This window comes from Oncorhynchus keta, chromosome 36 (assembly GCF_023373465.1).
Source record: "Oncorhynchus keta strain PuntledgeMale-10-30-2019 chromosome 36, Oket_V2, whole genome shotgun sequence".
In the NCBI taxonomy this organism is placed as follows: Eukaryota; Metazoa; Chordata; class Actinopteri; order Salmoniformes; family Salmonidae; genus Oncorhynchus; species Oncorhynchus keta.
Genome location: NC_068456.1, coordinates 24,942,595 through 25,013,928, shown reverse-complemented (window position 1 = coordinate 25,013,928; position 71,334 = coordinate 24,942,595). Strand labels below are relative to the sequence as shown.

Below are 71,334 nucleotides of genomic sequence, written 5' to 3'. Positions count from 1 at the left end.
GTGAGAGTAGGTGTTTGTCAGGTTGGTGTGAGAGTAGGTGTTTGTCAGGTTGGTGTGAGAGTAGGTGTTTGTCAGGTCGGTGTGAGAGTAGGTGTTTGTCAGGTCGGTGTGAGAGTAGGTGTTTGTCAGGTCGGTGTGAGAGTAGGTGTTTGTCAGGTCGGTGTGAGAGTAGGTGTTTGTCAGGTTGGTGTGAGAGTAGGTGTTTGTCAGGTCGGTGTGAGAGTAGGTGTTTGTCAGGTCGGTGTGAGAGTAGGTGTTTGTCAGGTTGGTGTGAGAGTAGGTGTTTGTCAGGTTGGTGTGAGAGTAGGTGTTTGTCAGGTTGGTGTGAGAGTAGGTGTTTGTCAGGTTGGTGTGAGAGTAGGTGTTTGTCAGGTTGGTGTGAAAGTAGGTGTTTGTCAGGTCGGTGTGAGAGTAGGTGTTTGTCAGGTCGGTGTGAGAGTAGGTGTTTGTCAGGTTGGTGTGAAAGTAGGTGTTTGTCAGGTCGGCGTGAGAGTAGGTATTTGTCAGATTTGTGTGAGTAGGTGTTTGTCAGGTTGGTGTGAGAGTAGGTGTTTGTCAGGTCGGTGTGAGAGTAGGTGTTTGTCAGGTTGGTGTGAGAGTAGGTGTTTGTCAGGTCGGTGTGAGAGTAGGTGTTTGTCAGGTCGGTGTGAGAGTAGGTGTTTGTCAGGTCGGTGTGAGAGTAGGTGTTTGTCAGGTCGGTGTGAGAGTAGGTGTTTGTCAGGTTGGTGTGAGAGTAGGTGTTTGTCAGGTTGGTGTGAGAGTAGGTGTTTGTCAGGTCGGCGTGAGAGTAGGTATTTGTCAGGTTGGTGTGAGAGTAGGTGTTTGTCAGGTTGGTGTGAGAGTAGGTGTTTGTCAGGTTGGTGTGAGAGTAGGTATTTGTCAGATTTGTGTGAGAGTAGGTATTTGTCAGGTCGGTGTGAGAGTAGGTGTTTGTCAGGTTGGTGTGAGAGGGGTGTTTGTCAGGTTGGTGTGAGAGTAGGTGTTTGTCAGGTCGGTGTGAGAGTAGGTATTTGTCAGATTTGTGTGAGAGTAGGTGTTTGTCAGGTTGGTGTGAGAGTAGGTATTTGTCAGATTTGTGTGAGAGTAGGTATTTGTCAGGTCGGTGTGAGAGTAGGTGTTTGTCAGGTTGGTGTGAGAGGGGTGTTTGTCAGGTTGGTGTGAGAGTAGGTGTTTGTCAGGTCGGTGTGAGAGTAGGTGTTTGTCAGGTTGGTGTGAGAGTAGGTGTTTGTCAGGTCGGTGTGAGAGTAGGTGTTTGTCAGGTCGGTGTGAGAGTAGGTGTTTGTCAGGTCGGCGTGAGAGTAGGTATTTGTCAGATTTGTGTGAGAGTAGGTATTTGTCAGGTCGGTGTGAGAGTAGGTGTTTGTCAGGTTGGTGTGAGAGGGGTGTTTGTCAGGTTGGTGTGAGAGTAGGTGTTTGTCAGGTTGGTGTGAGAGTAGGTGTTTGTCAGGTTGGTGTGAGAGTAGGTGTTTGTCAGGTCGGTGTGAAAGTAGGTGTTTGTCAGGTCGGTGTGAGAGTAGGTGTTTGTCAGGTTGGTGTGAGAGTAGGTGTTTGTCAGGTTGGTGTGAGAGTAGGTGTTTGTCAGGTTGGTGTGAGTAGGTATTTGTCAGGTCGGTGTGAGAGTAGGTGTTTGTCAGGTTGGTGTGAGAGTAGGTGTTTGTCAGGTCGGTGTGAAAGTAGGTGTTTGTCAGGTCGGTGTGAGAGTAGGTGTTTGTCAGGTTGGTGTGAGAGTAGGTGTTTGTCAGGTTGGTGTGAGAGTAGGTGTTTGTCAGGTCGGTGTGAGAGTAGGTGTTTGTCAGGTTGGTGTGAGAGTAGGTGTTTGTCAGGTTGGTGTGAGAGTAGGTGTTTGTCAGGTCGGTGTGAAAGTAGGTGTTTGTCAGGTCGGTGTGAGAGTAGGTGTTTGTCAGGTTGGTGTGAGAGTAGGTGTTTGTCAGGTTGGTGTGAGAGTAGGTGTTTGTCAGGTTGGTGTGAGAGTAGGTGTTTGTCAGGTCGGTGTGAGAGTAGGTGTTTGTCAGGTTGGTGTGAGAGTAGGTGTTTGTCAGGTTGGTGTGAGAGTAGGTGTTTGTCAGGTTGGTGTGAGAGTAGGTGTTTGTCAGGTCGGTGTGAGAGTAGGTGTTTGTCAGGTTGGTGTGAGAGTAGGTGTTTGTCAGGTTGGTGTGAGAGTAGGTATTTGTCAGGTTGGTGTGAGTAGGTGTTTGTCAGGTCGGTGTGAAAGTAGGTGTTTGTCAGGTCGGTGTGAGAGTAGGTGTTTGTCAGGTTGGTGTGAGAGTAGGTGTTTGTCAGGTTGGTGTGAGAGTAGGTGTTTGTCAGGTTGGTGTGAGAGTAGGTATTTGTCAGGTCGGTGTGAGAGTAGGTGTTTGTCAGGTCGGCGTGAGAGTAGGTATTTGTCAGATTTGTGTGAGAGTAGGTGTTTGTCAGGTTGGTGTGAGAGTAGGTGTTTGTCAGGTCGGTGTGAGAGTAGGTGTTTGTCAGGTCGGTGTGAGAGACGGTGTTTGTCAGGTCGGTGTGAGAGTAGGTGTTTGTCAGATTTGTGTGAGAGTAGGTGTTTGTCAGGTTGGTATGAGAGAGGGTGTTTGTCAGGTTGGTGTGAGAGTTGGTGTTTGTCAGGTTGGTATGAGAGAGGGTGTTTGTCAGGTTGGTGTGAGAGTAGGTGTTTGTCAGGTTGGTGAGAGAGGGTGTTTGTCAGGTCGGTGTGAGAGTAGGTGTTTGTCAGGTCGGTGTGAGAGTAGGTGTTTGTCAGGTTGGTATGAGAGAGGGTGTTTGTCAGGTCGGTGTGAGAGTAGGTGTTTGTCAGGTCGGTGTGAGAGTAGGTGTTTGTCAGGTCGGTGTGAGAGTAGGTGTTTGTCAGGTTGGTGTGAGAGTAGGTGTTTGTCAGGTCGGTGTGAGAGTAGGTGTTTGTCAGGTTGGTGTGAGAGTAGGTGTTTGTCAGGTTGGTGTGAGAGTAGGTGTTTGTCAGGTTGGTGTGAGAGTAGGTATTTGTCAGGTCGGTGTGAGAGTAGGTGTTTGTCAGGTCGGCGTGAGAGTAGGTATTTGTCAGATTTGTGTGAGAATGGGTGTTTGTCAGGTTGGTGTGAGAGTAGGTGTTTGTCAGGTCGGTGTGAGAGTAGGTGTTTGTCAGGTCGGTGTGAGAGTAGGTGTTTGTCAGGTCGGTGTGAGAGTAGGTGTTTGTCAGGTCGGTGTGAGAGTAAGTGTTTGTCAGGTCGGTGTGAGAGTAGGTGTTTGTCAGGTTGGTGTGAGAGTAGGTATTTGTCAGATTTGTGTGAGAATGGGTGTTTGTCAGGTTGGTGTGAGAGTAGGTGTTTGTCAGGTCGGTGTGAGAGTAGGTGTTTGTCAGGTCGGTGTGAGAGTAGGTATTTGTCAGATTTGTGTGAGAATAGGTGTTTGTCAGGTTGGTGTGAGAGTAGGTGTTTGTCAGGTCGGTGTGAGAGTAGGTGTTTGTCAGGTCGGTGTGAGAGTAGGTGTTTGTCAGGTCGGTGTGAGAGTAGGTGTTTGTCAGGTTGGTGTGAGTAGGTGTTTGTCAGGTTGGTGTGAGAGTAGGTGTTTGTCAGGTTGGTGTGAGAGTAGGTATTTGTCAGGTCGGTGTGAGAGTAGGTGTTTGTCAGGTTGGTGTGAGAGGGGTGTTTGTCAGGTTGGTGTGAGAGTAGGTGTTTGTCAGGTCGGTGTGAGAGTAGGTGTTTGTCAGGTCGGTGTGAGAGTAGGTGTTTGTCAGGTCGGTGTGAGAGTAGGTGTTTGTCAGGTTGGTGTGAGAGTAGGTGTTTGTCAGGTCGGTGTGAAAGTAGGTGTTTGTCAGGTCGGTGTGAGAGTAGGTGTTTGTCAGGTCGGGCGTGAGAGTAGGTATTTGTCAGGTTTGTGTGAGAGTAGGTGTTTGTCAGGTCGGTGTGAGAGTAGGTGTTTGTCAGGTTGGTGTGAGAGGGGTGTTTGTCAGGTTGGTGTGAGAGTAGGTGTTTGTCAGGTTGGTGTGAGAAGTAGGTGTTTGTCAGGTTGGTGTGAGAGTAGGTGTTTGTCAGGTTGGTGTGAGAGTAGGTGTTTGTCAGGTCGGTGTGAAAGTAGGTGTTTGTCAGGTCGGTGTGAGAGTAGGTGTTTGTCAGGTCGGTGTGAGAGTAGGTGTTTGTCAGGTTGGTGTGAGAGTAGGTGTTTGTCAGGTCGGTGTGAGAGTAGGTGTTTGTCAGGTTGGTGTGAGAGTAGGTGTTTGTCAGGTTGGTGTGAGAGTAGGTGTTTGTCAGGTTGGTGTGAGAGTAGGTGTTTGTCAGGTCGGTGTGAGAGTAGGTGTTTGTCAGGTCGGCGTGAGAGTAGGTATTTGTCAGATTTGTGTGAGAATGGGTGTTTGTCAGGTTGGTGTGAGAGTAGGTGTTTGTCAGGTCGGTGTGAGAGTAGGTGTTTGTCAGGTCGGTGTGAGAGTAGGTGTTTGTCAGGTCGGTGTGAGAGTAGGTGTTTGTCAGGTCGGTGTGAGAGTAAGTGTTTGTCAGGTCGGTGTGAGAGTAGGTGTTTGTCAGGTTGGTGTGAGAGTAGGTATTTGTCAGATTTGTGTGAGAATGGGTGTTTGTCAGGTTGGTGTGAGAGTAGGTGTTTGTCAGGTCGGTGTGAGAGTAGGTATTTGTCAGATTTGTGTGAGAATGGGTGTTTGTCAGGTTGGTGTGAGAGTAGGTGTTTGTCAGGTCGGTGTGAGAGTAGGTGTTTGTCAGGTCGGTGTGAGAGTAGGTGTTTGTCAGGTCGGTGTGAGAGTAGGTATTTGTCAGATTTGTGTGAGAACAGGTGTTTGTCAGGTTGGTGTGAGAGTAGGTGTTTGTCAGGTCGGTGTGAGAGTAGGTGTTTGTCAGGTCGGTGTGAGAGTAGGTGTTTGTCAGGTCGGTGTGAGAGTAGGTGTTTGTCAGGTCGGTGTGAGAGTAGGTGTTTGTCAGGTCGGTGTGAGAGTAGGTGTTTGTCAGGTTGGTGTGAGAGTAGGTGTTTGTCAGGTCGGTGTGAGAGTAGGTGTTTGTCAGGTCGGTGTGAGAGTAGGTGTTTGTCAGGTCGGTGTGAGAGTAGGTGTTTGTCAGGTCGGTGTGAGAGTAGGTGTTTGTCAGGTCGGTGTGAGAGTAGGTGTTTGTCAGGTTGGTGTGAGAGTAGGTGTTTGTCAGATTTGTGTGAGAATGGGTGTTTGTCAGGTTGGTGTGAGAGTAGGTATTTGTCAGATTTGTGTGAGAATGGGTGTTTGTCAGGTTGGTGTGAGAGTAGGTATTTGTCAGATTTGTGTGAGAATGGGTGTTTGTCAGGTTGGTGTGAGAGTAGGTGTTTGTCAGGTCGGTGTGAGTAGGTGTTTGTCAGGTTGGTGTGAGTAGGTGTTTGTCAGGTTTGTGTGAGAATGGGTGTTTGTCAGGTTGGTGTGAGTAGGTGTTTGTCAGGTCGGTGTGAGAGTAGGTGTTTGTCAGGTCGGTGTGAGAGTAGGTGTTTGTCAGGTTTGTGTGAGAATGGGTGTTTGTCAGGTTGGTGTGAGAGTAGGTGTTTGTCAGGTCGGTGTGAGAGTAGGTGTTTGTCAGGTCGGCGTGAGAGTAGGTATTTGTCAGATTTGTGTGAGAATGGGTGTTTGTCAGGTTGGTGTGAGAGTAGGTGTTTGTCAGGTCGGTGTGAGAGTAGGTGTTTGTCAGGTCGGTGTGAGAGTAGGTGTTTGTCAGGTCGGTGTGAGAGTAGGTGTTTGTCAGGTCGGTGTGAGAGTAGGTGTTTGTCAGGTTGTGTGAGAGTAGGTGTTTGTCAGGTTGGTATGAGAGAGGTGTTTGTCAGGTCGGTGTGAGAGTAGGTGTTTGTCAGGTTGGGATGAGAGAGGTGTTTGTCAGGTCGGTGTGAGAGTAGGTGTTTGTCAGGTCGGTGTGAAAGTAGGTGTTTGTCAGGTCGGTGTGAGAGTAGGTGTTTGTCAGGTCGGTGTGAAAGTAGGTGTTTGTCAGGTCGGTGTGAGAGTAGGTGTTTGTCAGGTCGGTGTGAGAGTAGGTGTTTGTCAGGTCGGTGTGAGAGTAGGTGTTTGTCAGGTCGGTGTGAGAGTAGGTGTTTGTCAGGTTGGTGTGAGAGTAGGTGTTTGTCAGGTTGGTGTGAGAGTAGGTGTTTGTCAGGTCGGTGTGAGAGTAGGTGTTTGTCAGGTTGGTGTGAGAGTAGGTATTTGTCAGATTTGTGTGAGAATGGGTGTTTGTCAGGTTGGTGTGAGAGTAGGTGTTTGTCAGGTCGGTGTGAGAGTAGGTGTTTGTCAGGTCGGTGTGAGAGTAGGTGTTTGTCAGGTCGGTGTGAGAGTAGGTGTTTGTCAGGTCGGTGTGAGAGTAAGTGTTTGTCAGGTCGGTGTGAGAGTAGGTGTTTGTCAGGTTGGTGTGAGAGTAGGTATTTGTCAGGTCGGTGTGAGAGTAGGTGTTTGTCAGGTTGGTGTGAGAGTAGGTGTTTGTCAGGTCGGTGTGAGAGTAGGTGTTTGTCAGGTCGGTGTGAGAGTAGGTGTTTGTCAGGTCGGTGTGAGAGTAGGTGTTTGTCAGGTCGGTGTGAGAATGTAAGTGTTTGTCAGGTCGGTGTGAGAGTAGGTGTTTGTCAGGTTGGTGTGAGAGTAGGTGTTTGTCAGGTCGGTGTGAGAGTAGGTGTTTGTCAGGTCGGTGTGAGAGTAGGTGTTTGTCAGGTCGGTGTGAGAGTAAGTGTTTGTCAGGTCGGTGTGAGAGTAGGTGTTTGTCAGGTTGGTGTGAGAGTAGGTATTTGTCAGATTTGTGTGAGAATGGGTGTTTGTCAGGTTGGTGTGAGAGTAGGTGTTTGTCAGGTCGGTGTGAGAGTAGGTATTTGTCAGATTTGTGTGAGAATGGGTGTTTGTCAGGTTGGTGTGAGAGTAGGTGTTTGTCAGGTCGGTGTGAGAGTAGGTGTTTGTCAGGTCGGCGTGAGAGTAGGTATTTGTCAGATTTGTGTGAGAATGGGTGTTTGTCAGGTTGGTGTGAGAGTAGGTGTTTGTCAGGTCGGTGTGAGAGTAGGTGTTTGTCAGGTCGGTGTGAGAGTAGGTGTTTGTCAGGTCGGTGTGAGAGCGGGTGTTTGTCAGGTCGGTGTGAGAGTAGGTGTTTGTCAGGTCGGTGTGAGAGTAGGTGTTTGTCAGGTCGGTGTGAGAGTAGGTGTTTGTCAGGTTGGTGTGAGAGTAGGTGTTTGTCAGGTGGTGTGAGCGGGTGTTTGTCAGGTCGGTGTGAGAGTAGGTGTTTGTCAGGTCGGTGTGAGAGTAGGTGTTTGTCAGGTCGGTGTGAGAGCGGGTGTTTGTCAGGTCGGTGTGAGAGTAGGTGTTTGTCAGGTTGGTGTGAGAGCGGGTGTTTGTCAGGTCGGTGTGAGAGCGGGTGTTTGTCAGGTCGGTGTGAGAGTAGGTGTTTGTCAGGTTGGTGTGAGAGTAGGTGTTTGTCAGGTCGGTGTGAGAGCGGGTGTTTGTCAGGTTGGTGTGAGAGTAGGTGTTTGTCAGGTCGGTGTGAGAGTTTTTGTCAGGTCGGTGTGAGAGTAGGTGTTTGTCAGGTCGGTGTGAGAGTAGGTGTTTGTCAGGTCGGCGTGAGAGTAGGTGTTTGTCAGATTTGTGTGAGAGTGTGTGTTTGTCAGGTCGGTGTGAGAGTCGGTGTTTGTCAGATTTGTGTGAGAGCAGGTGTTTGTCAGGTTGGTGTGAGAGAGGGTGTTTGTCAGGGCGGTGTGAGAGTAGGTGTTTGTCAGGTTGGTGTGAGAGAGGGTGTTTGTCAGGGCGGTGTGAGAGAGGGTGTTTGTCAGGGCGGTGTGAGAGAGGGTGTTTGTCAGGGCGGTGTGAGAGAGGTTGTTTGTCAGGGCGGTGTGAGAGGGTGTTTGTCAGGGCGGTGTGAGAGAGGGTGTTTGTCAGGGCGGTGTGAGAGAGGTTGTTTGTCAGGGCGGTGTGAGAGTAGGTGTTTGTCAGGGCGGTGTGAGAGAGGGTGTTTGTCAGGCCGGTGTGAGAGAGGTTGTTTGTCAGGGCGGTGTGAGAGTAGGTGTTTGTCAGGGCGGTGTGAGAGAGCGTGTTTGTCAGGGCGGTGTGAGAGAGGTTGTTTGTCAGAGCGGTGTGAGAGAGGTTGTTTGTCAGGTTGGTGTAGGTTTGGCTGTTGGGTTTGGCTCAGGGTATTGACTTGAGTTGACTTGATGTGTGTGCGTCAGGTGGTGGATGTTTGAGTGTGTGTCATGGTGCTGGTCTGGGTTAGTGTGTTGCTGTGTTTGTGTTAGACTGTTGGCTTGGATGGCCTGCAGTGTCCTGGTGCATTTCTTTGTAATTGGAGACTTTCTAGTCACCAGGTGAAGTTGTTGTAGCTGAGAGAGAGAGGTGACTAAGGACATCTGAATGAGCGTTGTTAAGACAAGAGGGAAGTCTATGTGAGTAAGAGGAGAAAATACATTCGTTTTAGGATATGAATGTTGAAGGGGTATCTGGGTATCTGATCACTGCCACTCTGCTTCTCCACTTTCTTGAATGGAGGGACCATGGACACGCCCACAAACCCTCTCTGAATCGGGTACTTCTCATAAGGAAGAATGATCCAGGAAGCAGAAACGCACTCAGAATTTTGGAAAACTATCGAGATGACTTCACTGCAGGTCACAGACGATCTCACCGCAGTTCACAGACGACCTCACCGCAGTTCACAGACGACCTCACCGCAGTTCACAGACGAACTCACCGCAGTTCACAGTCAACCTCACCGCAGTTCAGACGACCTCACCGCAGTTCACAGACGAAGCATACTACTTTTACTTTATTGTTATGTTATCCCACCATAATACCAGTTACTACCGGAAAAGGTTCCACTATACCTGTGAATCTCCATAGACAAACATTTGCAGTAGAAGGGGCCATACTGAAGAGCTCAGTGACTTTCAACATGGCACCGTCATAGGATGCCACCTTTCCAACAAGTCATTTCTTCAAATTTCTGCCCTGTTAGAGCTGCTATATATAAGTGCTATTATTGTGAAGTGGAAACGTCTAGGAGCAACATCGGCTCAACCTTGAAGTGGTAGGCCACACAAGCTCACAGAACGGGGCGGCCGTGTGCTGAAGTGCATAGCACGTAAAAATCGTCTTTCCTTGGTTGCAACACTCACTACCGAGTTCCAAACCTCTGGAAGCAACATCCACACAATAACTGTTCGTTGGGAGCTTCATGAAGGGTTTCCATGACCGAGCAGCCGCACACAAGCCTAAGATCATCATGTGCAATGCCAAGCGTCGGCTGGAGTGGTGTAAAGCTCGCCACCATTGGACTCTGGAAACGCGTTTTCTGGAGTGATGAATCACTCTTCACCATCTGGCAGTCCGACGGACTAATCTGGGTTTGGCAGATGCCAGGAGAACGCTACCTGCCCGAATGCACAGTGCCAACTGTAAAGTTTGGTGGAGGAGGAATAATGGTCTGGGGCTGTTTTTCATGGTTCGGGCTAGGCCCCTTAGTTCCAGTGAAGGGAAATCTCTTGTTCCTGGTTCGAGCCCAGTCAGGGGCAAGGAGAGGGACGGAAGCTATACTGTTACACTGGCAATACTAAAGTGCCTGTAAGAACATCCAATAGTCAAAGGTATATGAAATACAAATGGTATAGAGAGAAATAGTCCTATAATTCATATAATAACCTCAACCTAAAACTTCTTACCTGGGAATATTGACGACTCATGTTAAAAGGAACCACCAGCTTTCATATGTTCTCATGTTCTGAGTAAGGAACTTAAACGTTAGCTTTTTTACATGGCACATATTGCACTTTTACTTTCTTCTCCAGCAGCATACCACCCTGCTGGCTTGCTTCTGAATCTAAGCAGGCTTGGTCCTGGTCAGTCCCTGGATGGGATACCAGATGCTGCTGGAAGTGTTGGAGGGCCAGTAGGAGGCACTCTTTCCTCTGGTCTAAAAATATCCCAATGCCCCAGGGCAGTGTTTGGGGACACTGCCCTGTGTAGGGTTCTGTCTTTCGGATGGGATGTTAAAATGGGTGTCCTGACTCTCTGAGGTCATTAAAGATCCCATGACACTTATTGTAAGAGTAGGGGTGTTAATAACCTCGGTGTCCTGGCCAAATTCCCAAACTGGCCCTCAAACCATCATGGTCACCAAATAATCCCCAGTTTACAATTGGCTCATTCATCCCCCTCCTCTCCCCTGTAACTATTCCCCAGGTTGCTGTAAATGAGAATGTGTTCTCAGTCAACTTTCCTGGTAAAATATTGGATGATAAAAAACTTTGTTTTTGCATTATTTAAACCAAATTGAACATGTTTCATTATTTATTTGAGGCTAAATTTATTTGATTGTTGTATTATATTAAGTTAAAATAAAAGTGTTCATTCAGTATTGTTGTAATTGTCTTATTACAAATAAATACATTTTTAAAAACTTGGGCCGATTAATCGGTATCGGCTTTTTTTTTGGGGTCCTCCAATAATCGGTATCGGCGTTGAAAAATCATAGTCGGTCTACCTCTAGTTCCAACATCTAGTGGAAAGCATTCCAAGAAGAGCAGAGGCTGTTATAGAAGCAAAGGAGGGACCAACTCCATATTAATGCCCATGATTTTGAAATGAGATGCTCGACAAGCAGGCATCCACATACTTTTGGTCATGTAGTGTATTATTACTTAGATTTTCACATCCTACCTTTTGAAATACTCCATAAAACTGAACAGTCTGGAACAGCTGAGAAGGATAAGCTTTAACAAGAAATTAAGTTACTGTATAGAAAACAAGATGTGTTATATTCTATTATATTATTATATTATATTCTATTCTATATATTCTTCAACCGATCGCTACCTGCACCTACCCGCATGTCCAACATCACTACTCTGGACGGCTCTGACTTAGAATACGTGGACAACTACAAATACTTAGGTGTCTGGTTAGACTGTAAACTCTCCTTCCAGACCCATATCAAACATCTCCAATCCAAAGTTAAATCTAGAATTGGCTTCCTATTTCGCAACAAAGCATCCTTCACTCATGCTGCCAAACATACCCTTGTAAAACTGACCATCCTACCAATCCTCGACTTTGGAGATGTCATTTACAAAATAGCCTCCAATACCCTACTCAACAAATTGGATGCAGTCTATCACAGTGCAATCCGTTTTGTCACCAAAGCCCCATATACTACCCACCATTGCGACCTGTACGCTCTCGTTGGCTGGCCCTCGCTTCATACTCGTCACCAAACCCACTGGCTCCATGTCATCTACAAGACCCTGCTAGGTAAAGTCCCCCCTTATCTCAGCTCGCTGGTCACCATAGCATCTCCCACCTGTAGCACACGCTCCAGCAGGTATATCTCTCCAGTCACCCCCAAAACCAATTCTTTCTTTGGCCGCCTCTCCTTCCAGTTCTCTGCTGCCAATGACTGAAACGAGCTACAAAAATCTCTGAAACTGGAAACACTTATCTCCCTCACTAGCTTTAAGCACCAACTGTCAGAGCAGCTCACAGATTACTGCACCTGTAGATAGCCCACCTATAATTTAGCCCAAACAACTACCTCTTTCCCTACTGTATTTATTTTATTTATTTATTTTGCTCCTTTGCACCCCATTATTTTTATTTCTACTTTGCACATTCTTCCATTGCATATCTACCATTCCAGTGTTTTATGTGCTATATTGTATTTACTTTGCCACCATGGCCTTTTTTTGCCTTTACCTCCCTTATCTCACCTCATTTGCTCACATCGTATATAGACTTGTTTATACTGTATTATTGACTGTATGTTTGTTTTACTCCATGTGTAACTCTGTGTCGTTGTATCTGTCGAACTGCTTTGCTTTATCTTGGCCTGGTCGCAATTGTAAATGAGAACTTGTTCTCAACTTGTCTACCTGGTTAAATAAAGGTGTTCTCAACTTGCCTACCTGGTTAAATAAAGGTGAAATAAAAATAAAAATGAATAAATATTCGAAAGCAGTACCTGGATTACAATTAGGGTTGCAAATCTAGTGGCCTTTTTGGGTACTTAAGATTGTCACAGGTGTCTGAAATTATATCTGTCCATCTGTGTGGCCTTATCACATATATAATATCTAAAATAAGAGATAAACTATCAACTTTGTGATACCATTCTTATTTTATAATGTATGTGGGTTTCAGGATGAAATATACTTGATATATATTGTTAGACACTTTCATGTATTTTACTATGTCAATATGTCTTTGTTGTAAATGTTTTGGCGCCAAAATGGAGGAGATGTGAAAAAAGTCAATAGTTTGAAGAGTTGCAGATTTCATTGAAAATGATCCCATTGTGTTACCTTTATTTAACTAGACAGGTCAGTTAAGAACAAATTCTTATTTTCAATGACAGCATAGGACCCGTGGGTTAACTGCCTTGTTCAGGGGCAGGACGACAGATTTTTACCTTGTCAGCTCGGGGATCCGATCTTGCAACCTTTCGGTTACTTGTCCAACACTCTAACCACTAAGCTACCTGCTGCCCCATTGATTAGATGCCTTTTTTCATTAATTAGGCTATATTCTCTTGAACCATATGGTCTATCCACTAGGAACCCATAGACAATATGGACATAGATATAACAAATGCATACTATACGTATATGACTAAAATACAAATCAAGTATAAATGACTAAAGTTACCATAGATTGGCATTGATTACCGGTTAATTACCAACATTTCTGAAGATTCCGGTAACTTAGGTAAATTAACAGTAGCGTTGCAACCATAGTTACCTTATAAACAACAAACATAGACATACCCAGCTGGCCATTTCTAAAAGTAACTGCCCTTGTGGGCATGCCTCTGTCAGAAAGATATGGAAACAGTCCACCAAGAATCAGGTCCTCTGTCAGAAAGATATGGAAACAGTCCACCAAGAATCAGGTCCTCTGTCAGAAAGATATGGAAACAGTCGACCAAGAATCAGGTCCTCTGTCAGAAAGATATGGAAACAGTCGACCAAGAATCAGGTCCTCTGTCAGAAAGATATGGAAACAGTCCACCAAGAATCAGGTCCTCTGTCAGAAAGATATGGAAACAGTCCACCAAGAATCCAGAGAATGGAAACAGTCCACCAAGAATCCTCTGTCAGAAAGATATGGAAACAGTCCACCAAGAATCAGGTCCTCTGTCAGAAAGATATGGAAACAGTCCACCAAGAATCAGGTCCTCTGTCAGAAAGATAAACAGTCCAAACAGTCCTCTGTCAAGAATCAGGTCCTCTGTCAGAAAGATATGGAAACAGTCCACCAAGAATCAGGTCCTCTGTCAGAAAGATATGGAAACAGTCCACCAAGAATCAGGTCCTCTGTCAGAAAGATATGGAAACAGTCCACCAAGAATCAGGTCCTCTGTCAGAAAGATATGGAAACAGTCCACCAAGAATCAGGTCCTCTGTCAGAAAGATATGGAAACAGTACACCAAGAATCAGGTCTTCTGTCAGAAAGATATGGAAACAGTCCACCAAGAATCAGGTCCTCTGTCAGAAAGATATGGAAACAGTCCACCAAGAATCAGGTCCTCTGTCAGAAAGATATGGAAACAGTCCACCAAGAATCAGGTCCTCTGTCAGAAAGATATGGAAACAGTCCACCAAGAATCAGGTCCTCTGTCAGAAAGATATGGAAACAGTCCACCAAGAATCAGGTCCTCTGTCAGAGTTTTGTCTTGAAATGGTTTCCAGGAAGTGTTGTTTAAAGACATGTTCGCTAAGTACTCAACACAATACAACATTATCCTCAGAATACAGGCTCTGTTCTCTATTGTAGAGATATTTGTCTACTGTACTGTACTGTACTGTACTGTACTGTACTGTACTGTACTGTACTGTACTGTACTGTACTGTACTGTACTGTACACACACCCACACATGCACACACCTATACACTTGGTGAGAAAATTTCCCTTTTTTCATATTATTTATTGAGTATCGGTATGGAATTATCATCCTATATGAATATAGTGGTAAAAGGCCAATATTGTCCAATAATATTTGTGAAACTATATATATTGGGTGGGCTCTATGTTTGTAGTACATCTATTGGTTGTTCAAACCACCTAAAAGCAACTTATTCATAGGTGATGGTAATAATTAAAGCATGCTGTATCATCCTCAAGCTCCAAAATTCAAATAATAGTTTTTTTTCTGTTTTGCGTGCTAAGGGTAACGCACTGCGTTTTGTGCCCAAGAAAAAACTGTCATGAAAATACAGTAGGTCTGTTGAGAATATAGGTGATTCTGTTGGAACTTGCAACGCCACTCCTCTGACTATTGTTGTTATGATGCCAAGAATCAAAATCACCTGTATTCAAAATATGCCATGGATTATGTCTCAAATCAAAGCACAGCCGAATACAACTGGTGTAGACTTGTGAAATGCTTGCTTACGAGCCCTTCCCAACGATGCAGTTTAAAAATGATAATACAAATTAAATAGTAACACAAAAGGAAAAAAATGAAATACACAGGGAGTAGTCTACCAGTACCAGACTAATGTGGAGCTATATACAGGGAGTAGTCTACCAGTACCAGACTAATGTGGAGCTATATACAGGGAGTAGTCTACAGGTACCAGACTAATGTGGAGCTATATACAGGGAGTACCAGTACCAGACTAATGTGGAGCTATATACAGGGAGTAGTCTACCAGTACCAGACTAATGTGGAGCTATATACAGGGAGTAGTCTACCAGTACCAGACTAATGTGGAGCTATATACAGGGAGTAGTCTACAGGTACCAGACTAATGTGGAGCTATATACAGGGAGTAGTCTACCAGTACCAGACTAATGTGGAGCTATATACAGGGAGTAGTCTACCAGTACCAGACTAATGTGGAGCTATATACAGGGAGTAGTCTACAGGTACCAGACTAATGTGGAGCTATATACAGGGAGTAGTCTACCGGTACCAGACTAATGTGGAGCTATATACAGGGAGTAGTCTACAGGTACCAGACTAATGTGGAGCTATATACAGGGAGTAGTCTACAGGTACCAGACTAATGTGGAGCTATATACAGGGAGTAGTCTACCAGTACCAGACTAATGTGGAGCTATATACAGGGAGTAGTCTACCAGTACCAGACTAATGTGGAGCTATATACAGGGAGTAGTCTACAAGTACCAGACTAATGTGGAGCTATATACATGGAGTAGTCTACAGGTACCAGACTAATGTGGAGCTATATACAGGGAGTAGTCTACAGGTACCAGACTAATGTGGAGCTATATACAGGGAGTAGTCTACAGGTACCAGACTAATGTGGAGCTATATACAGGGAGTAGTCTACCGGTACCAGACTAATGTGGAGCTATATACAGGGAGTAGTCTACAGGTACCAGACTAATGTGGAGCTATATACAGGGAGTAGTCTACAGGTACCAGACTAATGTGGAGCTATATACAGGGAGTAGTCTACAGGTACCAGACTAATGTGGAGCTATATACAGGGAGTAGTCTACCAGTACCAGACTAATGTGGAGCTATATACAGGGAGTAGTCTACAGGTACCAGACCAATGTGGAGCTATATACAGGGAGTAGTCTACAGGTACCAGACTAATGTGGAGCTATATACAGGGAGTAGTCTACCAGTACCAGACTAATGTGGAGCTATATACAGGGAGTAGTCCACCAGTACCAGACTAATGTGGAGCTATATACAGGGAGTTGTCTACCAGTACGAGACTAATGTGGAGCTATATACAGGGAGTCGTCTACCAGTACGAGACAAATGTGGAGCTATATACAGGGAGTAGTCTACCAGTACCAGACTAATGTGGAGCTATATACAGGAAGTAGTCTACCAGTACCAGACTAATGTGGAGCTATATACAGGGAGTAGTCTACCAGTACCAGACTAATGTGGAGCTATATACAGGGAGTAGTCTACCAGTACCAGACTAATGTGGAGCTATATACAGGGAGTACCAGTACCAGACTAATGTGGAGCTATATACAGGGAGTACCAGTACCAGACTAATGTGGAGCTATATACAGGGAGTACCAGTACCAGACTAATGTGGAGCTATATACAGGAAGTAGTCTACCAGTACCAGACTAATGTGGAGCTATATACAGGGAGTAGTCTACCAGTACCAGACTAATGTGGAGCTATATACAGGGAGTACCAGTACCAGACTAATGTGGAGCTATATACAGGGAGTACCAGTACCAGACTAATGTGGAGCTATATACAAGGAGTAGTCTACCAGTACGAGACTAATGTGGAGCTATATACAGGGAGTAGTCTACCAGTACCAGACTAATGTGGAGCTATATACAGGGAGTACCAGTACCAGACTAATGTGGAGCTATATACAGGGAGTACCAGTACCAGACTAATGTGGAGCTATATACAGGGAGTACCAGTACCAGACTAATGTGGAGCTATATACAGGGAATAGACTACCAGTACGAGACTAATGTGGAGCTATATACAGGGAGTACCAGTACCAGACTAATGTGGAGCTATATACAGGAAGTAGTCTACCAGTACCAGACTAATGTGGAGCTATATACAGGGAGTAGTCTACCAGTACGAGACTAATGTGGAGCTATATACAGGGAGTACCAGTACCAGACTAATGTGGAGCTATATACAGGGAGTAGTCTACCAGTACCAGATTTATGTGGAGCTATATACAGGGAGTAGTCTACCAGTACGAGACTAATGTGGAGCTATATACAGGGAGTACCAGCACCAGACTAATGTGGAGCTATATACAGGGAGTAGTCTACCAGTACGAGACTAATGTGGAGCTATATACAGGGAGTACCAGTACCAGACTAATGTGGAGCTATATACAGGGAGAAGTCTACCAGTACGAGACTAATGTGGAGCTATATACAGGGAGTAGTCTACCAGTACGAGACTAATGTGGAGCTATATACAGGGAGTACCAGTACCAGACTAATGTGGAGCTATATACAAGGAGTACCAGTACCAGACTAATGTGGAGCTATATACAGGGAGTAGTCTACCAGTACAAGACTAATGTGGAGCTATATACAGGGAGTACCAGTACGAGACTCATGTGGAGCTATATACAGGGAGTAGTCTACCAGTACGAGATTAATGTGGAGCTATATACAGGGAGTAGTCTACCAGTACGAGACTAATGTGGAGCTATATACAGGGAGTAGTCTACCAGTATGAGACTAATGTGGAGCTATATACAGGGAGTAGTCTACCAGTACGAGACTAATGTGGAGCTATATACAGGGAGTACCAGCACCAGACTAATGTGGAGCTATATACAGGGAGTACCAGCACCAGACTAATGTGGAGCTATATACAGGGAGTACCAGCACCAGACTAATGTGGAGCTATATACAGGGAGTACCAACACCAGATTAATGTGGAGCTATATACAGGGAGTAGTCTACCAGTACCAGACTAATGTGGAGCTATATACAGGGAGTAGTCTACCAGTACCAGACTAATGTGGAGCTATATACAGGGAGTACCAGCACCAGACTAATGTGGAGCTATATACAGGAAGTAGTCTACCAGTACCAGACTAATGTGGAGCTATATACAGGGAGTATTCTACCAGTACCAGACTAATGTGGAGCTATATACAGGAAGTAGTCTACCAGTACCAGACTAATGTGGAGCTATATACAGGGAGTAGTCTACCAGTACCAGACTAATGTGGAGCTATATACAGGGACTATTCTACCAGTACCAGACTAATGTGGAGCTATATACAGGGAATAGTCTACCAGTACGAGACTAATGTGGAGCTACATACAGGGAATAGTCGAAAGATAAAGGATTTTATCATTCTTATTTTATTATTGGTCAAATATTTTAGGGAAACTTGGTTTCCCTTTGCGTCCATGAATACAAGCTACTGCTTCACGCTACTCAACGTTGTTGTATTCCATAATTGTCTTTCAGTTCTAGTGCATACTTTTATTTTGAAATCTATTACAGTGCCTATCGTACCTTTATTTAGAAATATGTGGTGGAACGGAAGTCGTTGCTTAGCGACATCTAAAAGCGTCTGATAAGTGTGAACTTGCAGTTGCTAGCGGCTTAATTTTGTTTTGTATAATATTGTAATTAGAATTAAAAATATATAATATATATATATATAGCTAGCTATGCCACCAAAAAGACAAGGGCCTCTTCAAACAGTGCAAAGAGAGACGGATGATATCAAAAGACTGGTGAGCCAGCTAGCGTTAGCTAGCTAACTCGAGTGCAATGCATGGTAGTTTACCTGCTTTGCTTGGTTGCAGTCATCCTTGGTTACGATCCATCATATATGTGGTACATGTGTTTTACTTTCCATATAGGTTGACCGTCTGATAAAAGATGCACGGCTGTCGGATGGGTCAGGGCGCACAGAGGCATATCAGAGGTAGCTAACGTAGTTACACCCTTCACGTATTCAAATCTGCTAAACATTAGTTATAGCTAGCTCGCTACTAACTCATGGATATTATAACTAGCTAACTTAAAACGTTGCCTTTTCTTCCAGCCGATGCATACATCTACAAAACTTAGTGGAGGAGACAACCAGGAAGCTCAAGAAGTTAACCAAGGTAACGTTATGTATATACAGCATTTATTAAGCTAGCTAGCTACATTATTCCCCTCCAGTCATTTTCATCGTTGTTTGGTCTTTCAAATGCTGCTCCATACTTTTGTTGTTTTAGCTAGCAACTATACTTAGCTACACATTTTTCATCTGCTCCGCACTAAAGGCTGATGAGCCAGCACCAGTGGGGAATTACGAACAGAGAAAGATGGAGGAGGAAAGACGTCTGCGGGGGTTTGAGGAGAAGCTGCTGGTCCTAGTCCAGGAGCTCTCTCCGCCTCAGAAACGTGAGAGAGGGTGAGGACCATAGCAATATTTCTTAATTAACACATTCAATACTATAGTCCTTGTGATTGTGTAATATTGTCTACATTCTGATCCATGACTTGTGATGATGGTTTCTGTCTCCCAGGCCTCATAGGGTGAGTTGTAGGCCCTTTGTTCAAAACATACTTACTGGCTTCTGCTAGTGTATTGAGGTTGTTATCTACCGAGTATCTATGTGTTCAATTAAGACAAGTTCTTGAAACTGCCAGTGTCCAAAGAGAAAGACCATCTGCCCATTTTTTCCCCAGGTCATCCCAAGCCCAGGAAGATGAAGAGGAGGAAGACAGTGAGGAAGACAGCGAAGAAGACAGTGAGGAAGAGGAGAGTGAAGAGGAGAGTGTAGAAGATGAGGAAGAAGATGATGATGAGGAAGATGTAGTCACAAAGACCATGTCAGGCACTGCCACGTATATGGTCATCAGTGCCTTTAAAGGAGAGCAGGAAGGAGATCTTACCATTCAGGTCAAAATACTGCTCAGACAAATTCACTAGCATACAAAGATCATATCCTGACTGTTTGTCATAATCTAGTTAAACAGTGGTGATATTTTTTGCTTATCTTTTCAGATGGGTGAGGTCCTGGCGATTCTCAGTAAAAATGAGGATGGCTGGTGGCTTGCTCAGGACTCAAAGGGCAGTAAGGGACTAGTCCCCAAAACCTACTTGAAGGTACCATCAGTTGAACAATTCTTTGATGTTGATTGCTGTCATTCTAATTACATCAAAAACATATGGGTTTATGTATTTTGTGTTTGTATGTTTCAGAGATATTCAGACCAGGAGGAGGATGATGAGGAAGCGTCAGAGGATGAGGAGCTTGAGTCCAAAAGGAAGCAGAGGTGAGGTTCTCTTCATAACCACTAGATGGCAATGTTCACAAATGCGTCGCTCGAAGGTTACTTGGACTCCTTGGAACATAATTATTATGAATCTTTCTGACTGCTAGACAATCAACTTTGTTGTTGTTGTTGTTCTGTAATTGATAACACATACATTTACAGTGATGATGATGATATTCTAGTGTTCCCAATGACTGTGACAGTGAATATCTTCTCACATTGACAGCTCAAACTGGGACTGTGTAAGGAGAGCCATCACTGAGGTAAGAGGAGCTAGTGGTGGACCAGTTCAACTAGATTCTAAAACATAATCTACTACTTGTGTGTGTGTATGCACATGTGCATTTGTGTGTGTCTATTCCTGTGTGAAATTCTTTTCAGATTGATGCTACTGATGTTCTGTCAGCCATGGGTGCCATCCCTGCTGGGTTCAGGTCATCCACCCTCTCTAAACTACTAGATGAGGGTAAGTCTCTGAGCTTAGATCAGTCTAGTCTCACAGAGGCATGACATTCTGCCGGGAACAGAAAGACTCACCTGATCAACAAAAAATGTGTGTAGATAGTTCTCCCGAATAATATTTAATCACGTATCATCAGCTTGTGTACTGTGGGCCAGATTGGATGTCATCGATAAAGAACACCTGCGTCATCTTTTTAGTACCCTGTGTTGTGCTGTACCATTATCTTCATCAAATACACATATTTACCCTAACCCTCTGTGCTACACACACACCGCTAATATGTCACAGCAGGCATGCATGCACACAAAGACATAGACATTTTCTGCCATGTCGGTCACCCCAAAGGCTGTATGCTTTTCATGCTCTGCATAATTCTTCAATAGTTGGATGGTTTGTACAGTCAAACAAAGGAATAGTTAGTGGACAGGGTGACATCCAATGTTCCCTCCAAGCTGCGTGCGTCAGCGGCCGTGCACTTCCTCCAGGACTGCCGTGTAGAAGAAATGCCAGGCAGCGCAGAGACGCAAGAGATTAAACTTCACTGAGTTCACCCTATTCATTTGCACTATATAGATTGTTTTTTTCTGCCCCTTTTCAATGCAACAAACCAAAACAACTTTGTAAGATTGAGTCTGATTTTGTGGTAGGCAGAGCCAGAGTGCAAAGGAGTAGAATTCTATTGGCGGTCTTTCAATCACCAGCGAGTGAATTTGCTTTTCAGATCAGAGCGCAGTGAACATTAGTGGATATTCTTTGCTAGTTAGCGAGTTATTAGCCCCGTTAGAAATAAGTATAGGTCAGCAATCAAATCAAATCAAATGTATTTATATAGCCCTTCGTACATCAGCTGATATCTCAAAGTGCTGTACAGAAACCCAGCCTAAAACCCCAAACAGCAAGCAATGCAGGTGTAGAAGCACGGTGGCTAGGAAAAACTCCCTAGAAAGGCCAAAACCTGGCAAGAAACCTAGAGAGGAACCAGGCTATGTGGGGTGGCCAGTCCTCTTCTGGCTGTGCCGGGTGGAGATTATGACAGAACATGGCCAAGATGTTCAAATGTTCATAAATGACCAGCATGGTCGAATAATAATAAGGCAGAACAGTTGAAACTGGAGCAGCAGCACGGCCAGGTGGACTGGGGACAGCAAGGAGTCATCATGTCAGGTAGTCCTGGGGCATGGTCCTAGGGCTCAGGTCCTCCGAGAGAGAGAAAGAAAGAGAGAAGGAGAGAATTAGAGAACGCACACTTAGATTCACACAGGACACCGAATAGGACAGGAGAAGTACTCCAGATATAACAAACTGACCCTAGCCCCCGACACATAAACTACTGCAGCATAAATACTGGAGGCTGGGACAGGAGGGGTCAGGAGACACTGTGGCCCCATCCGAGGACACCCCAGACAGGGCCAAACAGGAAGGATATAACCCCACCCACTTTGCCAAAGCACAGCCCCCACACCACTAGAGGGATATCTTCAACCACCAATTTACCATCCTGAGACAAGGCTGAGTATAGCCCACAAAGATCTCCGCCATGGCACAACCCAAGGGGGGGCGCCAACCCAGACAGGATGACCACATCAGTGAATCAACCCACTCAGGTGACGCACCCCTTCCAGGGACGGCATGAGAGAGCCCCAGTAAGCCAGTGACTCAGCCCCTGTAATAGGGTTAGAGGCAGAGAATCCCAGTGGAAAGAGGGAAACCGGCCAGGCAGACACAGCAAGGGCGGTTCGTTGCTCCAGAGCCTTTCCGTTCACCTTCCCACTCCTGGGCCAGACTACACTCAATCATATGACCCACTGAAGAGATGAGTCTTCAGTAAAGACTTAAAGGGTGAGACCGAGTTTGCGTCTCTGACATGGGTAGGCAGACCGTTCCATAAAAATTGAGCTCTATAGGAGAATGCCCTGCCTCCAGCTGTTTGCTTAGAAATTCTAGGGACAATTAGGATTTCATAGAAATCAAAAGCTATTTCAACGTGAAAATGTTATGGGATTTTGTCAATTTTTTGTTGGCAGGCCTACAATACATTATGCTCAAATATCCAAAATAGCCTATTGGCAACTGTCTAAAACAGTAAGTATACAGCCTCAGTGTTCACTGTAAATGCACGCCGGAAGTTGCACAAAATTCTCACAACGTTTCCGCTCATAAGACCTATAATTTGCTTGTAATGTTTTCAAAAGGGCCTGTGGCCTGTGTGTTTTACAGGGATTACCTACAGAGCAAGTCACTACATCCAGCCAGAGTTGAGCCAATCCAAACTGTCCTTCAAAGACCTCTTCCGGGACCCAGACACTGGAAAAGTAAGGATTTATACTGAGATAACATTAAAGCAGTTATGGCCAACTTGCAAAGGTCACATCACACAAATAGGTCTTCCTTTAGCTTGATGTATGTTGGGGGTGTGTCGTGGAAATTTCCTGTATTACCAAATCATGAGAGAGCAAACCACACACAAGTCAGAATATATTATAAAGTCCCATCTTTAATTATTTATGAGCTTCACCATAGTCCTGTGTCTCTCAGATCAATTCAGTGTCTATAAATGAATTCTCTGAGAGTGCTTACAAAACAGTTCTTAGTATCATTTATAGCCAAGACACACCCATCTCAACTCACATGACGAATAACAGATCTTGGGAACATTACACAAAGGAAGATTTACTTGAAAGAGGAGTATCCCATAGCCAGACAGCATTAGCAATAAATTATCGTTCAGTTTGCCCTCTTAGACAAGGTTCTACTTCTCGTTCTTGGTACAACATACAGTGGGGCAAAAAAGTATTTAGTCAGCCACCAATTGTGCAAGTTCTCCCACTTAAAAAGATGAGAGAGGCCTGTAATTTTCATCATAGGTACACTTCAACTATGACAGACAAAATGGGGGGAAAAAATCCAGAAAATCACATTGTAGGATTTTTAATGAATTTATTTGCAAATTATGGTGGAAAATAAGTATTTGGTCAATAACAAAAGTGTATCTCAATACCTTGTAAAATACCCTTTGTTGGCAATGACAGAGGTCAAACGTTTTCTGTAAGTCTTCACAAGGTTTTCACACACTGTTGCTGGTATTTTGGCCCATTCCTCCATGCAGATCTCCTCTAGAGCAGTGATGTTTTGGGGCTGTTGCTGGGCAACACAGACTTTCAACTCCCTCCAAAGATTATCTATGGGGTTGAGATCTGGAGACTGGCTAGGCCACTGCAGGACCTTGAAATGCTTCTTACGAAGCCACTCCTTCGTTGCCCGGGCGGTGTGTTTGAGGTCATTGTCATGCTGAAAGACCCAGCCATGTTTCATCTTCAATGCCCTTGCTGATGGAAGGAGGTTTTCACTCAAAATCTCACGATACATTGCCCCATTCATTATTTCCTTTACACGGATCAGTCGTCCTGGTCCCTTTGCAGAAAAACAGCCCCAAAGCATGATGTTTCCACCCCCATGCTTCACAGTAGGTATGGTGTTTTTTGGATGCAACTCAGCATTCTTTGTCCTCCAAACACGACGAGTTGAGTTTTTACCAAAAAGTTATATTTTGGTTTTAATCTGACCATATGACATTATCCCAATCTTCTTCTGGATCATCCAAATGCTCTCCAGCAAACTTCAGACGGGCCTGGACATGTACTGGCTTAAGCAGGGGGATACGTCTGGCACTGCAGGATTTTGATTCCCTGGCGGCGTAGTGTGTTACTGATGGTAGGCTTTGTTACTTTGGTCCCAGCTCTCTGCAGGTCATTCACTAGGTCTTGTATGTCTTCCATTTCCTAATAATTGCTCCCACAGTTGATTTCTTCAAACCAAGCTGCTTACCTATTGCAGATTCAGTCTTCCCAGCCTGGTGCAGGTCTACAATTTTGTTTCTGGTGTCCTTTGACAGCTCTTTGGTCTTGGCCATAGTGGAGTTTGGAGTGTGACAGTTTGAGGTTGTGGACAGGTCTGTGACAGGTCTGTGAGAGCCAGAAATCTTGCCTGTTTGTAGGTGACCAAATACTTATTTTCCACCATAATTTGCAAATAAATTAATTAAAAATCCTAGAATGTGATTTTCTGGATTTTTTCTTCTCATTTTGTCTGTCATAGTTGAAGTGTACCTATGATGACAATTACAGGCCTCTCATCTTTTTAAGTGGGAGAACTTGCACAACTGGTGGCTGACTAAATACTTTTTTGCCACACTGTAGTACCAAAACATTACCTCATCCAATGGCATAATCAATTGTCAATTCTAGATACTCCCATCAAAAATACAACCCCTCCTGGACAAGATCTAGTCAGAGGAGTGACTGGCACACAGACATTGTGGAGCCAACTAACTGGTTTCCCTTTAATCACTCCATCCCTTCACATGGTTTAGGAATAGTTATCGACAGTTATTCACAGATAAGACGAACCTGACCTCTCCCCTCTCTGGGCCCAAGTAACTTTACCACATAAGCATACTTATGAACATTGATAAAACATCTTATTAATCAATGTTACCTAAAGAATTCTGATTCTGCCACAACAGGTGTGGCAGTCATGACATTTTGTCAGCCGGTGATTGTCAAACAAATAACTGCCGGTCTCATGGTATTTGACCGTTAATGAACATAAACACATTTAGCATCTCCTGGCTTCCACATACAGCCTACAAGCCACTGATGCAGACCTTTGGAACATCTACATTTGAAAATGTCTAATAAATCCATATAATATAACCTACACATCACAGTAAATCCATGTAATATAACCTACACATCACAGTAAATCCATTATTTATTTTAGATAGACTATTTTCATATCATGTTTCTTTAGACTATTTCAGAAGAACAGAATAGCGTACTCTGAGTTGTTAAGCCCTAAGAAGACTGTCATATGACTGTGGGCTACACTAGTTAATTTAGCAAAGAAGATTTGCTCAGAATTCCGTGGCATTATTTTATATTATTTTATAGTATGAACAATACAATTGAACATAGCTGATTAAAATAGAAAGGATATTTTCTCCAAATGATTTCCAAGGAATTACGCCTATTCTGTGTGAAGCGGTTAACAGAGAAACAGGTCCTCCTATATGCTTCATTTAGAGTTATTTATGCAACTTTAGTTGTTCTACAAATGTTGGGATATATGCTTTTTTTATACATTCTAAGGCTGCATGATACGACTCTAATGATGATTTGAAAAAAGCTGATTTGTTTCCTGTGCAGGCTGCACACACTTCACCAGTCTCTCATTCACAGTTTGACAAGTACTTGATAATATTCTCACCATGTCTCGAGTTTCCTGGTGGCGTTCCCCTTGTGTGACTGTAATTCCCCCCCAAATATCCATGCCTCTTGCGGCCAAAGTGCCCTGGGGCTGAATATAATACTTATAATTCCCTTCTCCCAGCTGCCGTGCTCCGAAGCTGTGCTCCGAAGCAACTCTCACTCACATGGCTGTCTCAGATATCTGTCACAGGCCGGCTCATAGCCTGTGGCAAAAATGAGGGGACACGAACAACAGGTATAGGCCAATCAAAAAGGTTCTTTATTGTAAACCAAAACTATTAACTTTAAACAAAGAAAAAGGAATGAGGTGTGAAAGTATCATAATGTAAAGGGTGTATGTAAAGTGCAGGGATGCATGAATCTGTGTGTGTGAATGACTGAGTGAAAACTATGCAAAACTACAAAGGAACAAACAAAACAGGATCATACCTGGAGGAGCAGAGAGAGTGATTAGTGAAGCAGCAGTTTAAATACCCAGAGCCCAGGTGACTCCAATCACTAACGACCCTCCTCTGCCTGCAGGAGGATCCGCCCCTGCACTGCAGAGGAGGGGCCGTGACATATCTCAATTCTTATTAGCCAATGCCCGTCATGTGATCGGGTCCTTCTCACAGCTAAGAAGTAGGCTGGAAGTGAAGACCGACACAATTGCGTGCGTCCTTATCGAATTTCGAGGCACATATTGAAGATGTTAGAAGAACTGCACACATTTGTCTACTATTCATCAGCCAATGAGATGTGTTGGCCTAACGATCAGCAAAATCACTAGCCTATGTCAATTTACTATCCCATAGTACACAAGTTGACCTATTCTATTGGTCAACTTGTCCTTCTGTGCAATAAATAAATATTCTAACATACTGTAATGAGGTCTGTGTGTAGCTGGTGTAGAGGAGTCAGGCGCAGGACAGCAGATATGAGTAAATAAACATACTTTACATACTTTATACAAATGCAATACAAAAAGAGAGCCCACATTAACGGACCGTACTACATACAAACAATTACTCACAAACAGACATGGGGGAACAGAGGGTTAAATAATGAACAAGTAATTGGGGAATTTATACCAGGTTTGTAAGACAAAGACAAAACAAATGGAAAATGAAAAGTGGATCGGCGATGGCTAGCAGGCCGGTGACGTTGACCACCGAACGCCGCCCGAACAAGGAGAGGAAACGACTTCGGCAGAAGTCGTGACGCATACAGTACCTGTCAAAAGTTTGGACACACCTACTCATTCAAGGGTTTTTCTTTATTTTTACTATTTTCTACATTGTAGAATAATAGTGAAGACATCAAAACTTCATCAGTCTCTCATTCACAGTTTGACAAACACTTTCCCGGTGGCGCTCCCCTTGTGTGGCTATAATGCCCCTTAAAAAATCCATATGCTGACACTTGTTGGCTGCTTTTCCTTCACTCTGCGGTCCAACTCATCCCAAACCATCTCATTTGGGTTGAGGTCAGGTGATTGTGAAGGCCAGGTCATCTGATGTAACACTCCATCACTCCCCTTCTTGCTCAAATAGCCCTTACACAGCCTGGAGGTGTGTTGGGTCATTGTACTGTTGAAAAACAAATGATAGTCTCACTGTGCTGTAGGTGTCCTGGAGGGCAGGTAGTTTGACCCCGGTGATGCGTTGTGCAGACCGTACCACCTTCTGGAGAGCCTTGTGGTTGTGGGCGGTGCAGTTGCCATACCAGGCGGTGATACAGCCCGACAGGATGCTCTCATTTGGCAATCTGTAAAAACTTTGAGTGTTTTAGGTGACAAGCCAAATTTATTCAGCCTCCTGAGGTTGAAGAGGCTCTGTTGCGCCTTCTTCACCACACTATCTGTGTGGGTGGACCATTTCAGTTTGCCTGTGATGTGTACGCCAAAGAACTTAAAACTTTCCGCCTGCTGTTCCATTTAATGTGGATAGGGGCGTGCTAGCTCTGGTGTTTCCCTGAAGTCCACAATCATTTCCTTTGTTTAATTGATGTTGATGTTGAGTGAGGTTGTTTTCCTAACATCACACACTGAGTGCCCTCACCTCCTCACTGTAGGTTGTCTCGTTGTTGTTTGTAATCAAGCCTACTACTGTTGTGTCGTCTGCAAACTTGATGACTGAGATGGAGGCGTGCTTGGCCACGCAGTCATGGGTGAACAGGGAGTACAGGAGGGGGCTGAGCACTCACCCTTGTGGGGCCCCAGTGTTGAGGATCAGTGAAGTGGATATGTTGTTTCCTACCTTCACCACCTGAGGGCGGCCCGTCGGGAAGTCCAGGACCTAATTGCACAGGGCAGGGTTGAGACCCAGTGCCTCAAGCTTAATGATGATCTTGGAGGGTACTATGGCGTTGAATGCTGAGCTATAGTCAATGAACAGCATTCTTACATAGGTATTCCTCTTGTCCAGATGGGATAGTGTAGTGTGATGGCGATTGTATCGTCTGTAGACCTACTGTGGCGGTAAGCAAATTTAAGTGGGTCTAGGGTGACTTATAAGGTGGATGTGATATGATCCTTGACTAGCCTCTCAAAGCACTTCATGATGACAGAAGTGAGTGCTATGGGGCGATAGTCATTTGGTTCAGTTACCTTTGCCTTTTGGGGTACAGGAACAATGGTGGCCATCTTGAAGCATGTGGGGACAACAGACTGGGATAGGGAGAAATTTAATATGTCCGTAAACACACCAGCCAGCTGGTCTGCACATACTCCGAGGACATGGCTAGGGCTGGCAGCCTTGCGAGAGTGAACACGTTTAAATGTCTTATTCACGTCGGCCACAGACGAGAGCCCACAGTCCTTGGTAGCGGGCCATTTGGTGGCACTGTATTATCCACAAAGCGGGCAAAGGTGTTTAGTTTGTCTGGAAGCAAGATGTTGGTGTCTGGCTGGTTTTCCTTTTGTAGTACGTGATTGTCTGTAGACCCTGCCACATACGTCTTGTGTCTGAGCCGTTGAATTGCGCCTCCACTTTGTCTCTATTCTGACATTTTGCTTGTTTGATTGCCTTGCAGAGGGAATGACTACACTGTTTGTATTCTTCTTATTCCACTGGTCTAATGTCCATTGCTTGTGTTTCTTAGCCCAAGCAAGTCTCTTCTTATTATTTGTGTCCATAGTAGTGGTTTCTTTGCAGCATTTCAACCATGAAGGTCTGATTCATGCTGTCTCCTGAACAGTTGATGTTGAGATGTGTTTGTTACCTGAACCCTGTGAGGCAATTATTTGGGCTTCAATTTCTGATGCTTGTAACTGTAATGAACGTATCCCCTGGAGCTCTGGGTCTTCCTTTCCTGTAGCGGTCCTCATGAAAGCCAGTTTTATCATGGCGCTTGATGGTTTTTGCGACTGCACTTGAAGAAACGTCCAAAGTTCTGGATTGACTGACCTTCATGTCTTAATGTAATGATGGACTGTCGTTTCTCTTTGCTTATTTGAGCTGTTCTTGCTATAATATGGACTTGGTCTTTTACCAAATAGGGCAATCTTCTGTATACCACCCATACCTTGTTACAACACAACTGATTGTGTCAAACGCTTTTAAGAAGGAAAGAAATTCCACAAATTAACTTCTAACAAGGCACACATGTTAATTGAAATGCATTGCAGGTGACCACCTCATGAAGCTGGTTGAGAGAATACCAAGAGTGTGCAAAGCTGTCATCGAGGCAAAGGGTGGCTACTTTGAAGAATCTCAAATATAAAATATATTTTGATTTGTTTTACACTTTTCTGGTTACTGCATGATTCCATACTTGTTATTTCATAGTTTTGATATCTTCCCTTATTCTACAATGTAGAAAATAGTAAAAGTAAACAAAAACCCTGGAATGAGTAGATGTCCAAACTTATTTTTTATTTATTTTTAAACTCTGTTTATTAAGTTTTACACACACACACACACACACACACACACACACACACACACACACACACACACACACACACACACACACACACACACACACACACACACACACAGACAAGACAAAGCAATATAAATAATATACTCAACTAGAAAAATAAAAAACAAATACAAATAAAAAAATAGCTTTAAAGATACCATACTTTAGACAAGTTAAACATACCAGGCAGAAGGCTACAGAGGTTAAAGGGTAATCTATAGTACAGGGACAGAGCAAACACCTCACCATTGTTCCTGTAAACAGTCAAGGGATAAGGGTGGAGAAATGCAACCACTCACAGAGAGTCATGGCCACAGACCGACCTTCCACTGGACAGTTTTTTTTTTACAATGCTTTAAAATAAAAAAATTTAAATGATTATTCATGTAGGCGTGAACAAAGTGTAAAAATAACTGTGAAAAACAAGCTCACACTTCAGTCTCTGCCCGAGCAAGATGAACAAGGCATCTGCGGATCACAATCAATAAGCACATGGACCTTAATGCCCCCCCCCCCCAGCAAAAACACAGAGAGAGGCTCCTCCAACCCTTAAGTCACAGACTTATTTTAGTATTAATTGGAATGCCATCAGAGGATGGACTGTTTAAAGTAAGACCGGAATGGAACCCAAGCCTCATCAAACAGTTTGGGGTTCCCACGTGAATTGAATTGGATTTTTTCTAGTTTCAGAGAGCACAACACATCCCTCACCCAATATTTATAAGATGGGGGAGCTGCCATCTTCCAGTTCTGTAGTATTAGCCGTCTAGCTAAAAGAGTTGTATAAGCAACAGTGTCCGACAGGATTCTTGATAGGGGGGTACCCATGGGCAGTACTCCAAAAAGGTCTGTAAGGGGAGACGGATCTATAACAGAGTCATATATATCAGAGAAACATTTAAATATTAATTCCCAGAAACCTGACAGTTTATGACAGCCCCAAAACATATGCACCAGTGTGGCTGGTTCCACTTTACATCTGACACAGTCAGAGAATATTCTTCCAGTTTGGCCCCCGACCAGTGGATACGGTGAACCACCTTGAATTGAATGAGGCTGTGTCTAGTGCTAAAAGAGGACGAGTGCACCCTGTGCAGCACAGATTCCCAGGCGTCTTCCCCAAGTTCCTCCCCCAAATCCTTTTCCCATCGAGTCTTTAAAGGCACCAAAGAAGGGTTTTGTAAGTCATGAATGATTGCATATACATCTGAAATTGCACCCCTAGGAAGCTTGTTCAGCTCCAAGATGCTCTCTATAGCTGTATTCGCAGGCCTATTGGGAAATCCAGTAAAGTTTCTAGTCTGGAGATAGCGGAAAAAGTGGGATTGGGGGAGATTGAACTTTTCCTGCAGCTGAGAAAAAGAGGCAAATGTATCATCAAAGAATAATTGGGCTAGCGAGGAGAGGCCTAGTGAGTGCCAAATGCCAAAAGCCCCATCATTCAAAGATGGAGGAAATTAAATATTCTGATTGATTGGGCCTGATAGAGAAAAGCCTTGGAGGTTAAAGGCTAAACGGAACTGATTCCAATTTTTAAGAGACTGCTTTACAATTGGGTTGACACACCTTTTGCCTAGGGACACTGGGAGAGACGAGCACAGCACAGAGGAAAGTGCTGCAGGTTTACACGATTCAGACTCCATCTGGACCCAGAGTGGTCTAGGGCCAGTAGGATCAGTCTGCAGCCAGTACAGAACGGCTCTGAAATTTGCAGCCCAGTAGTATGTCTGAAAATTTGGTAGAGCTAAACCCCCCCAATGACCTAGGCTTCTGTAAATGTTTTCTACCAATCCGTGGTACCTTGCCATCCAAAAAAAAAGGCATGAATGTTTGATCCAGTGAAATAAAAAAAGATTTTGGAATAAAAATGGGTAAACATTGAAATAAATATAAAAATTTGGGCAACACATTCATTTTAATGACATCAATCCTTCCGATAAGAGAAAGGGGTAGCGAATTCCAAAAGTAAAAGTAAAAGATTGTTTCAATCCCGGACAATCCTAAACTGAGAACTTGTAAAAGAGCACTTTAAAGCAGCCTTTACCGGAAAAAGCTCACTCTTGCCTAGATTCAGCTTGTACCCTGAGATTGATCCAAACTTTTTAAGAACAGATAGGGCACGTGGCAATGAGGTATCGGGGTTGGAGATAAACAAAAAGAGGTCGTCAGCATATAGCGAGACTTTCTGCTCCCAGTCCGCCCTGATTATACCTTGAATGGCATCATTAGAGCGTAGTGCAATGGCGAGAGGCTCGATTGCCAAAGCAAACAACAAGGGGGAGAGTGGGCAACCCTGTCTGGATCCGCGGTGCAAGGGAAAATAGTCAGGACAAGTTATTAGTCCGTACCGAAGCCATGGGGGAAAAATAAAGAATCTTTATCCACGCAATGAATTTGGGGCCAAAGCCAAATCTATAAAGGGCTGCTGTTAGGTAGTCCCACTCAACGCGGTCAAACGCTTTTTCGGCATCAAGTGAGACCACCACCTCCGGGTCCTCCGACGCTGGGGAGTACAGTATATTCATAAGGCGCCTAATATTGAAAAATAAATGCCTATTTCTCACAAAGCCAGTCTGGTCAGAGTGTATTACTCGGTGCAGCAAGCCTTCCATACGGATGGCTAAAAGCTTAGCTAGGATTTTGTAATCACAGTTTAAAAGCGAGATTGGGCGATAGGATCCACATTCCAGGGGGTCTTTGTTTTTCTTTAGTAGTAATGAAATTGAAGCCTGATAAAGACTAGGCGGTAGCTTTGAAGTATTGAGGCACTCTGCAAATAGTCGAGACAAGAATGGGCAAAGCAGACCAGAAAACGTCCTGTAAAATTCAGTTGGAAAACCGTCCGGACCCGGTGATTTACCACTTTTCATTGCGGACACTGCTGTTGCAATCTCCTCAAGCGTAAATTCTTCTTCTAGATAGTCATGGGAGTCTGTATCAATTGAAGGCATATTCAAGCCATTAAAGAAGGAGTCAATCAGCAAAGGGTCTTGAGGGGATTCAGGGGTGTATAGCGCAGAGTAAAATTGTTTAAATTGAACATTGATCTCTTTATGTATAACTGTGGTGGCACCAGACGGGGTCCTTATTTGTGGGATTAAACGTGAGGCCTCAGTTTTACGGATCTGATGCGCAAGGAGTTTACTGGCCTTGTCGCCTTGTTCATAGACTTTGTATCGAGCTCGCAAGAGTAACTGTTCAGCTTGCCTGGTAGAAAGCTCATCAAATTCAGATTGGAGTAGTTGGCACTCTTTATGCAGATCAGAGGAAGGATCCGTAGCATACTTCTCAACCAATGTGGCTATGGACTCGCTCAGGTCCCGAAGTCGCTGGGAGTGAACTCTGTTTTGGTTGGCTGTATAATAAATAATTTGGCCACGTAGGTATGCTTTGAGAGACTCTCATATGGTAGAGCAGGACATACCTGGTGTTGAATTAGTTTCTAGGAATAAGGTGATTTCAGAAGAGATGAAATTGACAAACTCCTTATCTGAGAGTAAAATGGGGTTGAGACGCCATTGATAACACAGAGGAGGTCGCTGGGGAAACTCTAGTTCAAGCACTAATGGTGAATGCTCAGAGATAACAATACTCTCGTCAGTACACTGCCGAAGGTTAGGCAGAAGTTTTTTGTCCAAAAAGAAGTAATCAATCCGGGAGTATGTTTGATGAACATGAGAATAAAAGGAATAAAGTCTATCTGTAGGATGTAGGAAACGCCAGGCCTCAAACATAGCACATTTCTGAAGAAAGGTTTGAATAAGTAGGGCACATTTAGATGGGCCTGTATTTGTTTGTGAGGACTTGTCAAGAAGAAACCAGTTCACCGGTTACTATGACGTATCGTCCCTTAGGATCAGCAATAACCTCAGAAGCTACGAAGGGAGTACCTCTTACTCTTCAACGGGTTGTTAACCCCTTTGGTATTCCAAGAAATGTACTTGATCGTATTATTTCGGCCCCTCTGGGCATTCCCGTTATTCAACCCTGTCATTAGAGCATAGAATGGAAAAGCAATGAGCGCCCAAAACCCCCAGAATAACTTCTCAGAGTAATAATGTACGGTGGTAAATGTTTGAAAAAGTACCCCCTCCCCCCATCCCAGACAATACCTCCCCAAACGAGGTACAAGCCTAAATAGAACATGTTCTCTTCGCACAGTATGTCTGTGAGAGTGCAGTCTTAAACCTAAACCCACAGTCCCGCTCTTTAAAGTTGCGTTTTGTTAGTGGATCAAGCAGCAAAAAGAAAGATTTGTATGTATTTTTTCAAATAAAAAAAGGCGAATCCCTTGTGCAAACGGAATGACAAAAGCACCACCTGTAGATGTATATAATTGTATTCCCAGTCTTATAACAGGCATTGAGAGGGAAAATAAATAAAATGTATAAAGGCTCTCAGCCAAAAATCTAATTTGAAGTAAGGAAATCGTAGTAAGACAATCAAAAATAATAGTAATTATAATAGTAGTCTAGTTGAAGCTGAGACAGCTTACAACCAATACCAAAAAACTAAGTGTGCGCAACGTTGAACGTTTGCTGGGCATAAATGACATTCAAAACTTTTAAAATTAAAGTGAGGCCCCAAAAACCGTGTAGCCTCAGGAGACATTTACTGTTAACTGGGTCAATGCAAACGGATGCAGTAAACAAATAACCAAAAATATTTTGAGTCACCAAGACAATGTGTAAACAAACTAAGTAGGTGAGCGAGATAAGGCACGCACACTAGACGATCAAAACATTAGATCACCTCAATAAGCCGGAATAGTTTCACCAACTATACAAGACTAGCCTGTTATGCCTAAGCATAATTGTACCACAAGTGGGTTACTTACTATCCACAGTACACAAGCAACAGTTGCTGAACTGTGAGCATATTCAAGACTTCTTGATGTGACGTTGAATGTGAGCCATAGCCTCATCCGGAGATTCAAATGTGTAGTCTTTACCCTCGTGAGATATCCATAAACGGGCCTGGAATCGCAGTCCATACTTCACACTTGGATGGTCCCGAAGTACTCGTTTGGCCTGTCCGAAAGCTGCGTGCTGCCTGGAAACAGTGGGGGAGTAGTCCTGGTAGATGGAAAAGCTCTGTCCTTGAAAGCTCAGAGTGGTATTGCGGGCTTGTCGGAGGATCTCCATCTTCTCATGAAAAAAGTGCACTCAAAGAATTATGTCATGGGGCCTCTCCCCATCCCGGGGCTTTGGGCGCAGCGACCGGTGGGCTCGATCAATCAGGGGCTTTTCATCTAAGGCAAGAACATCCTTCAGCAGCCCCGAAACGAAATCCGTGGCGCGATGCATTTCGGAGGACTCTGGGACCGATACAAGTCTCAGATTATTGCGGCGAGAGAATCCCTCTAGACTCACGCAGCTCTCCTTCACCTTTTTCAAATCCGCAGCCAGGCGTTTAACTTCAGCCTCCAGGGATGTAGTTAAATCGGAGACATTAGTAGCGGAGGCCTCCAGTGCCGCAATCGTTGTAGTGTGTGACGCAGTTGTTGTTTTGAGTATTGTGATTGCTGGCACAGTCTCGTTCCGCAGGATGGTTAAATCTGCTTTTAAAGTATCAGAAACCTCCTGTATTCTGGCCTCAATCGTAGCAACCACCTGTGTTTTCATTTCAACTATCTCAGAGCGTAGTAGTTTGATGGCCTCGAGAATGTTCATTTCAGCGCCGCCAGGCCAAGCCGCGCCCCCTGTTAAAGTGTGCGTCCCCGGGCCCTCAGACTCAGGAGAGGGCGGTGATGAGAGCGGGTCTTGTAGGCCGGGTTTTCTCAAAGTCATGCTTTTAGCCTTATGTTTAGTCGACATGCTGACATTCGGAAGCAAAGTAGTCTTGTTTTTTACGGAAAGGGATCACCAAATTAATATTTGAAAATAAATACGGTCCTGCTGCAGAATTCACATAAACTTTAAGAATACCACGGGAGCAAACGGAAAACACGTCAGTCGCACATGGCGTCCCCTACCATCCCCCCAGATGTCCAAACTTTTGACTGGTACTGTCAGGGAATGACGCTGGAGTTGAGAAGCGAGTATGGGGAGTCAATCATTTAATAGGGAACGAGACAGGACAGCGTCAGCACACGGGTAATACAGACAAATTACAATCAATGCAGCAGCGGGGAACAGAGCTGGGGAACTGACAAATATAGGGGAGGTGATAAACATATTTAACCTTTATTTAACCAGGTAGGCTAGTTGAGAACAAGTTCTCATTTACAACTGCGACCTGGCCAAGATGAAGCAAAGCAGTGCGACAGAAACAACAACACAGAGTTACATGGAATAAACAAGCGTACAGTCAATAACACAATAGAAAAGAAGAAAAAAAGTCTATATACATTGTGTGCAAATTGCATGAGGAAGTATGGCAATAAATAGGCCATAGTAGCAAAGTAATTACAATTTAGCAAATTAACACTGGAGTAGATGAGCAGATGATGATGAGCAGATGATGGTGTGTAAGTAGTGATGCTGGTGTGCAAAAGAGCAGAAAAGTAAATAAAAACAATATGGGGATGAGGTAGGTAGATTGGTGGGCTATTTACAGATGGACTATGTACAGCTGCAGCGATCGGTTAGCTGCTCAGGTAGCTGATGTTTAAAGTTAGTGAGGAAAATGTAAGTCTCCAGCTTCAGCGAGTTTTGCAATTCGTTCCAGTCACTGGCAGCAGAGAACTGGAAGGAAAAGTGGCCAAAGGAGGTGTTGGTTTTGGGGATGACCAGTGAGATATACCTGCTGGAGCGTGTGCTACGGGTGGGTGTTGTTATCGTGACCAGTGAGCTGAGATAAGGAGGAGCTTTACCTAGCATAGACTTGTAGATGACCTGGAGCCAGTGGGTCTGGCGACGAATATATAGCGAGGACTAGCCGAATAGAGCATACAGGTCGCAGTGGTGGGTGGTATAAGGCGCTTTGGTAACAAAATGGATGGCGCTGTGATAGACTGCATCCAATTTGTTGAGTAGAGTATTGGAAGCTATTTTGTAGATGACATCACCGAAATCAAGGATCAGTAGGATAGTCAGTTTTACTAGGGTAAGTTTGGCAGCGTGAGTGAAGGAGGCTTTGTTGTGAAATAGAAAGCCAATTTTAGATTTGATTTTGGATTGGAGATGTTTGATAGTTTGGAAGGAGAGTTTACAGTCTAGCCAGACACCTAGGTATTTGTAGTTGTCCACGTATTCTAGTTTGGAACCGTCCAGAGTAGTGATGCTAGTCGGGCGGGCGGGTGCGGGCAGCGAACGGTTGAAAAGCATGCATTTGGTTTTGCTAGTGTTTAAGAGCAGTTGGAGGCCACGGAAGGAGTGTTGTATGGCATTGAAGCTCTTTTGGAGGTTAGTTAACACAGTGTCCAAAGAAGGGCCAGATGTATACAGAATGGTGTCGTCTGCATAGAGGTGGATCAGGGAATCACCCGCTGCAAGAGCGACATCGCTGATATATACAGAGAAAACAGTCGGCCCGAGAATTGATCCCTGTGGCACCCCCATAGAGACTGTCAGAGGTCCGGACAACAGGCCCTCCTGATGAGTGAGTGCGCCAGGAGGGAAGAGTGGGAGCAGGCGTAACAGGTACTGTACTATGAGACAGTTGTGGGATGTGATAGATCCCAAATTAATACAACCACGTGCATCAATTTTAGAAGCAATGAGGCTGATGCAACAGAATAAGCACAGCAATGCACACACGGCATTCGGCTATAAGCACAGGTTTTCCAAAATTCAATCAATTAGCGGGAAAACACTAATCTCAAAAGTGATCGGAACTTGAACCAAACTTGAAACGCGTTGCCTATGTATGTCAGTTAGGCTCTACACTGGTTGTGAAGCGGATTGTCCTTCATTTTAAGAAGTTTTTTGGTCACTTTAGTTGTGATACAAACCTTATCAAACCAAATCAAAATCCTTGTGGAATGTCCATGCTCCTCTCTTTGTTTAGCCAGATGTCAGAATCACACTCCGTCCATCTTCATCCTGGGTCTGACCCTGCTCTCTGATCCTAGGCAATTTCCTCTTATCTGATTAGGTCAACTTTTCATACATTTGCATACACACAGTTTCATGGCCTAAACTCCATTAATACTCACAGTAATCATTCACTAAACAGGATACAAACTAACTACAGTATAACTTGAAACATGTTACATTTGAATAGAATCCATCACTACTAACGACCATCAGCAGCATCAGAGCTTGGAGAAGCCTAGGTACGCAACTAAACGGTCACATGGAATTTGACTGCGATCATGATGCGTGACCGCCGGTGTGGCGGTAATGTGATCACTGTAACAGCCCTCATGTCAGTTGTTGTGTGTGTGTTGGTGACAATTGTTAGTAGTGTGTGCTGTTTCGTTTGACTCAACCATTGTGAGTCAAGGCTTTATCTTCTTTGGGATGGTGTAGGCATGACTATTGTGCATGTATTAGAAGTAAGAAGGAACCCTCTCGTCCTCATAGGTTCGTCAGAGGACAGCGAGGACGTCCCTCACTCTGACTCTGTGGAGCTGCAAGAGTATCCCCACCCCAGGGGTCGGAGTTCAAGTCCTCAGTCGGCACATCCGCCTCTGTGCTTTCGACGGTACTCAGGTGGGATACCTCTACCCTGTCGTGCTCACCCATGATGCCTTTTTGACTGGATTGTGTCTTTCTACACTCTTCTCTTGCCCAACATTTGTTCCTTCCAACATATCTAGCTCTTTTTATATAATGTCAGTGAGGCTGTTGTGAATGTTGTGTGTGAGGGTAAATTTCATTGTTGACTGTCTACTCTTTTTAGGTTCTTAGTAACATCCACACCATCCGAGCCACTTGCAATGCAAACAACGTCAAGACCTGGTCCTTTTCTCCCCGGGTACTACATCATTTAGACATCACTGAACACCCAAGCTATTGAAATGGAGCAGAGCGTACCATGCTGTATAGTCTGAATGTATTTCTGTAAAGCTAAAAGTTTAGTTTAAATGCTTGTTTGGTTTGGTTTCGCAGATGACTGGGAATCTACCCAGCCTTTTGGACGGGGACTGTTTTCTGAGGTGCAACTCGGACGCTCCTGAGCTGGGAATATTATTTGAACTTGGAGTCACATACATCCGAAATGTAAGCGTTTCTTATACCATTCCTGAGAAAGACTACTCAAGTCTACGTTGTCTCTCAATACACTAGTCATGTCTGTAGACTAACCCCTCTAGCCATGCCCTAGGGTGTAGCTGTTATTTCTCCAACGGTGTACTTCAAATGATTCTTATTTGCTTTTATTTATATTGAGCTCTTGCTCTCCAGTCTACAGGTGAGAGAGGAGACCTGAGCTGTGGCTGGGCTTTCCTGAAGCTCTTTGACACCAACGGAGCACCTGTCCCACACAGGTACTGTACTGCTCCTCTGCTGGCCCAGCGCCACAAAGACTCGCAGCTCGATGTCGCCATCAACACAGATGCCCTAAGAGATATCAAAATCTGATTTCATTGATCGGGTTACGTACTGTAATGTAAATGAGGGTGTCGTAGAACACGAAGCTCATCTAGTCAGATTGGTGTTGCCCCTGTTTCACCTGTTCTGGTGATCAGATACAGAGGAGAACCAGACTGCTTTTCCCACAGTAGTACAGTACAGTATGTGTTGCAGTAGCTGTTTGTCACTGATGAGGAATTCTCTCGGGCTGATTCTCTCGGGCAGACCTGTTCTGAAGCAAAAAATGACTCGCAGCCCAGTGTCGTCATCAACACATACAGTATGTCAGAAGAGATTTCATAATCTGGGAGTGAATCTCATGCCTGTGTCTGTCTGTCTGTATTTGTCTGTATCTGTCTGTAGGACCTATGAATTGCTTGTGCATGGAGGCACACCGTATGAAAAGGACGTAGAGGTAGATCCATCTTTAACAAGAGGAGGTATGAGCATGCAAAAAGTGCATGTTAATTACATGTTAATAAATACATTTCTATTGAATTGAAAGAGGTCATTATTACTAATGTTATGTTGAGAATTGGAGTTTCTGAGGTTCTCATCGTCCCTGTGATCTCTTTCTGGCCCCAGCCACAGGAACAGGCATGTTCCAGCAGATGATGTTGTCCAGGAAACTCCCTAAACTCTTCCTCAAACTGAAATCGCCAAACGTTCGTACAAGGTCACAGCTGAGGTGAGTGTGGATTTTGGAATCGAAGCTACAGCACCTCTTGTCACATAGTAGTTTTGATGTTCCTGTAGCTAGCTAACTCCTCTCCCTGCTTTGTCAGTGCTCTTCCAGACACTCTAGTGGGCAGTCTCTCCAGTATACACCTGCTGGTTCTGCACAGACAACTACTGGCAGATATTCTGCTCATGGACAGGGCAACCATGCAGAATGCAGGTAACACACGCACGCACACACACTCCCACACACTCCCACATACCCATGGATAGGGATAATGGGTGGACTGTATATGAAATGGTGGATACAGCATCACCACCATTGATCAGGTCAAATACTTAGTGTACATGATTGAGTCTTCCACGTAGAACAGAGTCCGGTTTCCCAATAGCGATCGAACTTAGGCTTACGAGTGTTTTTTAACGATGTGTCGTTCCTATAATGGCCGGAGATGTCACATATTTTCCAAAACAGCACGCAGAGAGAATGTTGGAGCACGTGTTGATACTGATAGGATCGAAAGAAAGGCAGCGCTTCTCTCAGATCAGCTTTCTCAATTCATACTGATGATGGATCAGCACCTAGAGATCAGCTCTTCATCTGACTATGTGTTCTCTCATAGCCCGAGAGCATCTGGTTGTTGTGGTGTTGGCACAGGGCTACTCATTTCTCCTAATTGGAGATTTTTGTCCCCTTCCTCACTCACCTGTCCTCATTTGAATTCCATGCTGTCACTGTCACTCGTCCACTCAAGCTTAACATTGTTGTCATCTATCACCCACCAGGTGCTCTTCAAGAGTTCCTCAATGAGCTTTACCCCTTGATGAACTCATTTCCTGACAATGGTTCACCGCTCTTTGTGCTTGGCGACTTCAACCTCCTGACGTCTGCCTTCATTTAATTTCTTTACAACTTTCTTTCCCCTCCTTGCCTCTTTTAACCTCACCCTTTCCCAATCCCCTCCAACTCACAAGGCAGGCAACACACTTGACCTCATCTTTACTAGAGGCTGCACGCCTACTAATCTCACTGCAACCCCCCTCCAGGTCTCTGATCACTACTTTGTTTCCTTTTCTGTCTCCCTCTCCTCCAACCCTAGCCACTCAGCCCCTACCCAGATGGTCATGTGCCGTCGCAATCTTCACTCTCTCTCCCACTACTCCTCTTCTATCCTATAATCTCTCCCTTCTGTTAAATCCTTCTGTCTCCTGGTTCTCCCTCTTCAACCATAGTCTCATCCTATGACTCGCACTGTCCCCTTTCCTCCCGGCCGGCTCGGTCCTGCCCGCTCATACCTCTCCATCAGGGTTGACAACTCAACGGTGTCCCCTCCCAGAGTGCAAAGAACCTTGTCGTTTTCTGCAAACATCAAAGCAGTGACTCGTTCATGCTCTACATCAAACCCTCTTATCCAGAACACCACAGCCCGCCTGGTGTTCAACCTTCCCAAGTTCTCCCATGTCACCCCGCTCCTCTGCACACTCCACTGGCTTCCAGTCAAGGCTCACATCCAATACAAGACCATGGTACTTGCCTACAGAGCCCCTCCCTACCTTCAGGTTATGATCAAACCCTACACCCCAACCCGAGCACTCCATTCGGGCACCTCTGGCCTCTTGGCCTTCCTACTCCTACGGGAGGGAAGCTTCCGCTTAGGCCCATCTTTTCTGTCCTGGCACCCCAATAGTGGAACCAGCTTCTCCCTGAAGCTAGGACAGCAGAGTCTACCCATCTCCCGAAAACATCTAAAACCCTACCTCTTCAAAGACTAATCCCACCACACCCCGTTTTCACCCGACCCAAAATATTACCACCTATGTGGCTGCAAATATTGAGACGGCTTATTCTAATGCTTAACCAATAATGATGCACTAAATCACAGATTGTACATCATTGCGCACATTTTTACACATTCTGAAATATATTGAGGAAAAGATAAGACTGTATGTGGTCTATTGGAAAAATAGAAGTCAATTGATTGAGCAAAATTGATTTTAATATGATTACTATATATACTGTGCCTGCAGAAAGTATTCATACCCCTTGACTTATTCCACATTTTGTTGTTGCAGCCTAAATTCAAAATTGATTAAATTGTTTTTTTTTCTCACCCATCTACACACTGCCCCATAATGACAAAGTGAAAACATGCTTTTAGAACATTTAATTTATTGAACATTTAATATCTCATTTACATGAGTATTTACACCCCTAAGTCAATACTTCGTAGAAGCACCTTTGGCGGTGATTACAGCTGTGAGTCTGTAATACCTACATGTTTCCCTGACCCAGTCTATAATACCTACATGTTTCAAGCAAACCACCATAGTCCCTGTGCCCAAGACTACCGCCCCGTAGCACTCACATCTGTAGCTATTAAATGCTTTGAAAGGCTGGTCATGGCTCACATCAACATCAACACCATCATCCTAGACACCCTGGACCCACTCCAATTCTCATACTGCCCCAACAGATCCACAGATGGCGCAATCTCTATTGAAGTCCACACTGCCCTTTCCCACCTGGACAAATGGAACACCTATTTGAGAATGCTGTTCATTGACTACAGCTCTGCATTCAACACCATAGTGCCCTCCAAGCTCTTCACTTAGCTAAGGACCCTGGGACTGAACACTTCCATCTGCAGCTGGATCTTGGACTTTCTGACGGGCAAACCCCAGGTGGTGAGTGTAGGCAACTACACCTCCGCCACGCTGACCCTCAACACGGAGCCCCTTCAGGGGTGCGTGCTCAGTCTCTGTGTGGCTGTGTGGCCAAGCACGATTCCAACACCATCATTAAGTTTGCCAACGACATGATGGTAGTAGGCCTGATCACCAACAATGATGAGACAGCCTATAGGGAGGAGGTCAGAGACCTGGCAGTGTGGTGCCAGGACAACAACCTCTCCCTCAACGTGAGCAAGACTAAGGAGCTTGTCGTGGACTATAGGAAACTGAGGGCTGAACACGCCCCCATTCACATCGACAGGGATGTAGTGGAGCGGGTTGGGAGATTCAAGTTCCTTGGTGTCCACATCACTAAGGCCCTATCATGGTCCAAAAACATAAATTGTGAAAAGGGCATGAAAACGCCTCTTCCCCCTTAATAGGCTGAAAAGGTTTGGCATGAACCCTCAGGGCCTCAAAAGGCTCTACAGTTGCACCATTGAGAGCATCTTGACTGGCTGCATCACCGCTTCGTATAGCAACTGCTCTGCATACAAACGCAAGACGCTACAGAGGGTAGTGCGTAAGGCCCAGTACATCGCTCCCTGCCGTCAAGAGAGAGAGCGAGAGAGAGCTAGCTATATTTCACGGTATATATATTTTTCACTTACTTAGCTAGCATCGAATGCTGCAAGCTAGTTTGGCCAACCCAAACACCCGGCTCAAACAGAGAGGGATGCTATATTAGATAGCTGGCTATCCAACACTGGAACTCTTCCAAGTAAGGTAAGATTTTGTTTTATTCATTTATTGCCACCGGGACCCACCGGTATAACTGCGAAAGTGCTTGCTGCTGACTGTACAATACTGCAGTGGTTCCCAACCTTTTTGGTTATTGTACTATCAACCGAATTTTGCTCTGCCCGGAGTACTCCTGAAGTACCCCCTCATGTGCATTTTACCAATAAGCCTATGATCTCATGCGTCTTCTCAAGTACCCCCTGTACTTGTGGATAGGCCAAATTACCAGAGGAGTCCTAGTACTTCTGTTTACTAGGACTCCTACGTTAGTTCTAGTAGCTATGTTGACTATGACCTGACACCGATGTAGGCTGTGTGTAGCGGTTATGATATGAAGGTTTGGCATGGAAATGTTTTTTTGCCTGGTCACAGACAGCTGATGTGTTGTACACTGAAGTCCACAAGCGAATGGAAAAGGTGAGAGGAGGAGAACACGTAGATAGATGCAAGAAGGAATTATATATACAACAAGCTGTTTGTATGTGGCTGCTATGAAAGTTAACTGTGTTTGCATGTAATCAGGAGGGTATTCATTGCGCCAATTCTGTTGAAAACGTTTCTTAAACGGAAGTGAACAAAACGGGGATAAACATACCTGAATTTGTCCAATATAAACTCTCGTTTGTAACTGTTGGACTAATGTGCACCTACTTTGTAAACTTTCATTCATTAGCTACTATGAACCGGTGTAAACTTTCATTCATTGGCTACCAAGTTCAATGAACTTTCATTCATTGGCAACCTCATGATGGGTGGAGGGAAAATGTAAGTATCATGTAGTAGCCTAAATCTATTCTATTGATGTTACATTGAGCTGGGTGAAAGGATTATGAATGACAGTCATCCAATATGCCATGTTCATAATTATAAAAAAAAAAAAATCATAACAATGTGGAATAAGTCAAGGGGTCTGAATGCTTTCCGAATACACTGAATTCCCTCAATTACCTCAACTACCTCGTACCCCTGCACATTGACTCTGTACCGGTACTCCTTGTATATAGCCTTATTGTTTTTATTGTGTTACTATGATTTTTTTATTCAGCAAATATTTGTCTTACTTTTTAACTCTGCATTGTTGCCGAATAGAACCGGTGTAAAGTCTACACCGGTTCTATTCGGCACATGAGTCTTTGTGGGTAATTCTCTAAGAGCTTTCCACACCTGGATTGTACAATATTTGGCAATTATTATAAAAATATATATTTTTAAGCTCTGTCATGTTAATTGTTGATCCTTGCTAGACAGCCATTTTCAAGTCTTGCCATAGATTCAAGTCAAAACTAACTAGGTCACTCAGGAACATTTAATATGGTCTTGGTAAGCAACTCCAGTGTATATTTGGCCTTGTGTTTTAGGTTATTGTCCTGCTGAAAGGTGAATTTGTCTCTTAAGTGTCTGTTGGAAATCAGAATGAATCAGGTTTTCTATTCAGACTTTGCCTGTGCTTATAGCTTTATTCTGTTTCTTTTTATAAAAAACTCCCTAGTTCCTGCCGATGACAAGAATGCCCATAACATAATACAGCCAACTCCATTGTAGTGGTCTCAGTGACGTGTTGGATTTGCACCAAGCATAACGCTTTGTATTCCGGACAAAAATGTACATTCTTTGCCACATTGTTTTTGCAGTATTACTTAATTAATACATATTTTCGAGTATTTTAATTCTGTTACAGGCTTCCTTCTTTTCACTCTGTCATTTAGGTTAGTTTTGTGGAGTAACTACAATGTTGATCCATCCTCAGTTGTGTCATATCACAACCATTCAACTCTAACTCTTTTAAAATCACCATGGGCCTCATGGTGAAATCCCTAAGCAATTTCCTTTCTCTCCGGCAACTGAGTTAGGAAAGACGCCTGTATCTTTGTAGCGACTGGGTGTATTGATACATCATCCAAAGGCCTTATTGATAACTTCACCATGCTCAAAGGGATTTTCACTGTCTGCTTTTTAAAATTTTACATCTACCAATTGGTGCCCTTCTTTGCAAGGCATTGAAAAACACCCTGTTCTTCGTGGTTGAATCTCTGCTTGAAATTCACTACTTGATTGAGGGACGTTACAGATCATTTTATGTATAGGGTAAAGAGTAGTTCTTAATTCTATTTGCTACCATGCAACTTATTTTGCGATTTCATAAGCACATTTTTCCTCCTGAACTAATTAAGGATACTTTCTGTAGGCACTGTAGCCTATTTATCTTTTTATGCAAGTCATCTATTGGTTTTCATTTGAAGATGCTTCAAGCTAGATTTTTATCCTTCAATTGTTTGTAGCAATTGTAAAGGTCACAGACAGAAAGACAGTCTCTCACTGTTGCCACCCGTTGTAGACCACCCTCAGCTCCCAGCTGTGCCCTGGACACCATATGTGAATTGATTGCACCCCATCTATCTTCAGAGTTCGTTCTGTTAGGTGACTTAAACTGGAATATTCTTAACACCCCGGCAGTCCTACAATCTAAGCTAAATGCTCTCAAATCTCACACAAATTATCAAGGAACCCACCAGGTACAACCCTAAATCCGTAAACATGGGCACCCTCATAGATATTATCCTGACTAACTTGCCCTCCAAATACACCTCTGCTATTTTCAATCAGGATCTCAGCGATCACTGCCTCATTGCCTGGATCTGCTATGGGTCCGCGGTCAAACGACCACCCCTCATCACTGTCAAACGCTCCCTAAAACACTTTCTAATCGACCTGGCCCGGGTATCCTGGAAGGATATTGACCTCATCCCGTCAGTCGAGGATGCCTGGTCGTTCTTTAAAAGTAATTTCCTCACCATATAAGCATGCCCCTTTCAAAAAATGTTGAACTAAGAACAGATATAGCCCTTAGTTCACACCAGACCTGACTGCCCTCGACCAGCACAAAAACATCCTGTGGCAGACTGCAATAGCATCGAATAGTCCCCGCGATATGCACCTTTTCAGGGAAGTCAGGAACCAAAACACGCAGTTAGTCAGGAAAGCAAAGGCTAGCTTTTTCAAACAGATATGTGCATCCTGTATCTCTAACTCCAAAAAGTTTTGGGACACTGTAAAGTCCATGGAGAATAAGAGCTCTGTCACAGTACTGACTTTTGCCCCTCGCCTGCAGCAAAAGCCTCTATCCCGTCCTCTGGCTAGACAGAGTACTTTAGGGTTTTAGTCACTTCGGTGTAACAAGGGCCTAGCCGTGCGGCCCTACCAACCCCTCTTATTTATTCGTAATGGCCCTTCGTGTGAGTTGGGTTTGTTCCTTCGTTCACGTTGTCACTCCCTTTATGAGTCTATTCTGGGCTCTTAGAGTATTATATTCAAGTTTATACTAAGATCTCCTTTAACCACCTGTCCTTTTGATTGATTTATACATCAATACCTAATAATCTCTTATTGATTATTATGCTCGTCAGCTAATAGTCACTTGGAAACTAGTATTGTTATATGTGGGATGTAACTTCTAATCCCTGATATACTTTTTATTGTCCACACAATCGAGTATTCTTTAGTGCTATAGCCTTAACCTATAACCAGTGTCATTTTCTGTTCAGTGAGTGTCAAAGGTGTTTGCTCTTCAGATTGTTAAACTGGCCTAGTTGTCAAAGTTTCTAGCTTTTATTAAATCACTCTGTTTTTTTGTCTTATACACGTTATCACACTTCAATGGTCATACAGTTTTCCTTAATACAACAATAGTGCTCAATCAATCCTTAATACACTGTATACCAATGCCAGCTAATTATTGCAAATATTTTATGCATTAACACTTCTAACAATATTGACTATATAGCGAAAATAGTTCAATTACCTTAAATGCTCAGTCAGTCCCTTGGTCCTTCCCGAAACTGGTCTTTATAAGAGTAGTAATATTTTGGCAGCCTCCGCTGTTTATAATACTATTATTTCTTATTTAGTCTGAATTTCCTATGGTTACACTTTTTACTGCCTGCTGTTTAGATATTGATTTCCTTTTTTCGATCCTTGGCTACTACGAGGCTTACTTATTTCTGGGCTTTTTCAATCGTGTCAAACTGCTATTGTCTCTGGTACCCAAAAGATGGAACTTGTTGATCTCAAGAGTTCTATACACCTCGCTCAGTTGAGGGGTAAAGTTCTCTCCTACTCAACGTCGTTCGCTTCTTGTGTGAGTTTCCAGAGTACAATACAATTATTAACATATAAAGGTCAATAGTTTGCTCGTGCCTTAATGTCGAAGTAGTCAATACAAACAGAGTATAGTATAAAGTAATTTACCTTGCCTGATGATTCTCTATGGTATCCAAATCATATATGTTGAGGATCATGCCTAGGCACTGATCGCTCCTCCTTTTATACCTCTTTTAGACACTCAGTTTGGGGGACGATGTTCGGAAGTGCAACTCACTTTGCCCGTGAGTGCAACCGATTTTGCCCGTGAGTGCAACCGATTTTGCCCGTGAGTGCAACCGATTTTGCCCGTGAGTGCAACCGATTTTGCCCGTGAGTGCAACCGATTTTGCCCGTGAGTGCAACCAATTTTGCCTGGGAGTGCAACTGACTTCCTGTCTTTTATCGATGGCGGTTACGATATCGTTTAGGTCCTTGAGTGTTGCTGAGGTGTTGCTGACTGCCTCGCCTGGTTCACCAACTACTTCTCAGACAGAGTTCAGTGTGTCAAATCAGAGGGCCTGTTGTCCGGACCTCTGACAGTCTCTATGGGGGTGCCACAGGGATCAATTCTCCAGCTGACTGTTTTCTCTGTATATATCAGCGATGTCGCTCTTGCTGATTCCCCAATCCACCTCTATGCAGACGACACCATTCTGTAAATATCTGGACACTGTGTTAACTAACCTCCAAACGAGCTTCAATGCCATAAAACACTCCTTCCGTGGCCTCCAACTGCTCTTAAACGCTATTAAAACTAAATGCATGCTTTTCAACCGTTCGCTGCCCGCGCCCGCCCGACTAGCATCACTACTCTGGACGGTTCCAACTTAGAATATGTGGACAACTACAAATACCTAGGTTGCCTGGCTAGAATGTAAACTCTCCTTCCAGGCTCACATTAAGCATCCCCAATCCAAAATGAAATCTAGAATCGGCTTCCTATTTCACAACAAAGCCTCCTTCACTCACGCCGCCAAACATACCCTCGTAAAACTGACTATCCTACCGATCCTCAACTTCAGCAATGTCATCTACAAAATATAGCCTCCAACACTCTACTCTGCATATTGGATGCAGTCTATCACAGTGCCATCCGTTTTGTCACCAAAGCCCCATACACCACCCACCACTGCGCTTTGTATGCTCTCGTCGGCTAGTCCTCATTACATATTCATCGCCAGACCCACTGGCTCCAGGCCAAGTCTTTGCTAGGTTAAGGTCCGCCTTATCTCAGCTCACTGGTCACTATAACAACACCCACCCGTAGCACGCGCTCCAGCAGGTATATCTCACTGGTCATCCCCAAAGCCAACACCTACTTTGGCCGCCTTTCCTTCCAGTTCTCTGCTGCCGATGACTGGAACGAGTTGCAAAAATCGCTGAAGCTGGAGACTTATATTTCCCGCACTAACTTTAAACATCAGCTATCTGAGCAGCTAACCGATCGCTGCAGCTGTACATAGCCCATCCAATCTACCTACCTCATCCCCATATTGTTTTTATTTACTTTTCTGCTCTTTTGCACACCAGTATTTCTACTTGCACATCATCATCTGCACATCTATCACTCCAGTGTTGATTTTCTAAATTGTAATTACTTCAATATTTATTTAAATAGGTTAGGCCTATTTATTGCCATACCTCCTCATGCCATTTGCACACACTGTACATAGACTTTATTATTTTCTATTGTGTTATTGACTGTACACTTGTTTACACCATGTGTAACTCTGTGTTGCTGTCTGTTCACACTGCTTTGCTTTATCTTGGCCAGGTCGCAGTTGTAAATGAGAACTTGTTCTCAACTAGCCTACCTGGTTAAATAAAGGTGTTCTCAACTAGCCTACCTGGTTAAATAAAGGTGTTCTCAACTAGCCTACCTGGTTAAATAAAGGTGTTCTCAACTAGCCTACCTGGTTAAATAAAGGTGTTCTCAACTAGCCTACCTGGTTAAATAAAGGTGTTCTCAACTAGCCTACCTGGTTAAATAAAGGTGTTCTCAACTAGCCTACCTGGTTAAATAAAGGTGTTCTCAACTAGCCTACCTGGTTAAATAAAGGTGTTCTCAACTAGCCTACCTGGTTAAATAAAGGTGTTCTCAACTAGCCTACCTGGTTAAATAAAGGTGTTCTCAACTAGCCTACCTGGTTAAATAAAGGTGTTCTCAACTAGCCTACCTGGTTAAATAAAGGTGTTCTCAACTAGCCTACCTGGTTAAATAAAGGTGTTCTCAACTAGCCTACCTGGTTAAATAAAGGTGTTCTCAACTAGCCTACCTGGTTAAATAAAGGTGTTCTCAACTAGCCTACCTGGTTAAATAAAGGTGTTCTCAACTAGCCTACCTGGTTAAATAAAGGTGTTCTCAACTAGCCTACCTGGTTAAATAAAGGTGTTCTCAACTAGCCTACCTGGTTAAATAAAGGTGTTCTCAACTAGCCTACCTGGTTAAATAAACGTATTCTCAACTAGCCTACCTGGTTAAATAAACGTATTCTCAACTAGCCTACCTGGTTAAATAAAGGTGTTCTCAACTAGCCTACCTGGTTAAATAAAGGTGTTCTCAACTAGCCTACCTGGTTAAATAAAGGTGTTCTCAACTAGCCTACCTGGTTAAATAAAGGTGTTCTCAACTAGCCTACCTGGTTAAATAAAGGTGTTCTCAACTAGCCTACCTGGTTAAATAAAGGTGTTCTCAACTAGCCTACCTGGTTAAATAAAGGTGTTCTCAACTAGCCTACCTGGTTAAATAAAGGTGTTCTCAACTAGCCTACCTGGTTAAATAAAGGTGTTCTCAACTAGCCTACCTGGTTAAATAAAGGTGTTCTCAACTAGCCTACCTGGTTAAATAAAGGTGTTCTCAACTAGCCTACCTGGTTAAATAAAGGTGTTCTCAACTAGCCTACCTGGTTAAATAAAGGTGTTCTCAACTAGCCTACCTGGTTAAATAAAGGTGTTCTCAACTAGCCTACCTGGTTAAATAAACGTATTCTCAACTAGCCTACCTGGTTAAATAAACGTATTCTCAACTAGCCTACCTGGTTAAATAAAGGTGTTCTCAACTAGCCTACCTGGTTAAATAAAGGTGTTCTCAACTAGCCTACCTGGTTAAATAAAGGTGTTCTCAACTAGCCTACCTGGTTAAATAAAGGTGTTCTCAACTAGCCTACCTGGTTAAATAAACGTATTCTCAACTAGCCTACCTGGTTAAATAAAGGTGTTCTCAACTAGCCTACCTGGTTAAATAAAGGTGTTCTCAACTAGCCTACCTGGTTAAATAAAGGTGTTCTCAACTAGCCTACCTGGTTAAATAAAGGTGTTCTCAACTAGCCTACCTGGTTAAATAAACGTATTCTCAACTAGCCTACCTGGTTAAATAAACGTATTCTCAACTAGCCTACCTGGTTAAATAAAGGTGTTCTCAACTAGCCTACCTGGTTAAATAAAGGTGTTCTCAACTAGCCTACCTGGTTAAATAAAGGTGTTCTCAACTGGCCTACCTGGTTAAATAAAGGTGTTCTCAACTAGCCTACCTGGTTAAATAAAGGTGTTCTCAACTAGCCTACCTGGTTAAATAAAGGTGTTCTCAACTGGCCTACCTGGTTAAATAAAGGTGTTCTCAACTAGCCTACCTGGTTAAATAAAGGTGTTCTCAACTAGCCTACCTGGTTAAATAAAGGTGGAATAAAACATTTAAAAATAAACATCTTGATCCTACGTTGTGTACAAAACATTAAGAACTCTTTCCATGACAGACTGACCAGGTGAATCCAGGTGAAAGATAAGATCCCTTATTGATGTCACCTGTTAAACACACTATTTTATTTAACCTTTATTTAACCTTTATTTAACTAGGCAAGTCAGTTAAGAACAAATTCTTATTTACACTGACGACCAAAACAGATCAGAGATTTAACAATGCTCCTATGAAGGTTCTAACAATGAATTTAGCCTTAAGATGCTTTTGGGGAACCGGGCCCAGGAAGGTAATCTTGTCAGATTGGTGTTGCCCCTGTTTCACCTGTGCTGATGATCAGATACAGAGAAGACCAGACTGCTTTTCCTACGGTAGTACAGTATGTGTTGCAGTAGCCGTTTGTCACTAATGAGGAATTCTCTCGGGCCGATGTCACTCCCCAACAGATCTGATCTGTAGTCCTCTGCTGGCCACCTTCCCAGAGATCATGGACCAATCGGACCTGCTGGATGCCCTGAGGGTAAATTCCGTTGCCGGATCGAGGCTAGCTCATCTCAGCACCCCCTGATAACCCAATGCAATTCAGACCCTATTTTCAGGAATCAGTGGGCTCTTTTATAGACTTATTGGCTAGCTACAGTGTATTTACTATAATGTTGCATCATCCCCCTGACTGAATTGTTTTTCTGTTCAGAAGTCTTGGTTGGAGGCTGAGAGCAATATGAAGAGATCTGAAAAGGTAAGCAAATCCTTAGAGCAGAACTTTCTGAACATTCAGACACAGATGAAGCCTAATCCTGGACGGAAGTATTTTTGATTGAGATTCTCCATTTTAAAGTGCTTTTTAGTGTGCACGAAACCAGCCCTTATGTATTTTTCTGGTGGTTGAGGAATTGTGAAGCTATTTTTTGTGGCACTGCTGAACTGGCTTGTTCTGTGGGTGTGTGTTTTGTGTGATGGTGGATTTACGTGTGTGTGTGTGGGTTTTTCAGAGGGACCTACCTCTGCTGAAGAGGAAGTTTGTGAGGGTATACATGGACAACATCTATCCTCTCCTCTACTCGGCTGACCTGCCCCCTCCTCGCTGGGCTGATGAGATGGTGGAGAACCAGCGGGCACGAGTCATCTTCAACAGTTCCCTTGAACCATTCCACACACACACCCCGGACAGCCCCCCTCGCCACCAAGCCTTTGACATCTCACAGCTCACCTATGACCTCCTCTGCATGGCCCAATAGCAACTGCATTAATCCGTCTGTTTCCAGAGTTATTTATTCAAAATGATAAACTGGGTGGTTCGAGCCCTGAATGCTGATTGGCTGACAGCAGCGGTATATCAGAGCGGTTACCATGGGTATGACAGAACTGTTGGTAACCAGTTTATAATAGCAATAAGGCACCTCGGGGGGTTGTGGTGTATGGCCAATATACCACGGCTAAGGGCTTTATACAGGCTCTCCACGTTGCTCCTTGCTTAAGAACATCATATTGGCCATATACCACATCCCCTCTGGCATTATTGCTTAGTTATATGTCACTATTTAGTTTTGTATTTTTCTATATTTATAATAAACTATAATAGATGACATTGGTCGTCATCCTCTATTTTTTACTCAGATGTTTAAAATACAGTCCCAGAAAGTACCAGGGCTTTGTGTAGAGTGCATTATTGCAAACATCCACTAATAAGTAATGGCGTTTACACACACACACACACACACACACACACACACACACACACCACACCTTCACTCTTATGAAACTATAATGTACTGTATGGACCTGGTGTCAGAGCCTGGTAATAGAAGTGATATGAGATTATGCACGACAGACAGGCTGTGATATTCACTCACATTGATATGGTTAGGCAAATAGTTGGCTCCAAGAAAAGTTCAAACATTTCCCATTGTGCAGTTGCTCTGGAATGTGTGGTGATACCTGATGCAAGACATTTCACATAAGGCATTATGAACAGATTTTTTATGTGTGGGTGTGGTTATAAGGTGTGTTTTCTTTTTTCCTTGGGAAATTTAGGCCCACAGTCTAACCCTTTGCCTTGCCTAGCTGAGTAAGAGGTAATTACGACAACAACAAGCGAGATGTAAACCTCTCCCTCTTAGTCACAATGGTGTACAACGCTAAAGGAAAAACACTGCCTTTCTCCCCAATGTCCTCTTGGATGCAGGACATGTGAAAGTAACTTGCAAAACAGGTGAAGGACTTACGGCGCCTTCGGAAAGTATTCAGACCACTTGACTTTTCCACGTTTTGTTACATTACAGCCTTATTCTAAAATTGATGAAATTGTTTTTGTCCTTCTTTTCTACACACAATACCCCATAATGACAAAGCAAAAATAGTTTTTTTGAAAAAAATGAAAAATCACATTTACGTAAGTATTCAGATCCTTTACTCAGTACTTTGTTGAAGCACCTTTGGCAGTGATTACAGCCTCAAGTCTTCCTGGGTTTGACACTACAAGCTTAGCACACCTGCCACTGAAAAGCATCTCCACAGCATGATGCTGCCACCACCATGCTTCACAGTAGGGATGCTGCCATGTTTACTCCAGACGTGACTCTTGGCATTCAGGCCAAACAGTTCAATCTTGGCTTCATCAGACCAGAGAATCTTGTTTCTCATGGTCTGAGAGTTTTTAGGTGCCTTTTGGCAAACTCCAAGTGGGCAATCGCGCCTTTTACTGAGGAGTGGCTTCCGTCTGGCAAACTCTGCCATAAAGGCCTGATTGGTGGAGTGCTGCAGAGATGTTTGTCCTTCTGGAAGGTTCTCCCATCTCCACAGAGGAGCTCTAGAGCTCTGTCACAGTGACCATCGGGTTCGTCGTCACTTCCCTGACCAAAGCCTTTCTCCCCCAATTGCTGAGTTTGGCCGGGCGGCCAGCTCTAGGAAGAGCCTTGGTGGTTCCAAACAATTTCCATTTAAGAATGATGAAGGTCACTGTGTTCTTGTTGACCTTCAATGCTGCAGAAATGTTTTGGTACCCTTCCTCAGATCTGTTCCTCGGCACAATCCTGTCTCGGAGCTTTACGCACAATTCCTTTGACCTCATGACTTGGTTTTTGCTCTAACATGCGTGTGCCTTTCCAAATCATGTCCAATCAATTGAATTTCACACAGGTGGACTCCAATCAAGTTGTAGAAACATCTCAAGGATGATCAGTGGAAAAAGGATGCACCTGAGCTCAATTTTGCATCTCTTTGTAAAGTGTCTGAATACTTATATGAATATGTTTTTTCTGTTTTTAATTGGTGAGAAATGTGCAAACATTTCTAAAAACCTGTTTTTGCATTGTCATTATGGGGCATTGTGTGTAGATTGATTAGGAAAATGTTTTATTGAATCCATTTTAGAATAAGGCTCTAAGGGGTCTCTGGTTTGTAATTGTATTTATTATGGACCACCATTAGTTACTGAATCACTCTTCCTGGGGTCCACCAGAATTAAGGCAGTTATTCAATTTAAAAAACAATGCAATACATTCACAGATTAATTGTGTGCCCTCAGGCCATGACTCTACTACCACATACAGTGCCTTGCGAAAGTATTCGGCCCCCTTGAACTTTGCGACCTTTTGCCACATTTCAAACATAAAGATATAAAACTGTATTTTTTTGTGAAGAATCAACAACAAGTGGGACACAATCATGAAGTGGAACGACATTTATTGGATATTTCAAACTTTTTAACAAATCAAAAACTGAAAAATTGGGCGTGCAATATTATTCAGCCCCTTTACTTTCAGTGCAGCAAACTCTCTCCAGAAGTTCGGTGAGGATCTCTGAATGATCCAATGTTGACCTAAATGACTAATGATGATAAATACAATCTACCTGTGTGTAATCAAGTCTCCGTATAAATGCACCTGCACTGTGATAGTCTCAGAGGTCCGTTGAAAGCGCAGAGAGCATCATGAAGAACAAGGAACACACCAGGCAGGTCCGAGATACTGTTGTGAAGAAGTTTAAAGCCGGATTTGGATACAAAAAGATTGACAGAATGACAGATTTTTTATCTTGTCAGCTCAGGGATTCAATCTAGGAACCTTTCGGTTACTGGCCCAACGCCCTAACCACTAGGTTACCCATGTAAGTGCTGTGCTTGTAGAATGTCCTTCTCTATAAGCGTGCTGAAAGTCTGTTGTGAATTGGTTCACTGTAAAATAGCACTGAATATGGTCAAACACAAGGGTTTAATAAGGGTTGGTTCGTCTGATTGGTCGGCTATTTGAGCCAGTAAAAGTTTTTTTACTATTCTTAGGTAGTGGAATGACTTTTGCTTCCCTCCAGGCCTGAGGGAACACACTTTCTAGTAGGCTTAAATTGAAGATATGGCAAACAGGAGTGGCAATATAATCCGATATTATCCTCAAATTTTCCATCCAAGTTGTCAGACCCCGGTGGTTTGTCATTGTTAATAGACAATTTTTCACCTCTTCCACACACACTTTATGGAACTCAAAATGACAATGCTTGTCTTTCATAATTTGGTCAGATATACTTGGATGTGTAGTGTCAGCGTTTGTTGCTGGCATGTCATGCCTAAGTTTGCTAATCGTTTTAAAAAATCATTAAACTAGTTGGCAAAATCAGTGGGTTTTGTGATGAATGAGCCATCTGAGTCAATGAATGATGGAGCTGAGTTTGCCTTTTTGCCCAAAATTGCATGTAAGGTTCTCCAAAGCTTTTTACTATAATTCTTTATATCATTTCTATTTGTTTCATAGTATAGTTTCCTCTTTTTATTCCGTCTAGTCACATGATTTTTTCAATTTGCAGTACGTTTGCTAATCAGTTGTGCTGCCAGACTTATTTACCATACCGTTTGCCTCATTACTCTCACCATACATTCAATAAAATAATAAAAAATTGGTTGACTGATAACCTGAACCAGGTTGCAGGCGCTGGTTAGAGTTTGACGTTTTTTCTTGAGTGGGAAGCTTGATGAAAGCCAGTCAATATTGTACATATACCTCTCTGTTGATATCACATACAGTACCAGTCAAAAGTTTGGACACACCTACTCCTTCAAGGGTTTTTCTTTATTTTTACTATTTCCTACATTGTAGAATAATAGTGAAGACATCAAAACTATGAAATAACACATATGGAATCATGTAGTAACCTTAAAAGTTCAGAAGTAGCCACCCTTTGCCTCGATGACAGCTTTGCACACTCTTGGCATTCTCTCAACCAGCTTCATGAGGAAGTGGCCTGGAATGCATTTCAATTAACAGGTGTGCCTTGTTAAAAGTTAATTTGTGGAATTTCTTTCCTCAATGCGTTTGAGCCAATCAGTTGTGTTGTGACAAGGTAGGGGTGTTTACAAAAGATCGCCCTATTTGGTAAAAGACCAAGTCCATATTATGGCAAGAACAGCTCAAGTAGGCAAAGAGAAATGACAGTCCATCATTACATTAAGACATGACGGTCAGTCAGTCCAGAACATTTCATGAACTTTGAACGTTTCTTCAAGTGCATTCGCAGAAACCATCATGCGCTATGAAGAAACTGGCTTTCATGATGACCGCCACAGGAAAGGTAGACCCAGAGTTACCTCTGCTGCAGAGAGTTACCAGCCTCAGAAATTGCAGCCCAAATAAATGTTTCACATGGTTCAAGGAACAGACACATCTCAACATCAACTGTTCAGAGGAGACTATGAATCAAGCCTTCATGGTCGAATAGATGAAAATAAACCCCTGCTAAAGGACACCAATAAGAAGAAGAGACTTGCTTGGGTCAAGAAACATGATCAATGGACATTAGACCAGTGGAAATCTGTTCTTTGGACTGATGAGTCCAAATGTGAGATTTTTGGTTCCAACCGCCGTATCTTTGTGAGTTGCAGAGTAGGTTGAAAAGATTATCTTGGCATGTGTTGTTCCTACCGTGAAGCATGGAGGAGGAGGTGTGATGGTGTGGGGTATTTTTGTTGGTGACACTTTCAGTGATTTAAAAAAATTCAAGGCACACTTAAACATCATGGCTACCACAGCATTCTGCAGCGATACGCCATCCCATCTGATTTGCGCTTAGTGGGACTATCATTTGTTTTTCAAAAGGAAAATGACCCAACACCTCCAGGCTGTGTAAGGGCTATTTGACCAATAAGGAGAGTGATGGAGTGCCTCATCAGATGACCTGGGCTACACAATCAGTCAACCTCAACGCAATTGAGATGGTTTGGGATGAGTTGGACCGCAGAGTGAAGGAAAGCAGCCAACAAGTGCTCAGAATATAGAAACTTTTTTAAGACTGTTGGAAAAGCATTCCAGGTGAAGCTGGTTGAGAGAATGCCAAGAGTGTGCAAAGCTGGCATCAAGGCAAAGGGTAGCTACTTTGAAGAATCTGAAATATAAAAAATATTTTGATTTAACACTTTTTTGGTTGCTACATGATTCCATATATGTTATTTCATAGTTTTGATGCCTTCACTATTATTTTACAATGTATAGAATGGTACTGACTGTTAGAACTTGCTGGTATATAGCAGCTTCCCACAATAATGGGCTTAAGGTGAGGCAGATGATCCTCTCAAAACTTTACAGGAATGTGGTTCTTAATATAGACCGCAACACCGCCCCCATTTCTGTCTTTTCTGTAAATGGTATGACCATGTATTGCTACCACTGTGTCAAAGGTATTATCTAAGTGAGTTTCAGAGGTAGTCAGAACATGAATGTCATCTGTTACTAGCAAGTTATTTACTTCATGAACCTTGTTTCTTAGGCTACATATGTTAACGTAGGCTATTTTTGCACTTTCCTGGGATACTTAATTGTTTTCATTGCTTTACTGGGAAGCTTAGCAGAAGTAGTCATGCTCATGCTATTTGTGTTAGTGCAGGGTGAGCTTCACATAGTGGACTTCCTGCTAGGGCACACCGCCTCAGTGCTAACAGTAGAACTGGTTCATAGGCACATGATTACTACATAGAGTTGCTGTGGGATCAGCAGAGGCTTTCAGGGCAGTTAAATTACATTGTGTCTTTCAATGCCCCTGGGATGTAATGTACATTTGCTGAAGCATTATGACAACTCAGCAACACAATGGTAGGGGTTAACTGAGCTGGGCTTGGGTCATTGGTAAGTCATTGTCTCAATGCAGCCTTATAATGCTGTGAAAGGATCCATGAACCGAAATGATTTGGGTGGATCCCATCCTCCTTATAATACAAGCTTTGTTTCCAGAAGCTATCAAAATGGTCAATAAATGTTACACCCACAGAGCTGCAGTAGAGTCTCGTAGCCAGTTATGGAGGGATAAAAGTCTGGCATGTTCAATGCCACGATTTAGGGAGGGGAGTGGGCCAGATATTGTAGGGGGGTTATTGGTTCTCTGCTTGACACCAATCAGTTCTTTTAAATCCCTCTTTAGCTGTTCTGAGCTGCCCTTCCTAATGAACTATGATAGACTACATTTCCTGGTGCTGGTTTAAAATGTTTGGGAGCAGCTTATTGATGTCCTGTACTCGTGCTCCTGTATAGCACCATGTTTAATTGTGCAATACATTTTATAGATAAAACAATAAGTAGCATATTCCCACTGGGCACAGATGTCAATTCAACATCTATTCCAAATTGGTTCAATGTAAATTAATTGAAATGACATAGAAACAACCTTGATTCAACCAGTGTGTGCCCAGTGGGTTGTTTTTATGTGTGCATTGTATTCTCCTCTGACAATAGAGCTCGCCAGCTTGTAGTCTTAAAAAATGGAAATGAGTTACCTCTGGTTCATTCAGGCCGTGTAACAAACCGTGTAACATGATGGAGTTATGGCCGTGTAACAAACCGTGTAACATGGAGTTATGGCTGTGTAACAAACCATGTAACATGGAGTTATGGCCGTGTAACAAACCGTGTAACATGGAGTTATGGCTGTGTAACAAACCATGTAACATGGAGTTATGGCCGTGTAACAAACCGTGTAACATGGAGTTATGGCTGTGTAACAAACCATGTAACATGGAGTTATGGCCGTGTAACAAACCGTGTAACATGGAGTTATGGCCGTGTAACAAACCGTGTAACATGGAGTTATGGCCGTGTAACAAACCGTGTAACATGGAGTTATGGCTGTGTAACAAACCGTGTAACATGGAGTTATGGCCGTGTAACAAACCATGTAACATGGAGTTATGGCTGTGTAACAAACCGTGTAACATGGAGTTATGGCCGTGTAACAAACCGTGTAACATGGAGTTATGGCCGTGTAACAAACCGTGTAACATGGAGTTATGGCTGTGTAACAAACCGTGTAACATGGAGTTATGGCCGTGTAACAAACCGTGTAACATGGAGTTATGGCCGTGTAACAAACCGTGTAACATGGAGTTATGGCCGTGTAACAAACCGTGTAACATGGAGTTATGGCCGTGTAACAAACCGTGTAACATGGAGTTATGGCCGTGTAACAAACCGTGTAACATGGAGTTATGGCTGTGTAACAAACCGTGTAACATGGAGTTATGGCCGTGTAACAAACCGTGTAACATGGAGTTATGGCCGTGTAACAAACCGTGTAACATGGAGTTATGGCTGTGTAACAAACCGTGTAACATAGTTATGAGTTATGGCCGTGTGGGAACTCTAACAATATAAAGGTGTGTATCAATTTAACTTATTTTGGTCTGGGGGGCAGTATTGAGTATCTTGGATGAATAAGGTTCCCAGAGTAAACTGCCTGCTACTCAGGCCCAGTTGCCCAGTTGCTAATGTATGCATTTTATTAGTAGATTTGGATAGAAAACACTCGGAAGTTTCTAAAACTGTTTCCAACCAGGAAGTGGGAAATCTGAGGTTTGTAGTTTTTCAACTCATTCCCTATCGAAAACACAGTGTCTATGTGGTCATATTGCACTTCCTTAGGCTTCCAATAGATGTCAACAGTCTTTAGAACCTTGTTTGATGCTTCTACTGTGAAGTGGGGGCTCATAAGGGCTGTTTGAGCCAGGTGTCTGGCACCTGGCTCATTCAGGCGCATTCACTTGAGAGTTAGCTTGCATTCCTACAGACAAAGCTTTTTTGAAATCTGACACAGCAGTTGAATTAAGTAGAAGTTTATCTAAAGTTCCATGTATAACACTTTTATTTTCATCAACCTTTATGATGTGTATTTCTGTAAATTGATGTGGCTCTCTGCAAAATCACCGGATGTTTTGGAACTACTGAACATAACGCGCAATTTTTTGATATAAATATGAACTTTATCAAACAAAACATACATGTATTGTGTAACATGAAGTCCTATGAGTGTCATCTGATGAAGATCATCAAAGGTTAGTGATCTCTATTTCTGCTTTTTGTGGCTCCTCTCTTTGGCTGGAAAAATGGCTGTGTTTTTCTGTGACTAGGTGCTTACCTAACATAATCGTTTGGTGTGCTTTCACCGTAAAGCCTTTTTGAAATGGGACACTGTGGCTGGATTAACAAGAAGTTTACCTTTAAAATGGTGTAAAGTACTTGTATGTTTGAGGAATTTTAATTATGAGATTTCTGTTGTTTTGAATTTGTCGCCCTGCACTTTCACTGGCTGTTGTTGAGGTGGGACACTACCATCCCGAATATCCCAGAGAGGTTTTATCCTATTGTTTTTTAAATTTATTATTTCTCGCTGATATGAAATATATTGTCCTTATGCTCCTAAAACCGTACCACAAGCGACGCGTGTTAATGTTCAGATTGAGCGTTGCGGCTCTTAACAAAACTTCACTGTTCAGAAGATGCCTTAGTCCAATGGCTCGTATGTGTAATGTAATGGAACAGGATCGAGGGCAGTTCTCTATCTTCTTTTTAAATAGTGAGCCAACACATTTTCAGCACTTTTATTTTCATGACTGATTAAGACTTGTTTTCTCATGTTCTATTTGTGCCTCTGTGAGCAGTGTGTTTGGAACATCAAAATGCTATAAAATGGCATTATGGAATCGCAATACATATATAAATTGTGAGAATCGCAGTACACATCGTATCGGCACCTAAGTATCGTGGTAATATTGTATTGTGAGGTCCTTGGTAATTCCCAGCCCTAATAGGCAATATGTCACTTTATTTAGTGCTACCTGCTATTGTGGGTTTAAAATTCATTGTTATTCACGTGTTTGTTTTTGAGGTAGAATTACTGTCATGTTATTGATGTCAAATTGCAGACCTTATTTGCACCTACTCTATTCCATGAACAAATGGGTGTGTCTGGGTCTTAAGCCAACATACGCAGATTTTACAGCGAATGCAGTCTCCGCGAACGCAGGAATTGCAATCACGCTTTAGCAATGAATTTCCGCAATACGGAATGAATCGAGACCCTAAGTTATTTTTGCATCTCGTTGCTTTCACCTATTTACAAGCTGAATGGAAATAGCAGACTGAAAGAAAAAAATAAGAAGCATCCATCCAAGTTAATCATTGTTTCTCTGCCTGGGAGACTGGTGGAATGTCTTATCAGTGAGAATCCATCGTCCCAGTTCAAAGGCTGTGGTACTCCAGTGGGTTTATGGGAAAGCTCTTTGATGTCTAGTCCTCCTCCCCACCCAGTCTTTAGATCTGTATGACTTAGGTCTGTATGACAAAGGCCTTTAAACATGCTTGGATGAACATTGCTCTAGGTATAGGGTCAAAGGTTTGTACTGGGCGTTCACAGAGAAGACATGTTGTCCTGCCGCCATAACAAAGGCCTCGCTGAGCCGGGTTCAGGGAGTAGCTTACTCTCTGCTCAAACACACCAGAGGAGTGATCTCTGGGCCAAGAACAGGCCCTCTCTTTTGTGTAAGGAAAAGATGGTAAACATAACAAGAAAACATACTCAAATAGATAGCATGAAGGGGACTGCTCGTGGGCCATTTGGTTGGGGAGAAAGACAAACTGTCACAGCAGAGTCATGGTAAGGGAAAAATAAATAAATATGTGATGGATAGAGAGAGAAAGACATACTGTAAATAGATAGATAGATTTAAGGGGGTGGGATTGTCCAGCTCTTTAAAGTGGCAAATTTGTTTCTCTCCAATGTACTCAAAACAAGAGTGACAAGCCTAAACAGTAGGTTTTATATGCTGTGCCCTCTCTTAAGCCTCTGCCTAGCAACCATCACCTAATGGAGACAGAGCCCTACAGAGTAGCCATTGTCATGCAGAATAGCCTCACTTGACTAGTGGTCAGGACAGAACATTTATATGAACAATAGAAAAAAAGGTGCTATCAAGAACCTAAAATGGTTCTTCGGCTGTCCCCTTAGGAGAACCCTTTGAAGAATCTTTTTTGGTTCCATGTAAAACACTTCCCACAGAGGGTTCTACATGGAACCCAAAATAGTTCTACCTGGTACCAAAAAAGTGTTATCCTATATTCAAGTGTTATCCCATATTTAGGTAGCCTGTTTTGTGTTGGGTTTTGTGGGTGGTTGTTTCCGTGTCTGTGTTTGTTTCACCACACAGGACTGTTTCGGTTTTCACATGTATTGTTTTGTATATTTGTAGTGTTTTCTCTGTATTCGTCTTGATTAAAGATGTTTAACCCTAACCACGCTGCGTTTTAGTCCGCCTCTCCTTCCCAGGAAGAAAGCCGTTACAACAGCCGAATAACCATTTTGGATCCCTTTTTTCTAGTAGTGTAGACATGACATAACCGTTCAAAGGCACTTAACTTTTGTCTTGCCCATTCACCTTCTGAATGGCACGCATACCAATCCATCCCTCAAGGCATAAAAATCCCCGTCATCAACACTGATTGAAGTGGGTTTAACAAGTCATTAGAATGACACATTTCCTGAACAAATTCAGTGATATCTGCTAACCAGACCTCTCATTAAGCGATGGTCAGACTATGGTCTTGTATTGCTAAAGAATTCAGATGGTTAGTCATTCATTAAGGGATGGTCAGACGATGGTCTTGTATTGCTAAAGAATTCAGATGGTTAGTCATTCATTAAGGGCTGAGTTTCATCAAGAGTTCCTATGACTCAGGATATTGCAACCAAAAAATTTAAAAATTACAATGGGGCAGATGAAACAAGTCCTCCCTGTGTTTATCAAATAATACTTATTCTCATGCCCATGCATGTGTGTGTAGGCTTGGGTTGTCCCAGCAATAGCACTCATGCTGCAGTTTCTGGGATTGCCCCCTCTCTACAACAGGAATAGTGTTTATTTATTTAAATAGGTTAGGCCTATTTATTGCCATACCTCCTCATGCCATTTGCACACACTGTACATAGACTTTATTATTTTCTATTGTGTTATTGACTGTACACTTGTTTACACATGTGTAACTCTGTGTTGTTGTCTGTTCACACTGCTTTGCTTTATCTTGGCCAGGTCGCAGTTGTAAATGAGAACTTGTTCTCAACTAGCCTACCTGGTTAAATTAAAGCCTACCTGGTTAAATAAAGGTGTTCTCAACTAGCCTACCTGGTTAAATAAAGGTGTTCTCAACTAGCCTACCTGGTTAAATAAAGGTGTTCTCAACTAGCCTACCTGGTTAAATAAAGGTAAAATAAAGGTGTTCTCAACTAGCCTGTTAAATAAAGGTGTTCTCAACTAGTGTTCTCAACTAGCCTACCTGGTTAAATAAAGGTGTTCTCAACTAGCCTACCTGGTTAAATAAAGGTGTTCTCAACTAGCCTACCTGGTTAAATAAAGGTGTTCTCAACTAGCCTACCTGGTTAAATAAAGGTGTTCTCAACTAGCCTACCTGGTTAAATAAAGGTGTTCTCAACTAGCCTACCTGGTTAAATAAAGGTGTTCTCAACTAGCCTACCTGGTTAAATAAAGGTGTTCTCAACTAGCCTACCTGGTTAAATAAAGGTGTTCTCAACTAGCCTACCTGGTTAAATAAAGGTGTTCTCAACTAGCCTACCTGGTTAAATAAAGGTGTTCTCAACTAGCCTACCTGGTTAAATAAAGGTGTTCTCAACTAGCCTACCTGGTTAAATAAAGGTGTTCTCAACTAGCCTACCTGGTTAAATAAAGGTGTTCTCAACTAGCCTACCTGGTTAAATAAAGGTGTTCTCAACTAGCCTACCTGGTTAAATAAAGGTGTTCTCAACTAGCCTACCTGGTTAAATAAAGGTGTTCTCAACTAGCCTACCTGGTTAAATAAAGGTGTTCTCAACTAGCCTACCTGGTTAAATAAAGGTGTTCTCAACTAGCCTACCTGGTTAAATAAAGGTGTTCTCAACTAGCCTACCTGGTTAAATAAAGGTGTTCTCAACTAGCCTACCTGGTTAAATAAAGGTGTTCTCAACTAGCCTACCTGGTTAAATAAAGGTGTTCTCAACTAGCCTACCTGGTTAAATAAAGGTGTTCTCAACTAGCCTACCTGGTTAAATAAAGGTGTTCTCAACTAGCCTACCTGGTTAAATAAAGGTGTTCTCAACTAGCCTAGCCTACCTGGTTAAATAAAGGTGTTCTCAACTAGCCTACCTGGTTAAATAAAGGTGTTCTCAACTAGCCTACCTGGTTAAATAAAGGTGTTCTCAACTAGCCTACCTGGTTAAATAAAGGTGTTCTCAACTAGCCTACCTGGTTAAATAAAGGTGTTCTCAACTAGCCTACCTGGTTAAATAAAGGTGTTCTCAACTAGCCTACCTGGTTAAATAAAGGTGTTCTCAACTAGCCTACCTGGTTAAATAAAGGTGTTCTCAACTAGCCTACCTGGTTAAATAAAGTTCTCAACCTGGTTAATAAAACCTACCTGGTTAAATAAAGGTGTTCTCAACTAGCCTACCTGGTTAAATAAAGGTGTTCTCAACTAGCCTACCTGGTTAAATAAAGGTGTTCTCAACTGGTTAAATAAAGGTGTTCTCAACTAGCCTCCTGGTTAAATAAAGGTGTTCTCAACTAGCCTACCTGGTTAAATAAAGGTGTTCTCAACTAGCCTACCTGGTTAAATAAAGGTGTTCTCAACTAGCCTACCCTGGTTAAATAAAGGTGTTCCCAACTAGCCTACCTGGTTAAATAAAGGTGTTCTCAACTAGCCTACCTGGTTAAATAAAGGTGTTCTCAACTAAAAATAAAGGTGTTCTCAACTTAGCCTACCTGGTTAAATAAAGGTGTTCAACTTTAAACAAAATAAAGGTGTTCTCAACTAGCCTACCTGGTTAAATAAAGGTGGAATAAAACATTTAAAAATAAACATCTTGATTCTACGTTGTGTACAAAACATGAAGAACTCTTTCCATGACATAGACTGACCAGGTGAATCCAGGTGAAAGATAAGATCCCTTATTGATGTCACCTGTTAAACACACTATTTTATTTAACCTTTATTTAACCTTTATTTTACTAGGCAAGTCAGTTAAGAACACATTCTTATTTACACTGACGACCAAATCCGGACGACACTGGGCCAATTGTGCACTGACTAGAATACAGTACATACATAGGAAAAGAGTAAAACAGTATGGAAACATTATTAAAGTGACCAGTGATTCCACGTCTATGTACACAGGAGGGCAGCAGCCTCGAAGGTGCAGGGATGAGTAACCGGGTGGTAGCCGGCTAGTGACAGTGACTAGGTTCAAGGAAGGGTACTGGGTGGAGCCAATCAGTGTAGATGAATGGGAGGAGACTGGTTAAAGGATTTCTAAGCCTTGAGACAATTGAGACATGGATTGTGTATGTGTGTAATTCAGAGGGTGAATGGGCAAGACAAAAGATTGATGTGCCTTTGAACGGGGTATGGTAGGCGCCAGGCGAACCGGTTTGAGTGTGTCAAGAACTGTAACGCGGCTGGGTTTTCACATTCAACAGTTTCCCGTGTGTTTCAAGAATGGTCACCTCCCAAAGGGTATCCAGCTAACTTGACACAACTGTGGGAAGCATTGAAGTCAACATAGGCCAGCATCCCCATTGAATGATTTCGACACCTTGTAGAGTACATGCCCGAAGACTTGAGGCTGTTCTGTGGGCTAAAGGGGGTGCAACTCAATATTAGGAAAGTGTTCCTAATGTTTTATATATTCAGTGTATGTTTAACTCAGATATTTTGTGTATTTTGAATTACATTTGAATGAACCTTTATTTAACTAAGCAAGTCAGTTAAGAACAAATTATTATTTAGAAGGACGGCCTACTCCGGCAAAACCATCTCCTAACCCGGAGGACGCTGGGCCAATTGTGCGCTACCTTATGGGACTCCCGATCACGGCCGGTTGTGATACAGTCCGGGATCAAACCAGGGTCTGTAGTGACGCCTCTAGCACTGCGATGTCGTGCCTTAGACTTCTGCGCCACTTGAGAGCAGTGTATATAGTGACACTTAGCTGTTCTGCGAGTGGTCTGAGGCAGTTGGTAAATGACAAGCGTTTAAGTTCAACTTTAGTAACGATGGTTTTGGGAAACAGATCAGAGATTTAACAATGCTCCTATGAAGGTTCTAACAATGAATTTAGCCTTAAGATGCTTTTGGGGAACCGGGCCCAGGAAGGTAATCTTGTCAGATTGGTGTTGCCCCTGTTTCACCTGTGCTGATGATCAGATATAGAGAAGACCAGACTGCTTTTCCTACGGTAGTACAGTATGTGTTGCAGTAGCCGTTTGTCACTAATGAGGAATTCTCTCGGGCCAATGTCACTCCCCAACAGATCTGATCTGTAGTCCTCTGCTGGCCACCTTCCCAGAGATCATGGACCAATCGGACCTGCTGGATGCCCTGAGGGTAAATTCCGTTGCCGGATCGAGGCTAGCTCATCTCAGCACCCCCTGATAACCGAATGCAATTCAGACCCTATTTTCAGGAATCAGTGGGCTCTTTTATAGACTTATTGGCTAGCTACAGTGTATTTACTATAATGTTGCATCATCCCCCTGACTGAATTGTTTTTCTGTTCAGAAGTCTTGGTTGGAGGCTGAGAGCAATATGAAGAGATCTGAAAAGGTAAGCAAATCCTTAGAGCAGAACTTTCTGAACATTCAGACACAGATGAAGCCTAATCCTGGACGGAAGTATTTTTGATTGAGATTCTCCATTTTAAAGTGCTTTTTAGTGTGCACGAAACCAGCCCTTATGTATTTTTCTGGTGGTTGAGGAATTGTGAAGCTATTTTTTGTGGCACTGCTGAACTGGCTTGTTCTGTGGGTGTGTGTTTTGTGTGATGGTGGATTTACGTGTGTGTGTGTGGGTTTTTCAGAGGGACCTACCTCTGCTGAAGAGGAAGTTTGTGAGGGTATACATGGACAACATCTATCCTCTCCTCTACTCGGCTGACCTGCCCCCTCCTCGCTGGGCTGATGAGATGGTGGAGAACCAGCGGGCACGAGTCATCTTCAACAGTTCCCTAGAACCATTCCACACACACACCCCGGACAGCCCCCCTCGCCACCAAGCCTTTGACATCTCACAGCTCACCTATGACCTCCTCTGCATGGCCCAATAGCAACTGCATTAATCCGTCTGTTTCCAGAGTTATTTATTCAAAATGATAAACTGGGTGGTTCGAGCCCTGAATGCTGATTGGCTGACAGCAGCGGTATATCAGAGCGGTTACCATGGGTATGACAGAACTGTTGGTAACCAGTTTATAATAGCAATAAGGCACCTCGGGGGGTTGTGGTGTATGGCCAATATACCACGGCTAAGGGCTTTATACAGGCTCTCCACGTTGCTCCTTGCTTAAGAACATCATATTCAAATCAAATCAAATCAAATCAAATTTATTTATATAGCCCTTCGTACATCAGCTGATATCTCAAAGTGCTGTACAGAAACCCAGCCTAAAACCCCAAACAGCAAACAATGCAGGTGTAAAAGCACGGTGGCTAGGAAAAACTCCCTAGAAAGGCCAAAACCTAGGAAGAAACCTAGAGAGGAACCGGGCTATGTGGGGTGGCCAGTCCTCTTCTGGCTGTGCCGGGTAGAGATTATAACAGAACATGACCAAGATGTTCAAATGTTCATAAATGACCAGCATGGTCGAATAATAATAAGGCAGAACAGTTGAAACTGGAGCAGCAGCACAGTCAGGTGGACTGGGGACAGCAAGGAGCCATCATGTCAGGTAGTCCTGGGGCACGGTCCTAGGGCTCAGGTCCTCCGAGAGAGAGAAAGAAAGAGAGAATTAGAGAGAGCATATGTGGGGTGGCCAGTCCTCTTCTGGCTGTGCCGGGTGGAGATTATAACAGAACGTGGCCAAGATGTTCAAATGTTCATAAATGACCAGCATGGTTGAATAATAGTAAGGCAGAACAGTTGAAACTGGAGCAGGAGCATGGCCAGGTGGACTGGGGACAGCAAGGAGTCCTCATGTCAGGTAGTCCTGGGACATGGTCCTAGGTCCCAGGCCAGTTGAAACTGGAGCAGCAGCATGGCCAGGTGGACTGGGGACAGCAAGGAGTCATCATGTCAGGTAGTCCTGGGGCATGGTCCTAGGGCTCAGGTCCTCCGAGAGAGAGAAAGAAAGAGAGAAGGAGAGAATTAGAGAACGCACACTTAGATTCACACAGGACACCGAATAGGACAGGAGAAGTACTCCAGATATAACAAACTGACCCTAGGCCCCCGACACATAAACTACTGCAGCATAAATACTGGAGGCTGAGACAGGAGGGGTCAGGAGACACTGTGGCCCCATCCGAGGACACCCCCGGACAGGGCCAAACAGGAAGGATATAACCCCACCCACTTTGCCAAAGCACAGCCCCCACACCACTAGAGGGATATCTTCAACCACCAACTTACCATCCTGAGACAAGGCCGAGTATAGCCCACAAAGATCTCCGCCACGGTACAACCCAAGGGGGGCAACCCAGACAGGCCGACCACAACAGTGAATCAACCCACCCAGGTGACGCACCCCCCCCAGGGACGGCATATTGGCCATATACCACATCCCCTCTGGCATTATTGCTTAGTTATATGTCACTATTTAGTTTTGTATTTTTCTATATTTATAATAAACTATAATAGATGACATTGGTCGTCATCCTCTATTTTTTACTCAGATGTTTAAAATACAGTCCCAGAAAGTACCAAATCAAAATCAAATCAAATCAAATTTATTTATATAGCCCTTCGTACATCAGCTGATATCTCAAAGTGCTGTACAGAAACCCAGCCTAAAACCCCAAACAGCAAACAATGCAGGTGTAAAAGCACAGTGGCTAGGAAAAACTCCCTAGAAAGGCCAAAACCTAGGAAGAAACCTAGAGAGGAACCGGGCTATGTGGGGTGGCCAGTCCTCTTCTGGCTGTGCCGGGTAGAGATTATAACAGAACATGACCAAGATGTTCAAATGTTCATAAATGACCAGCATGGTCGAATAATAATAAGGCAGAACAGTTGAAACTGGAGCAGCAGCACAGTCAGGTGGACTGGGGACAGCAAGGAGCCTTCATGTCAGGTAGTCCTGGGGCACGGTCCTAGGGCTCAGGTCAGTTGAAACTGGAGCAGGAGCATGGCCAGGTGGACTGGGGACAGCAAGGAGTCCTCATGTCAGGTAGTCCTGGGACATGGTCCTAGGGCTCAGGTCCTCCGAGAGAGAGAAAGAAAGAGAGAAGGAGAGAATTAGAGAACGCACACTTAGATTCACACAGGACACCGAATAGGACAGGAGAAGTACTCCAGATATAACAAACTGACCCTAGCCCCCCGACACATAAACTACTGCAGCATAAATACTGGAGGCTGAGACAGGAGGGGTCAGGAGACACTGTGGCCCCATCCGAGGACACCCCCGGACAGGGCCAAACAGGAAGGATATAACCCCACCCACTTTGCCAAAGCACATCCCCCACACCACTAGAGGGATATCTTCAACCACCAACTTACCATCCTGAGACAAGGCCGAGTATAGCCCACAAAGATCTCCGCCACGGTACAACCCAAGGGGGGCAACAGACAGGCCGACCACAACAGTGAATCAACCCACCCAGGTGACGCACCCCCAGGGACGGCACGAGAGAGCCCCAGCAAGCCAGTGACTCAGCCCCGTAACAGGGTTAGAGGCAGAGAATCCCAGTGGAAAGAGGGGAACCGGCCAGGCAGAGACAGCAAGGGCGGTTCGTTGCTCCAGAGCCTTTCCGTTCACCTTCCCACTCCTGGGCCAGACTACACTCAATCATATGACCCACTGAAGAGATGAGTCTTCAGTAAAGACTTAAAGGTTGAGACCGAGTTTGCGTCTCTGACATGGGTAGGCAGACCGTTCCATAAAAATGGAGCTCTATAGGAGAAAGCCCTGCCTCCAGCTGTTTGCTTAGAAATTCTAGGGACAATTAGGAGGCCTGCGTCTTGTGACCGTAGCGTACGTGTAGGTATGTACGGCAGGACCAAATCAGAGAGGTAGGTAGGAGCAAGCCCATGTAATGCTTTGTAGGTTAGCAGTAAAACCTTGAAATCAGCCCTTGCTTTGACAGGAAGCCAGTGTAGAGAGGCTAGCACTGGAGTAATATGATCAAATTTTTTGGTTCTAGTCAGGATTCTAGCAGCCGTATTTAGCACTAACTGAAGTTTATTTAGTGCTTTATCCGGGTAGCCGGAAAATAGAGCATTGCAGTAGTCTAACCTAGAAGTGACAAAAGCATGGATTAATTTTTCTGCATCATTTTTGGACAGAAAGTTTCTGATTTTTGCAATGTTACGTAGATGGAAAAAAGCTGTCCTCGAAATGGTCTTGATATGTTCTTCAAAAGAGAGATCAGGGTCCAGAGTAACGCCGAGGTCCTTCACAGTTTTATTTGAGACGACTGTACAACCATTAAGATTAATTGTCAGATTCAACAGAAGATCTCTTTGTTTCTTGGGACCTAGAACAAGCATCTCTGTTTTGTCCGAGTTTAATAGTAGAAAGTTTGCAGCCATCCACTTCCTTATGTCTGAAACACATGCTTCTAGCGAGGGCAATTTTGGGGCTTCACCATGTTTCATTGAAATGTACAGCTGTGTGTCATCCGCATAGCAGTGAAAGTTTACATTATGTTTTCGAATAACATCCCCAAGAGGTAAAATATATAGTGAAAACAATAGTGGTCCTAAAACAGAACCTTGAGGAACACCGAAATGTACAGTTGATTTGTCAGAGGACAAACCATTCACAGAGACAAACTGATATCTTTCCGACAGATAAGATCTAAACCAGGCCAGAACTTTTCCGTGTAGACCAATTTGGGTTTCCAATCTCTCCAAAAGAATGTGGTGATCGATGGTATCAAAAGCAGCACTAAGGTCTAGGAGCACGAGGACAGATGCAGAGCCTCGGTCCGATGCCATTAAAATGTCATTTACCACCTTCACAAGTGCCGTCTCAGTGCTATGATGGGGTCTAAAACCAGACTGAAGCATTTCGTATACATTGTTTGTCTTCAGGAAGGCAGTGAGTTGCTGCGCAACAGCCTTCTCTAAAATCTTTGAGAGGAATGGAAGATTCGATATAGGCCGATAGTTTTTATACTTTCTGGGTCAAGGTTTGGCTTTTTCAAGAGAGGCTTTATTACTGCCACTTTTAGTGAGTTTGGTACACATCCAGTGGATAGAGAGCCGTTTATTATGTTCAACATAGGAGGGCCAAGCACAGGAAGCAGCTCTTTCAGTAGTTTAGTTGGAATAGGGTCCAGTATACAGCTTGAAGGTTTAGAGGCCATGATTATTTTCATCATT

General features: G+C 43.6%; 1 protein-coding gene and 1 long non-coding RNA gene across 8 annotated transcripts; both read left to right on the top strand.

The window, feature by feature from the left end:
- The first annotated feature begins 12,597 nt into the window (after window positions 1-12,597).
- On the top strand, window positions 12,598-13,573 carry LOC127916534 (uncharacterized). Of its 4 annotated transcripts, none has more exons than XR_008095200.1 (3): window positions 12,598-12,815; window positions 13,149-13,320; window positions 13,407-13,573. It is a non-coding gene; the product is annotated as an uncharacterized LOC127916534 (long non-coding RNA). The 4 variants fall into 4 exon arrangements; XR_008095201.1 differs by having other exon boundaries at window positions 13,364-13,573; XR_008095202.1 differs by having other exon boundaries at window positions 12,598-12,944.
- A 4,321-nt stretch (window positions 13,574-17,894) lies between these two features.
- nphp1 (nephronophthisis 1) lies at window positions 17,895-67,549 on the top strand. 4 transcript variants are annotated; one of them, XM_052498700.1, is made up of 20 exons: window positions 17,895-18,111; window positions 18,241-18,305; window positions 18,426-18,489; window positions 18,652-18,782; window positions 19,061-19,274; window positions 19,380-19,481; window positions 19,578-19,651; window positions 19,878-19,914; window positions 20,033-20,117; window positions 22,332-22,426; window positions 37,753-37,881; window positions 38,072-38,146; window positions 38,281-38,391; window positions 38,575-38,657; window positions 39,106-39,182; window positions 39,328-39,430; window positions 39,528-39,640; window positions 66,326-66,399; window positions 66,574-66,618; window positions 66,872-67,549. In XM_052498700.1, the coding sequence occupies exons 1-20, from the start codon at window positions 18,046-18,048 to the stop codon at window positions 67,115-67,117; spliced, it is 1,989 nt and encodes a 662-aa protein (XP_052354660.1). In that variant the 5' UTR covers window positions 17,895-18,045; the 3' UTR covers window positions 67,118-67,549. The 4 variants fall into 4 exon arrangements, with proteins under 4 accessions (XP_052354660.1, XP_052354659.1, XP_052354658.1 ...); XM_052498699.1 differs by lacking the exon at window positions 66,326-66,399 and adding an exon at window positions 51,172-51,245; XM_052498698.1 differs by lacking the exons at window positions 66,326-66,399; window positions 66,574-66,618 and adding exons at window positions 51,172-51,245; window positions 51,420-51,464.
- The last annotated feature ends 3,785 nt before the right edge of the window (window positions 67,550-71,334 follow it).

What these genes read in the sequence shown, in the direction of transcription:
- nphp1 (XM_052498700.1), top strand. Translation starts at nt 18,046, where the DNA reads ATGCCACCAAAAAGACAAGGGCCTCTTCAAACAGTGCAAAGAGAGACG. An exon ending in TCCCCAAAACCTACTTGAAG is followed by an intron (nt 19,482 to 19,577) that starts GTACCATCAGTT and finishes TGTATGTTTCAG; the next exon opens with AGATATTCAGACCAGGAGGA. An exon ending in GAGTCACATACATCCGAAAT is followed by an intron (nt 38,392 to 38,574) that starts GTAAGCGTTTCT and finishes CTTGCTCTCCAG; the next exon opens with TCTACAGGTGAGAGAGGAGA.